Consider the following 72,089-nt stretch of genomic DNA (forward strand, 5'->3'; position numbering starts at 1 on the left):
GTGGACCGGTTAATAAAGGTAGCTCACTTCATACCAATTAAGGACACATATCAGGGATCGAAGCTCGCAGAATTGTACATGTCCAGGATTATGTGCCTTCATGGTATACCCAAGAGGTTAGTATCTGACCGAGGTACCCAGTTCACATCACGTTTTTGGCAGCGTCTACATGAGTCCATGGACACCAATTGAACTTTAGCTCAGTTTATCACCCGTAGATTGATGGACAGACGAAAAGGACCAATCAGATTCTAGAAGATATGTTGAGAGCATGTGCTTTAAAGAACGGCAAGAGTTGGAATAAGAATCTCCCCTATGCGGAATTCTCATATAACAACAGCTATCAAGCAAGTTTAAAGATGGCTCCTTTTGAAGCACTATATGGAAGGAAGTGTAGAACCCCACTATTCTGGAGTCAGACCGGAGAAAGCCAAGTGTTTGGCCCAGAAGTCTTAAGGGAGGCAGAAAGGCAAGTACAAGAGATTCGGAATAACTTGCGAACAACGCAGTCAAGGAAGAAGAGTTATGCAAACCATCGACGGTGAGAACTGACCTTCGAAGTTGGAGACTTCGTGTATCTCAAGGTGTCACCGATCCGAGGTCTTCGCAGATTCAAGGTCAAGAGAACTAGCGCCCTGATACATTGGACCATTCAAGATACTGGAAATGAGAGGTGAAGTGGCTTATCAACTGGAATTACCACCCCAGCTCTCCGGTGTGCATGATGTGTTTCATATCTCATAGTTAAAGAAATGCTTGAGAGTCCCAGAAGAGCAGCTGCCAATAGAGGAGCTAAATGTGCAAGAGGATCTTTCTTATTCAAAATATCCGATCAAAATTCTTGAAACGACAGAACGTGCCACCTGGAATAAGAGGATTTGCATGAGCAAAGTACAGTGGAGATATCACTCAGAAACAGAAGCCACATAGGAAAGAAAAGAAGACATGAAGGCAGAGTTTTCCCATCTATTCTCTAATCCTTTCGAATTTCAAGGACGAGATTCGTCCTAAGAGGGGTAGGTTTGTGACGCCCCGGCCTGTCCCCCCCCCCCCCACGCGGCCTAGCCTATCTCCCTCTCTCTATCTGACAAGCCAAAACCACCCATCATCCCTGTCCCTCCGCTCCTCCCGCGCCTGTGCCGCCCCCGCACTTGCGTTGCAACCGCCCCGCCGAATTCACTGCCCACATCTCGCGCCCGCACCCCACATCTTCGCAACCAACCGCTCCCTCTCTGCGCTATAAATGGCCTTCGCAGCACTCCACCGCCCTCCCGTTCTCCCTCCGCCCAGCCGCCCCAAAGTGCACCACCGCCATTGCCACCTCGAAGCTCCGCCACGCGCCATCCGAAGCGTATGAGCTCTCCCCGGTGACTCCGAACCCGCCGTAGGCTTCCCAGAAGCACGAGGAGTATTCTCTGCCACCCCTCGACACCTATCCGCCACTGTACGACCTCCCCGCCGAGCTCCGATAAGCATCATCACTATCTCACCGTCGTCATTCCCCTCCACCAAGCTCTGAGGCCCGTTAACCCTTTCTTCGGCACCACAGGATTCCCAACAAGCTTCCCCGACCCCCAGATTTCTCTCTCCGCTGTTAAACCCACCTTCCCGTCGAGCTTCAACCTCGTCGTCCGCTTCTCTCCAGCGCCGACCTCCGACGAGGTATCTCCGACCGTAGTGAAGCCCTCGGTGAGAATCCTCATCACTGTCTCTTTCATTTGCGCCGCTTCCCATTAAGTTTGGTAGCCTGTAGCGCGATCCCATGCGTCGCTGACGATGCTCCAACGAGAAACGAGGCGACGCCGCCACTTACCTATCGCTGCCGGCCTCTAACCCTCCCCAATTGCCCCCATCCATCCGATCGTTGATGAACGACCATGATTAGATCCAGTCATACCCCTTCGTGAGTCAATAGGAAGCTGACGCGTGGCACATAAGTTCAGTAAGATTATGTGATCCACGTCAGAGACACATGTTGTCCACATGTCAGCTACGTCACCCATCCGAGCCCGGTCAGTAGGTCCAGTCAATGATGACATCATGCTTACGCAATAAATAGGTTTTGATACAAAAATAAACTCTTTTATTTTCTAAAATTAGGTAATCTTACATTTAGGTCCCTAATCTTTTCTATTTTCACAAAAATGTCCACATTAGTACTGTTATTTTACTTTTAACCCCTTGAACTTTTATATAATTACAAAATAGGTCCCTAAAATTTTACAAATAAGTCCCTAGAACTTCTGTTTTTAGAAATTAGCCCTTGTTCTTTTGTAGAAAAGCCCATATAGCTTAAAACCCTCATAACTTTTTCATATAAGCTCCGTTTTAAGCGATTCTTGCACTCACATGATCGTAGCAGCGAGTACTATCTGTTAGTAGGCTTTTCATAGCTCTTTGTTCTATTTAGTGTACTGTTCTTAGATGGTTGTTGTGTACGCGTTAGGTGATGTGCAAGTACCTAATTTAGATCCTAAGGATCGGTTTGTGAAGCATATAACCCGGCTGAACAGCGTAATCATGAGGCTTATATGGGTACGGTCTGGCCAATTAATTAGATGTCCTCCTTATTTTGTACGCACCAGTGAACGGTTGAGTGGCATAAAAGGGAGCCTCTGCAGTAGATGGAATCCCTGTTAGCGGTGAAACCTTAGTGGATGCATATAGATTTCGAAGCGCTTTGTAAATACCTTGTAGTGAGACTCTGGCTCTACACCCCGAAAGTGTGAAGCAAAACAGGAATTATGACTCGTGGGTAAAGTGTGCAACCTCTGCAGAGTATAAAACTGATCGATCAGCCGTGCTCACGGTCAAGAGCGGGCTTGGACTTCTTCATAATTAGTGGAGATCTTGGATGATTGGTTTTAGGTAGTCGGGTGGTGGTACCCCGATGAGTTGGTAGCTGGATATAGGATATCTGGTGAGTCTGATAGTCGGATAGAATCTGATGAGATGTTCCTTTAATATTGGAGTCATCACACATGGTAAATAGAATTTCTAAGTCCTTATTGAGTCCTAGATTACGATGGCATAGATGCAGTAAACCTGAGTTAAGCCTTCATGTTATGTTTTTTCAATACTTGTTGAGTACTCTATGTACTCACACTTTCCTTCTCCCAACCTCTTAATGCTGCTTAGAAGGTGTGGTCTCTGAGGACATCTCGGGAGCCGAGATTTAGGCGAAGGAAGATCTTGACTTGAAGACCATGTTCGAGGCTGGCGCTCCCCTGGACAACGCTTGTGGATGGATGGAGGATCCGCTACCGCTGGAAGTTATCTTAGTATTTTCTTTAAGACCTATGGATCCTTTTGTAATAAATCTTATCATCATGTGATGACACTGTTATATTATCACTTATGAAGTCACCGCATGTATGAAACTTGATTCTGGCATACATGTGGAATACATCTGGTTCGTCCTTTTGAAACTGAGTGTGATAGGCGAAGATGCCGGAGAGCGGCTCGGGGCGAGCGGGAGGCGGTGGATTGGTGAGTAATCGGGGGAGAAGGCAAGGTGCGCGAATCATGGGCGGAGGGTGTCGATTTGGGGCAGAGCAGGGAGGGGAGGGGAGGGAGGGAGAGCTTGTCATTCGTCAGGGCTTGCCAGGCGCGCTAGGACTATGCGGTGGGAGACTAGCACGTGGGCCCATGAAGGTAACGGCTAGGATTCTTCCATCGACGTCAGAAGTAGGTTCTGGTCCATAGGATCACCCGTTAAGCCTCAAGTTGTGGCAAGAGGACTCCGACATGGCCGACATGACATTCCATGAAGCCGGACTTGGATGACCGGGCTGGCGAAGCAACTGTCATTGCCTACCGCCCGCGCGTGGTGCACTTCTCCCCCGACGCCTGCTGAACCGAGCTGAGAAATGGGCTGCACCTGCATGCGCGCTCCTCGCATTCACCGCTGCCGCCACCACCACCTAATGCAATTATGCAAGCCATTGCGCTGGTCTACATCGGGGCGACACGCAGGTCCACTACATAAGAAACTAGCAAAAAAGACACCATATTAGTGACGGATGCTCAACACGCGTCACTAATATCCTATTAGTGATGGGTCAAACAAGAACGTGTCACTAATGTCCATTCTGATCGGAATCAGATATAAGTGGTCATTAGTGATAGCTCATAACATGACCCGTCACTGATGATAATAGTGAGAGATCAAGTTGTGATCCGTCACTCATGACTATGTCATCAATGACGGGTCGTAACATGACCCATCACTGATGATAATAATGATGGGTCAAGTTGTGACGGATCGTCCTAGATCAGTCATTAGTAACAAGTCAATTTGTGACCCGTCACTCATGATAAGGTCATCAGTGATGGGTCGTCCTAGGCTAGTCATTAGTGACGGGTCACAGCTTGATCTATCACTAATGATCCACTCATTAGTGACAGGTCATTCTATGCCAGTCATTAGTGACAGATCAACTTGTAACCCGTCATTAATGACCAACCCTAGTCACTAATGACGGTATTTGTAAATATTTTTTATTTTTATTTTATTTTTCTCTTATTTTTTCTCACCTCAGCAGCATTAGAATAGGAACCATTGTATATTTCTGCTCAAAATTGATGTAAGGTGTGGCAGCTATGGACACAAGCGCGTATTCCAAAAACGGTGTAGAAACTTCCGAGGGCGAGAATTCAATCTTCCAAGCTATTTTTTGCCTCAAAAAATTCTCGAAACCCAACAAAGTCCCGGGAGAAATGGTTGTAAATTTTTTTAGATGTCCGTAGAGTAAAAAAAAACGTCGAAATCGGACTCCGTATGCAAAAGTTATACCCGTTTTACCGAATGCACTCGAGTCATCTATCAAATTATAACCCTCAACGAAATTTGGTAAAATTAGTCATTAGTGACGGGTCATGGTTATGACACATCACTAATGACCTTTGGCAAATAAGGTTAAAATAATAAAATATCCGGTTTCTATCACAACTACATGATAGGAGAGATGTTAAGGTGCCTACATGCACGAGTAGGAGGTCATGTGTTCGATTCCTATAGAATGTAAACTTGAAAATAATGTGAAAAATATATGGCTTGTGAGGTATATGGGATAAGCCTGCGTTGGGACGGCTCGGGTGATTTTTTTTTTTTTTTTACTTTTTTATGTCCAAAAAATATGAAAAATGTTCATCGATCATTAGTGACGGATCAAGATTACAACCCATCACTAATAACTGAACATTAGTGACAGATCACGATTATGACCCGTCATTAATAACCATCATCCATCACTAATAACATATCATTAATAACACGATAAGAGTGACAAATATATAACCAGTCACTAATATAAGTTATCATCCGTCACTAATAATTTTTTTTTAAGTAATAGTCATGTGTTCCGTTCCCACCTAATCCATGTTCCACCTGTTACCGTCCGGTGCCATGACAACTCCACGAATAACTCAAGCAAGTTTTAAATCCGCTACGTGTTAGGTAGGTAACCATCTCTATCTGGGCACCTCATTCGTCGTCTTCAACTGCTACTCGCCGCTGGCTTTACCATGGCAAATGTAGTACTTCATGATGATACTCCACTCACAAAGAAGAAAGCAACGTTCCATGTTTTAATACTCCCCGTGAGAATCACGAGCCCATCGACGCTTGCACGGTATAAAGCAAGAGTGATCCTGCCAACTTGCCTCCCATCTCGAACACAGTCTATCGCAACAAAAACCGCCGTGCATGGCTTCAGCTAAGCAGAGCAAGAAGCTGCGGATCCTGCTCTTTCCATTCTTCGCCACCAGCCACATCGGCCCCTTCACCAACCTCGCCTTCCACCTCGCCGCGGCCAGGCCGGACGTCGTCGAGGCCACCATGGCCGTCACCCCGGCGAACGCCTCGGTCGTCCAGTCGGTCCTAGCTCCGCGTGGCCTCAGTCGTTCCATGGTTGAGGTAGCGACCTACCCGTTCCCTGTCGTGGACGGCCTCCCTCCGGGAGTTGAGAACCTCTCCACGGTCACGGCCGCGGACGCGTGGCGCATCGATGCCGCTGCCATGAATGAGATGCTGATGAGGCCAGGACAAGAGAGTCTCATCAGGGAGCGCTCGCCAGACGTCCTCATCACTGACATACACTTTTTCTGGAACGTCGATTTCGCTGCTGACCTCGGCGTGCCATGCATCACATTCCACGCCATAGGGAGCTTCCCAGTACTGGCCATGTTGCACCTTATGCTCGCCGGCGTCCACGACGCCACTGACGGGGTGGTAACTGTTCCTGGGTTTCCGAGCCCCGATATACGGGTCCCTATTACCGAGCTGCCGGAGTTTTTGAGGAACCAGCAAATAATTGACGGCGCCACAAACGACCGGTTTAAATCGGCGCCGAACAGATGCCTCGGACTTGCTGTGAACACTTTCTTTGATTTGGAGCACGGTTACTGCGAGATGTACGTGCACGACGGCTATGTGAAGCGTGCCTACTTCGTCGGGCCTCTCTCGCTGCCGTTACCACAGGCCACGGCCAGCACGGGCAGCTCACAGTGTATCGATTGGCTGGACACGAAGCCAGCCCAGTCCGTGGTGTTCTTGTGCTTCGGCAGCTTGGCTCACGTCTCGGAGGCTCAGCTCCGCGAGCTGGCTCTTGGTCTAGAAGCCTCCGGAAAGCCGTTCCTCTGGGTGGTCAGGTCTCGTGCATGGGCACCGCCGGAGGGGTGGGAGGAGCGTGTTGGGGACAGGGGGATGGTCGTCGCCGGTTGGGCCCCACAAACGGCAATACTTGCACATCCAGCGGTAGGGGTGTTTGTGACGCATTGCGGGTGGAACTCAATCCTGGAGACGATAGTGGCTGGTGTGCCGGTGCTGACATGGCCAATGGTGTTCGAGCAGTTCATCACCGAGAGGTTCGCGACAGAAGTGCTAGAGATCGGGGAGCGGCTCTCGCCGGATGGTGCCGGGGTGCGGAGCACGAGGTATGAAGAGAACGAGCTGATCCCTGCGGTGGCTGTGGCACGAGCGGTGGCTAGGTTCATGGAGCCCCAAGGGGCAGGGGACGCGGCGAGGAGCAGGGTAAAGGAGCTCTCTGCAAAGGCTCACGCGGCCATGGAAGAAGGCGGCTCTTCTCACCGCGATCTGCACCGCCTGATCGACGCTCTCATGGATGCAAGAGCGGCGGCTGCAGGGACCATACCTTAGAGCATCTTCAACCGGTTACTCATATTTGACCCCCTATTCCTCTTATTTAGAGACTCCTCATCCAGATTTCATCCCTTATTTCTCAACGCGTTCCAACCGACCCCTCATATTTGACCTCTATATTCGAATCACCTCTATTTTATTAATATTTGGTAACTCTCTCTCCTCTCTCTCCCCTCTCTCCCTCTCTCTCTCCCCTCTCTCCCAAATGAGGGGTTGGATGAGGAGTCCCTAGATGTAGGGGGTGAGGGATGAGATTTGAGGGTTTCTCAAATAAAGGGGATCGGATATAGGGTCGGTTGGAGACCGTTTTTTATCGTTTTTTCCTCAAATATAGGATAGGGGGTGAGAAGAGGGCTCGGTTGGAGATGCTCTTAGTCGCATCTACATCTGGTTCAGTGTTGCGCGTACTGTGCCCTTTGTATGTATCTACTTCACTGTTTGGCCAGGACTACTACAGCATTCCTGCTTATTTGTCAGGTATGTGTGCTTGTGTGGAAATACCAGTTGGTGACAAACGATGGTTTGAATAATAGCCACTAGCTTGTACAAAATAATTGAAAACGAAATATTACCTTTCGACATTCGTACTACGACCCTTTTGACTTTTGACCGGGAGGCTATCACTAGGATCTGTGACGGTATTTGGCTCATCTTCACATTCCTGTGCGTCCAGTGGACGTGCCGTCGGCGGCCTGCATCGTCGGAGCCGTGCCGTGACAACAGTCGACGGCACCTAGCACGGTGAGATGAACACCTTGCGTAGCGTCAATAATTGAGAGATCAATAGCTCAGAAATCAGCAGGAATCGGTCTGATTCTTTATCAGCCTCCTTATATTCGTTGCTGCAACTTGCAAGGGAAGCGTGCAGATTATTTAACGTGAGATGTCACCTCGCAGCATATGCAATAAGTGTTACCTAAACATCCATGTCTAATTTTTTTAATCGGACACTCTTAATCTGAGTTGAATTTTAACACCCATATCAAATTTTAAATTATATTTCGTATGTCCAAATTATCTTCACCAAATCAGACATTTGAATCTGAGTTAGATTTTAATACCTATATGTCAACACAGTATGCAACAAGCGTCCTTACCATTCTTCTTGACCATGTCCACCTATGAACAAAATTTCCATTCCACACTTCAAGGATTTTTTTAGGTACACCTAAACAATTTGGACCGTCCATCCTAAGTAAAGATTTAAAAAAGTGACATATTATATTTAAGAGGTAATAGGTCACCATGAACATTACATGTGTCCCAGGCTCCTAGCCTTTTCAAGTTTGGAAATTTAGAGTAAAAGGAAATAATGTATTTGGAATGCAAACTTTTTACGAAAAAAGTATTTTGGTATTTTTGATGATTGGCCATGTTACCGTGTGTATCACTTCTAACGAATTCTATACATGCTAATGTACCTAGCTACGGGTCATGCACGTGAAAAAATGTACATATTGGATCAATCAAGCTGATGACAAGTACCTGCGTCAACGTTTGATTGTACTGATCAACAAATATTTTATTGGACATGCATATACCTGATCGAGGAATGCATGACATATAAGCAAAGTTCTGTCTCCCATCTTAAGAGAAGAAAAGGATGTGCTCTCTATGTTTACGTGTGGCTCTCATTGCATCCTAGCTACCTCTTATTCACATGGAACATAAATATAATATAACTTTTGTAGCATGGATCGTATCATGTTTATAAATTTGACATATTTGTATCAAGGAACAAAAATCTAATTTGACACATACAAAAATTAAATTACTCATGTCCTACGGAAACTGACATGCTCATACATGGATGGACAGTTTCTCAAAAAATTTCACATAATTTTCATATATAAGCGCCTCGTATTCAAGAAAGGAACCTGATCCCTTACATAGTGTCGGCAATAAGCAATATATTTTGATGAATTTTCTACTTCAAATTTGTTTATTAAATACTATGGCAAAAGCAAGCAATAATGTTGTGGCACCTTTCTGGTTGCATACTACTATTTCCATCTATGAGATTAATTTACTATGGAAATTAAGAGGAGAGCTGGCACCAAGATCAAGGAGTTAACTTTTCTGGCCACTTCTAGTGCCAGTGTCTTAGACATTAAATAGCCTTCCATATAGGATAAAAGATGATGTGGCAAGTGATTAAAGAAAAAGAGAGAAGAAGCTAGTATCTTTCATAAGAAACAAACTGAGCACAAAATCCAACATAAAGAAATAACTAAGAAATGTATTGGAGCTTGAGCACACAATTCAAGAGGTAAGACATAAGCAAAATAATGTATTGAGGTGAATGTAATTTCTACAAGTAATATCTATATTTATTGATCGATCCTACTAATAGACACTAAGCATTATGAGGGTTTATATTTACACTAATATCTAAATGATAGAAGACTAAAATATTGCTTGCATTTGGCCTTAACAATTTCCTATCGCAACCTGATGAGAGAACCGGCTACTATAGGTAATTTATAATGACATTTTAATTACACCGTTTAATTAAGAAAAAATAAACGATCTAGATTTATCTATTTCTCTTACCTCTAGAGGTACAGAGTGTACTTAAAAGAGCCCGCACTTCAAAGCTCCATTTTCCAGCAAGAGCCCGCACTTCAAAGCTCCATTTTCCAGCAAGTAACCGCTGCCGACCAAACTGCAGATCCCCACGGTTTCTCAAGATTTTGTGCCGAGGCAGCGAGACTGAAAACTAGTGTGCGTGCTACCACCACTGCAACCGTTTCAGCCGGTTGGCGTGACGGAAGAAACTCAGGTGATGGGAGCACTAATCAAAGCCAGCTGATCTCACATTCAAGTCCTCTCAAAAACGAATTTCAATTCATGTAGGTGAGGTTAGGATTAATCACTGATTCGCCTTTCTTCCGGTCACGTTGGACACCAGCCCCCTGAGGAACCTGGCTGACTTGGTCACCGGTGAGTTGGTGGCCATGAGGTTGCACAGCATCGTCTCCACCTCCCCGATCGTCGGCCGCCGCTTCAGCCGCGACACGACCTTGAACTCCTGCCCCTCCGGTGTGTTGTCATTGCCCTCCACCATGAGCACCTAGCTCTCCCCGCCGAACCTCCTGCCCTGGACGCACCGGAGCAGCATGCCCTTCTTCTTGCTCAGCAGCCCCCTCACCTCCAGCCCAGTGAAGGAGTACACCACGTTGAAGGACCCCACGAAGCCCCTCGCGCCGGTGTCGAATCCATCGCCCTCCTCCTCGTTGGGTTGAACAGGAGCTGTGGCAGTCACTGAAAGCATGTGACTAGAAGCTGCTACATTTTTGTTGGTCATGTGCAATATCCAGGCTCCAGTATGACATTTTTTTTCAGAACTGGACCTATTTTAACGGAGGTGTGCGACGCCAGGGCTTCGGGGCTCGGCCACTCCCTTGTGACTTTGCCAATCGGGCTCCATGCCCGTTTGCTAGTATGGCATTTTTCCCGCTGCTCAGGACCCAGCAGGAGTACTCCAGTTTGATTGACTGGACTACTACTTCACTTGGGTGCCAGAATGAGAGGGTTCTGATTTCTGAACTTCTGGTAAACAACTGCAGTTCATCCTGCCTTCGTCCAGGATCTGGAAATGCAAGCAGTGAACTACCACTCGAATGCAGATTTTGGTAGAGGAGATAAGCTGCAAAGCCGGCAGTACTCACTGTCTGAGCCTCAACGTCAGGTAATTCGCAAATCATAAGCTGTAGCAGTCGAGCTCAATGCAGTTTGTTCATTGTGCCAAGAATATCCCGACAAATTCCTTCAATGAATGTGACAGTGCGCCAAAATTTTAAGATCAGATACAAGCATATCGATTCTTAAAGTTATTCCCGAATGCAATGTAAATAGAGAGCAATCCAGCAATACTGCAGTTGTAGTTTTTTAGCCATGCTGGTGGCTTTTAACTCTCAATTCAAATGAAAAGGAATGTAGATTTCAGTTAAAGAACAGTTGCAGGGATCCTAAGGCATGGTGACAACAGGCGATGCTTCTTGTATTGGCAATGTCCCTGAAAAATCAATTTCCTGCTGCTCCCTTCTGCATTCTGTGAGGCATTGCAGGAAGATGCAGCTACAAATCACACAAATTATAACTTAGATGAATTGTTCAAAACAATTGCAGATTTCAGACTATAGTATACATAGTCACTTTCTTTCTGTGCAACCTTTCTTTGCTACAGGTATTCAGGTTAATCAATCTGAAGTTGCCATGCAGTCTGTGAACCTTAATGCATAATATCAATATTACTTCTGTTGGGTGTCTTCAGAATCATTCATCACTGATATCAACATTATCTGCTTCCATTTGTCCCTAAAAGTTTTAACATCAACATATAATTTGATTCCCCCTGTGCCGGCTCAAATTCATTAACAGGAGTGTTAATCCCATACTATGGTTGGTAATTAGTATAGTTGGTACAGAGCTACTGCTACTATGTCACCAATGGGTTGTCTTCTGATTCAGCTTGACCAACTTAAGTGAACCCAAAGCGACCATCTTATATTAAGGAACCAAAAGCAAGGACAGATGAACTCCAAAAGGCCAAAAGCAAACACAGAAATTGATCCATTGGTTTGTGAATATCAATCTTTTAGCACTAGCCAGATTGCATATTCCTAACTCAAGGAGCAAATCGTTTCATCACCATGTCGTTAGTGCTTGCAATTGATTGCAAAGCTATTCAAGTCTAGATTCAATGTTTCATGTCTTTCAGGCTTTCCTAAACACCCAGATGCCTATCCTTCCAAACCACGAAACTGCCTGCATAAGCTAACATACCTGTAGGATTTTCTATGCCCAGCTCTAAATAATATGACACCACAAATAGTCCCAACAACTTCCAATGAGAAACTCCCATAATGATTCTAAGGCACTAACTCATTGAACATGTATCTTGCAAATTTTCTCAATCATGCTGTAACTCACCCATAAGTTTCAGACTTTCAGTGCTGTTACCACACCCCAAAAGTAATACAATCTACTTAGATACACTAATTTCATATTTCTACTTGGTGTTCGCCTGAATTGGCTAATTAGTTTATCTGAAGAAACAGCAAACCCACCAATCAAACTATTAATTAGCACGCCAAGCAAGCAAGCACACATGACCATCCATTACGACTGAAATCTAATCAACAAATCCATCAACAATATCTCAAGTTTTATATTTCAAGGAACGCCTAGGTTGCAGTACACTCCTTTGTACCTATAAAATCAGGTAAGGCCGGCATGGGTGCTCTCTCCTCCTCCCGTTCAGAACACGATGCGGAACTGCGGCGCGCCCTCGCCGGCGGCCGGCACCAGTTCCCAGCGGCACGGCTCGAGCTCGTCGGAGACGGGACAGTAGCCCGCGAGCGTCACGGCAGCACCGGACTCCGCCGCGGACCCGAACTCGAAGACCGTCGCGTCCAGCGCCTGCCGCCGCCGCCGCACCTCCACCGCCCCGTGCGCCGCTACCGCCTCGGCCCCCTCAGCCGCCGCGGGCTGCTGGTCCCGCGGCTCCGTCGAGCCGCCGCCGCCGCGTCGCCCTCCCCTCCACCACGAGAAGAGCCCCATCTGTAGACGTGGGAAACGAGATTGGATTAGGGTTTCGCGTTTGGGAGTCACGACAGGTTTCGGGCCCGTTTAGTCCAGTTTCACGGGCCGGGCCGTAGAAAAGCTCGATTCATTTGGTCCGGAAACCGCTGGTCCAGAAATCGAAAAGGAAAGGATAATGATGATGCTATATTTTAACCTTCTATTATTTTGTTCAGATGACGGCTATAAGTTATTAGATACTTAATAGCTTACAAATATTTTTAACCCTAACGTTACCCCTCTCTCATGATATCAGCTCTACTTTTTCATATGTCCCTATCTGTTTCTAACAATATTCTCATCATCGTAATTACCCGACTCTATTACACCGTCTTCACTTGCCCCTGTCCTGTCATCATCCATTGACCATCCTCCGCTGCTCACTACCAGTGGTGTCCCCGCCACTTGCCACTTCATCTTGTGTCCACCTCTTTCATCGGGCTATTCTGCCACTCGCTAAGAAGATGTCACTATCAACCTGAAATCCTAACCCCATTCGCTAACTCATAGTGACTTCTAAATTTTAGACATCTGGAGGTGCGAAAAAGAAAAAGGCGGGAATCACATCGATCGCACGACCAGCCAGCTCCAAACGGAATCGCTCCTCCCATCCTCTGCTTTCCCCGAAGGGCAGCTCCGCCACCGCCTCTAACCACCTCCCCCTATAAACCATCACCCTCCTCTAGCGCCGTGTCCCCTCGTACGTCAACGCTCAGCAGCGATGCCGGGGCGGCGGGCGATCGAGGTCCGGCTGCAGCCGGGCGGGGACGGCGCGGCGCCCAAGTGGCGCATGTCGCTGCTGGAGAACACGTTCGGCGCGTTCCTGCAGCAGGGCGCCGGCGCCGACGCCGCAGCGAGGGCGGTGTTCGCGGAGGGGTCCCTCTTCAGCCCGTTCCTGCTCGGCAATTTCTTCGACCCTGCCGACGCGTTCCCGCTGTGGGAGTTAGAGCCGGAGGTGCTGCTCGCAGCGCTCCGCCGCGGCGCCGCGAGGACCACCGTCGACTGGGCTGAGACCGATTCCGAGTACTACCTCAGAGCTGACATACCAGGTACACACAGCTCGATCTCTGCCAAATTTGTTCCTCAAATCCATGCTTTTGCCCATAGTTTTAGCACACTGTTCGGTAACAAGCATACAAGATCCTCGTGCAAACTTCCAATCGGTTTCAGAGAACTGTTCAGTAACAAACACGATCCCTGTGTAAACTTCAGATTACAACCTGAGATGAGGATGTTTCGATTTAGCAGCTGCAGGTTAGAGCTTTAGAACTTGTCGGCACAGATTCCCTGTGATTGCCACGCCTGGTCTTGCCTCTGCCTTCCACCTAGCTAGTGCATTACTGCAATGTGATAGAACAAATCATCTAAAAAAAAGGAGGTGATAAAACAAATTGCAATGTTAGTGTGCCATCCATCCACACATCAGAATTCAGATGCCACACAACTTCCTCTAGGAATCCAGAGCCTGTAGACTATGCAAATTTCCAGACAAATCTTTTGCAAGTAGTAGTAGGCTAGTAGCTAGACTACGAAAGCAACAAGAAGTCATGTGTGTAGCCTCTTTCCCCACTAGCTTTTCTCTGATTTATCACTATAGTAACACAACCCTGCTTTTCTCTAGAAATATTCGTTGCGTTTCCGTGTGTCATACCGTGTGCAAGACGATTGCCAAACCAAGAAACCAACCTGATCGCTTGCGTTATTCTAAGCCAAAAGATTTCACTCTCTTCATTCAGGTGGAAGGAATTGCGACGTGGAGGTGAGCGGGGACGCCATGAAGGTGATCGATATCAGCGGGCTGTGGCGGGCGCCTCCGGCGGACGGCTGGGACTGGCGCATCGGCCGGTGGTGGGAGCACGGCTTCGTCCGGCGGGTGGAGCTGCCGGAGGACGCGGAGTGGAGGAAAGTGGAGGCCTACTTTGACGACGGCGAGGGATCGCTGGAGATAAAGGTTCCCAAGAACGGTGATGCCCACCAAGCCACTGCCTGAGAATCGGAACCTCGCCGCCCAATTGGAGGAGAGCATTGAGCGAACCTTTATTCTTCGAACAGTCGACAGAAACGGAAAAGACGGCATAACCTTGATAAAAATTTGCAAGATATGGAGACGAAAAAGGAGCAAAGATCATTGCATATTACGATGCATGTCCCAGAACGATGTATGTAATATTTCAAAAGGACGATAAGACTATTGTCTATTTTTTAATTGAATAAAAAAATTGGATCAATTTATAAGAGAAATCAGGTTGAAAAACTTCACAACTACGTGATTTTAAATAAAAACGATACATAACCCCGAGATGGCAATAGATATCAACTCTACAGACAACGTTTGCACCAAAAGTACAAAAGCGATAACATATACGATCAATCCAACTCAGCTCTCGCGCGCTAACCAACCAAACAACTGTTACTTTCACAACTCGACCAGTGGAGTCCTGCTCCCACGCCACACCTATCTGTCACACAAATCGGCAACACATCGCTTCAGAGAAGTACGCATTAAACCAAAACTCTATCGTGAAGCGCCAAACTAAATAAAGAGTCACTAAAAAGTAAGAACGTAGGAGTGAACCTACAAAAGAAACCAGCAAAAATGACCCCAAACAACTCAACTGACACCCACAACACATGGCACAACCAACATACAACTGTGCTCAACCTAACTCAATTCATGCACCAAACCAACATCATGAGCAATAAGCCGACGGAGCCCTGCTTCCACGCTAGCAGTAGGTTGGTTGGTGGAGCCTTGCTCCCACATCGAACAAAACCCCCAGATAGTCAACGGGCACGTCACTTCAGAAGAGTGCGCATCAGACAATAATTAGTATTGGGAACACTAAATGAACTGTAAAAGTTGTCGCACCGAGCGAAGGCGTAGGGGCCAACCTACAAAAGATGCCAGAGGCACCGATGACGTGGTACACCTCAAACAAAAGAACCAATGTCGCCAATGAGTGTAGGAGGACTTCCAACGTCAACTCTGTCATCGCCCGATCGAAAACCGGGGTAAGGTTTTCACCCAGAGATGCCCCTAGGGCATGAGAGGCGCTATAATACCGCCTCTAGGGATGAAATAGCGCCTGCGGATGTCATCAACATTGGTACCAGTAGATTACCAGCTTGAGCTTTCGCTCATGACTCCCCCACCCCCAAACACCTGCACTGAAGGGAGGGGAGGAGCCCAATCGGGGGGGGGGGGTGGGGTGCAGACAGAGGGGCCTCGACCGAGAAACTGAGGCCCACGGACCCAGCGGAGCGAGGCAAGCACGATTTGTGCCGCAAGAGGGCACCCCAACCGCGCTCACCTGATGGCCAGTGACGCCACCAACGGTGAGGCTCGCGTCGAGGAGGGCAACGCACGTGTTGGGCCGCTCCACCCAGAGCAGGAGAGCGGACCACTGGGGCCCGCGTCCAAGTAGACCTGACCGGTGAGTGTGATCTCCATCCTGTGAAGTGAAGCCCTCACGATGTGCAACGCCGGTGCTTGCCAGGGCCTCTTGCCCTCACCAGAGTTCAACCAAGCACTTGTGCCGCACCCGCAAGCGCGGCGAGGCCCCGAGGCAGTAGTAGCAGCAGATCTGGTTCCAGGGAGCAGATACGACAGGATCCCGACGAAGAGGAGTAGATCCGGTGCATCAAGCCAGCCCACCACACACGCAACACCATGTCACTGCCACACCGCCGTACGGCCACCACCGCACGAGCCAAGATGAGAGGAGGGAAAGGGAAAGGAGGGAGAGGCTGTGACACCCCAGCTTCGGGAGCAGTCGCTAGCCACCGTCGCTGCCGTTCCTCATCGACGGTGGCCGGATCTAACTGAGTTTTGGAGGAGCCATGCGGTGGGAGAAAATGCCCACCGAGTCGCCAGACGCGGGTGACGCGGGTCAATCAGAAGCCCAGGAAGTCAGGAGAATTAGCAGTGTCAACTGTTAAATTGGCTAATTAGCAGTGTCACTGTCGGTTTGGTCATCGTTCAAATCAGGCATCGAGACCATAACACATGATTTCCGGATACATGAATATAAATACACAGGTCGCGGCTTTCGAAAAGCCGATGCGTATTCTCCCATTTCTGTCACCCCTGACCCTTTATCTCCATTAGGCACATAAGCATCGGAGTTCTGACGGAAGCTGGGCGCTTTCGGTTCGTCGGGATATTCTTCAGAGAAGTTATTGGCCAAGCATCTTTCATTGATCCATCGATCAAGATTTGTAATTTGTTCGGCAAAAAAACTTTGTAATTTGTTGCAGAACAAACATGTTTCGGTGATTCTCTTATCCTACTTGACTACGGTTTCGGTGACTAACCTTGACCAACAACTGACAAGGAGGGTATGTCCCATTTGAGTACACGTGGCTCACATCACCGGAGCTAAAATTTCATGTCCTTTTGCTCTCTCCCCAACCAATCGTTCGTCAAAATCAAAGGCAAAAAGACAGGGATACGACAAGAAAGGGAAACGAACATACCCCAATTATGCTTCAATCAGGCTCAGAGTGACAATAACAATAACTTCTTCAGAGACCGGAGATGCCCGTACGAGTGGATTTTACTTGCTTTAGAATTGGCCTACTTGCTTGTTTGGTTCTAGGAACGACCGCCTCTGGTATAGAAAATGGGGTACAGAGAATGACAAATAGATGTAAGTTTATTCAGAGCTTTCGTGGTGTGTTCTGACGGCCAAAGAGTCCGGGCGGCTATGGGGGGCGGCTATGGCTGCTCCGCCGTCGCCTTCTCACCGGCGTTGATTAATCTAAGTTTAACAATGGTGGAACTGCAGTTAACAACATAATTCATGTCATGATAGCTTCTGTAAGCTGAACTGTTTGAACAAAAAGGTTAGTTGGAAGAATGCTGCCTGAAGTCTGAACTCTTTAATCTCCAAAAAGAAAAAGTCTGAACTCTGAACTTGATATTTCATGAATCAGCTTCTATTAGCTGCTTTGATACTAAGGCTGTGTTTGTTTCTGCTTCTGAAACTGCTTCTGCTACTGGCAGAAGCCAGAAGCCAGAAGCCAGAACAAACGAGGTTCTGGAGAAGTGGCTTCTGGAGAAGCCAGAAGCCTGTTTCTGAGGAAAATGAACTAAAGCTGAGAAGCTCGCTGAGATGTGCTTCTCTGAGAAGCTATGTACTGAGAAGCCAAAAATTTATTGCAGAAGCCAACAACCTATTTCCAAAAGCAGCTTTTCAGAAAAGCTAAAAGCACTGCTTTTCAGAGAAGCTCAAAAGCAGAAGCTCAAACAAACACGGCCTAAGAGTCTGTTTGTTTGAGTTTCTACTTTTGGTTTTTTTGAAAAGTTGTGCTTTTGGTTTTTCTGAAAAACTGTTTTTGAAAATAGGTTGTTGGCTTCTACAATAAATTTTTGGCTTCTCAGCATATAACTTCTCAGAAAAGCCACTCTCAGCGAGCTTCTCAGCTTCTAGTTCATTTTCCTCAGAAGCAGCTTCTGGCTTCTCAGAAACCACTTCTCAGCAAACCCATTTGCTCTGACGACAAAAACCCAGAAGCCAGAAGCAGCTGGAAACAAACAGGCCCTAAGTGTTTTCAGTGTGTTTTCTAGCTCGATGGAGGAGTAGTCCGTAGCAATCTAGTCAAGAAGAATTTGAGGCCTACTTAATATACCATATTATATAGTAGTCCAAAGTTCGTAGTATAACCAGAGTTCAGACACAATCAGACAAGGGCGTTAAGAAAGATAATTGCATTGTCTTTTCTCCATGGAAAGAGTCCAAATTGCTACCCAATTTTCTCCCCCATGGAGATGAAGAGGGGATCTTTCGCATAGCTCCTATAAATAGGCCAAGTCATTCCGACAAGCAAACCAAAACTACCTACAAGCACCTCAACCCTGCTAATTTACACACTCAGCTTGCAGTTGCATGCAACCAAACAAAGTGTTGGTGCAAGTAGCAGCTCAATCATTCTAGGGATTGCTTGTTTCCACACCTCCTCACAACTTGAGCTGAAATAATCCGCATCCGCCCAATGCGAGGCCGACAAGTGTCGTGATCTAGCCATCCCTAGCTATTTTGGCTTGGCTCTGCTGGATCATCGGCATCCAAAATTCTGTAGCACGTTGGCACGTCCGTACGAGGAGGCGGAGCATGGAGCAGGAGCTGAGGCGCGGCGGCGGCCTTAGGGAGCACAGCTCCGTCTGCTTCTCCGGCGCGCTCATCGACGGCCCGCGCATCCAGCAGCTGCTCCTCCACTGCGCCGCCGCGCTCGAGTCCAACGACGTGACGCTGGCGCAGCAGGCCATGTGGGTGCTCAACAACATCGCCTCCTCGCAGGGGGACCCCAACCAGCGGCTCACGTCGTGGCTGCTCCGCGCGCTGGTCGCGCGCGCGCGCCGGCTGTGCGGCCCCGCCGGCACCCAGGTGGCCGCCGTGAGGCTGCCCTCGAGCGGGGCGCCGCGGGAGCGGGCCATGTCGGTCACAGAGCTCGCCGAGTACGTCGACCTCACGCCGTGGCATCGGTTCGGCTTCACGGCCTCCAACAGCGCCATCCTCCGGGCGGTGGCGGGCAGGGACGCCGTGCACGTCGTCGATCTCAGCGTCACGCACTGCATGCAGTGGCCGACGCTTATCGACATGCTGTCCAAGCGTCCCGGGGGGCCGCCGGCGCTCCGCATCACCGTGCCATCCGCCCGCCCCTCCATGTCCCCCCTGCTCGGCGTGTCGGACGAGGAGCTCGGCCTCCGGCTGGGCAACTTCGCGAAGTCGAAAGGCGTGCAGCTAGAGTTCAACGTCGTCAAGGGCACGACTCCAAAGAAGCAAACACTGTGTCAAGACCCGGCGTCCGTCCTGTCCGACCCGCCATCGCTGGGGCTACGGGACGGCGAGGCGCTCGTCGTCAACTGCCAGAGCTGGCTACGTCACGTGGCCCCGGGCTCGAGGGATGCCTTTCTCAGCACCGTCCGGGCGCTGAATCCGTGCCTGGTCACCGTGACCGACGAGGACGCCGACCTGGACTCGCCGAGCCTCGCGTCCCGCATCGCCGGCTGCTTTAACTTCCACTGGATCCTGTTCGACGCGCTGGACACGTCCGCGCCCAGGGACAGCCCGCGGCGGCTGGAGCACGAGGCGGCCGTGGGCCGGAAGATCGAGGGCGTCGTCGGGGCCGACGCCGACGCCGACGGCGCGGAGCTGTCCGAGTCCGGCGCGAGGCTCGCCGAGAGGATGCGTAGGAACGGGTTCTCCGGCGTCGGGTTCGACGAGGAGGAGGCGGCCGAGGTGAGGCGCCTGCTGAGCGAGCACGCGACCGGGTGGGGCGTGAAGCTGGAGGAGGACATGCTGGTGCTCACCTGGAAGGGGCATGGCGCCGTGTATACGAGCGCCTGGGCGCCCACCTAAGTTTAGTCACCTCCATTAGCGATCAAAACTACAGCAAGGATGCACGACGCCATGGCAAGGAAGTAGGTTAGAATGCTGATTATCTCAAGAAGGATCAAATTAAAGTAAACGGATGTAACATAGAAACAGTCTTCAGAAGTTTAGCCATTTTCGTTCGTCCATGATCATGGTGAAAGAACCGACCAGCACTCGGGAGAAATGAAGATCTCATGTAGCACGTACTACGGACTTTTGAATAAGCATCTCGTTTCACAAAAGAGTAATCCTTTGCGTGTCATCTACCGTGAAAAAGTTTGGAACTTGGCTTCGTGCTATTATTAAACAACAGAAAGCCCAAATATTGGTTGCGGCGGCAGCGTTTTGTTAGTCACTATAGATATACATGAATGATATTGTCTTTAATAAGAGAAAAAAATTATCTTTTACAGGTTATCTATACTTATATTAGCTCCATATGTGGTCTATATTATAGCGACAATAACATCAAGATATGATGAATTGGTGACAGTTGTGTGTACGCACCTGGAGAGGTTGGTCAGAAAGTTCTTCACCCGATTTAGGTGTGAGTCTAGCCTCCAGATTGAGGCCCCTCCACTTTAGTCTTGGCATTGTTTTTTACCATGATTCATGTTTTCTTTTTTCGCTTGTTCTTTTTTGTTTTTCTTTGGCTATGTGCATTTGGTATGTAGAGGTTGAGAGTAGTTTTTTTTTTCAGTTGTATTATCTTGATATAACAATAAAAGCTAATAAATCTTTCTTTATCGAAAACAATCTGAGTTGATGAGCAACGAAGTGACTAGCGAACGTGACGATGATCTGTCTGAAAGAAACTCCTTTTTGCGGTCAAGCAAGCAAGAAAGAAAGAAATAAACTTTGTTGTGGGCTCGAGGTGGGACAGAAAGTGTGTTCACCACAAGGCCCAAAAGTTACTTTGAGTCCAAAATTTTGCCTGCCAAAGATTCCCTAAACCCAGCTCCGATCAGCCCATAATGCGGACGATCCAATCTGCTGGCCAGTGCCCAAAATTGGAGGCCACGGCCGTCTCCACCGCGCACTCGCCGCCGGCGATAGACCGGCGCGCACAGCGGCTGGTCACGTGCGTCTCCATCGCCCTGGCCACCCTGAGATCCCAAAAAAAAAACTGCAATTTGACGGAGGCACACACGCGCATAAATCAGGAGAAAATTCATGTAAACGGGGCACGAAGGTACTCAACATCATACGAAATTTCAGGATCCGAAACATTCTCTAGAGGAAGAAACTAAAAAGAGAAATTTCCGCAGGGGTGGTCCGTGAATGAAACAAGGGCCACCCTTGCGCGACGTGCGCAGCCCGAGCAGGCGAGCACGCCTCGCCGTCCCCGCGACACTTGTGCCCAGCGCATGCACCTTTTTCCTCCTTCCTCGCGCGCGGCTAGGTCCGGAGGTTGCACACGCTGTTCTCTCGCGCGCGGGCGGCAGTTCGCGCCGTCCGGCGGGGCGCGAACGCGGTGCAGCCGTGGTGTGGGACGTCGACACATTTGTGCACCCGCCTGCACGTCGGTCGTTCAGGCTACTCGAACGGGGCAGCAGAAAGGCGGCACCGGCGGCAGAATTGCGGAGGGAAGAGAGCTTGGAGACGGCCGTCTTCACGCAGCCGCCACTGCAGATTGCGACGGGCCGGTCGGAGCGCCATGCACGTGGTAGAGCCGTAGAGGCTGGCACTCACAAACAGGAGGTCGCGCGTTGTGGATGTGAAGGATGTCACCTTGGATGGCTCCCTGGTTAGGATGCTGATCTTGCAGAGTAATGGCACCACTTCAAACCCACACTGATTTTCGTCTATCATTCATGTCACGTACTAGTAATGTTCATCAGTTTATGTTCGTATGATGTGGAACCCAAAGGATTTTAGGGAGATAAACATTTGCGAATAGAAATTATGGTTATGTATAGATGATGGCCAAGAAAAATGTAAAATTACCGTCGGTTTCTTTGCCCGAATGCTGTGCATCCATCCATGGTGTCCCTTGGCCTTTCCATTTTGCCGCTGCTAACTCTTAGCTCCAAAATTACTTTTATCAACAAAATTCTGCTGAAAGTGCTGCTATGTAAAGCACAACAGAAAGTGGCATGATCCTTCTGTAGTCCTGCTAAATATTTCTAGCTATGCAAATGCAATGCACCCCTGGGTATTAGGATTGAAATATATCAACTCCACACCAAAGTGATGCTTCCCAGATTTTGGGCCATTTAGGTACTTCCTGAGTGGGGAGCTAAACTTTGTAGCTTGTTAAACGAGTTCCAAACTAAAATGTCTGCTTGACAGATGCTAGGAACTAGTTATGTAATGACACCCAACATGTTCATTGCAATTGGTTACTGACAAAAGCGTTTGCAATTTCATGCATACCATGCTTTATTGCTCAACCTTCTGGGATATTGGAGTGCATTAGGATGATGATTGAGTTGTTTCTGATGCGAGCAGTCTTTGTCTAAACGAACCGTCTCAACATTTCTGATGGCATGGAACACAGTTTGTTCTCTTCTGTTGCTGTTAGCCACTTGGCCTTCTGTCGTTCAAAAGGTTCGGCATTCCTGATGCAACTATTCCTGGCTGGAAAATGCATGCAAAACTGCAATGGTATAGTTTACTGAAAAGATATGTATGCAACGGTAGAATGATTGACCTCCTCTCTAGTCTCTACCATCATTTCAGGTCATTTCAGGTAAACTATTCACCGCTGACAAACTAGGTTGAATGTTTATTCCTGCCGGCAGAACTTGATGGGCGACATCTCAAGGCCCGGCGACTTTGCTTGGGCCTATAGGCTATAGCCCGGCGACTTTGCTTGGGCCTATAGGCTATAGCCCGGCGACTTTGCTTGGGCCTATAGGCTATAGCCCGGCGACTTGCTGTGCACCTCATCCGAATTACTCCCTCTCATTTTAAATACTTGACATTTTAATCAAGATTTAGTTAAAATTTTAAACTTTTTGACTAATAATAGCTTCCAAAATATTTAATTTAGAAATATCAAAAAATTATACATGTAAATTTATCTAGAAAATACTTTTATAATATTATATTTTTATTACATATTATAACTATATTTTAAAGCTATTCACGGTTAAAATTTTAAAATTTTAAGCGAATCTTGATAAAGCATTAAGTATTTAAAATAGGAGGGGTAAATTAGCAAATTTTGCTATAGGACACTGCGTGTGGCTTTGCTGTATCACACATTCTTTTTTCTTTTACGTTTGTTGCCAGATACAAAACTATGGCTATTTACTGAACACATTGAGCCCATTAAAATAATATTTTTCTTTAGGTGTGGTTTTGCTTTATCACACATTCTTTTATTTTACTGTCGGATTCTTTAAACTGTGGCTATTTGCAGAACACACTGAGGCTATTAAAATAATATTTTTCTTTAGGTGTGGTTTTGCTATATCACACATTCTTTTTATGTTTGTTGTCTGATACTTAAAAATTATGCTATTTGCTAGAACATACCGAACCTATTAAAATAATATTTTTTCTAAGTTTTGGAGAGATACAATATCAAATATACTAAGATTGCACTTCTCTTGTTTTTTCTCTCTGATTTCTTTTCAATCCAGGCCGTTGCTGTCTTCAGCCAGCCCAACACCCCTTGACGTTGTCCCTATTCTATTCCTTCAACCTGGAGCACCACCCTACATCGTAGTCGACGACGGTCTCCCCTCCCTCCATCTCTTCTCGCCCCCCTCCCCTCGGCGACCACCACACCGTCGCCGTCACCTCTAAGGTAGCTGCCATGGATAACCTCGATAAGGCACCCAAGATGAGCATGAGAGCCAGCGATCCCCCAACCTAGTGTAACCGTTGTGTTGGCATGCTGGAGCAAGCCCTCCTTTGGTTCATACAGGAGGAGAGGCCAAGACCAAGGAGGGATCACGAGCGGCAAACAGGGAGGGGCTTCCAGGATGGAGTCGGGAGGAGATGGGAGGGGTGACGCAATGAGGAGGAGGACCAGGACCAGCGCGTATCACATCCATGGCCTTAGATCCATCACAACTTGCTTGTGTGGATTTGTTCTTCAGTTTTTTTCTTAGTACGAATCCTAGCTTGCGAGTTTTTCTCCTCTCTCTCTCTCGTCCGATTTAGATTTGCTTCTTCTTAGTGCCTTTCTTGGATCCAGATCCCAGATCCAAACCGAATGCTACTACTCCTGTTTCGGTTTGCCCTAATTGATTCGTGGGGATTTTTGCGATGAGAGAAGGAAAGAGAGGAGGACGATAGTTGTATAAGAATCAAGAGAGAGTTGAATTGACAAATGCACCAATGTAGAGTGGATCGTGATCTCCATTTATAGCGGGGGAATTACAACGGTATCGTGCACATTCCGAACACGCTCGCTGGAGACATGGTCACGCTCAACAATTGGTGAACCATTGATCTTACGAACTTATAAAAATAATATGAGATGTTTTAAATAGATGAACCACACAGCACATACTATCTTATAAAGGTTCAGATCTCTCTTAGAATAATAAACATATGTTATATTGATCTTGTATTAATCTCTAGGATTGTTTAAAGTGGGTGCTCGACTAACCTAGATAGATCTAAACTTAGTCAAAAGACTCCCTTGTGTGTAGCCAGTGAGAGATGCTAATACAAATGTAAGTTGTAGAAGGCTCGATGGTTCAAAGCTCCTGCATGCTTGAATGGCTTCAATAGAGTTGTGTTGACTTCTATTGGCTTGTCCTCCGTAGGATCCTTTAACTCCTTATATATAGGGGGTCATTGTGTCACTCCTAAAATCTTTTCTTATCATTCTTGGAGATAAACTTACTTGTTTACAAGAGATCTCGAGTATCTGTAGGCAGTTTTCATACGTCTGGAGATTCCTTTCTCGGGGATAGAGATATACCCTAGGATAGTAGAAAAACTCTAGGGTGTCCGGATACGGTAGTTTTACACTACCCATTGTCAAGCTTCCCATTAGTACGTTGAAATGAGGCTTCTGGATAGTATACCGGTGTTGGACCCTCTCTTTCTTCTCGGGAACTTCCCTTTTCACTACCAATACCCTGCTTATAGTACACAGTCCGGCTGCTATATATAATAGAAGATCTTTGTTTGGGTTAGGAGCTACTAGCATAAGGAGGACAAAAGATACCTATTTAGATTCTTGGATGCCTTGTCTGCCTCTTTTAAACATTCAAACTTATTGTGTTGGCGCAACAATTTGAAGAAAGGAAGTCCTTGATCTTCGAGTCATGATATGAAACGACTAAGAGCCGCCATACACCCAGTTAATATCTGAACTTCTTGTACTAACCTGGGGGTATATTTGTTCGATGACTTTGATCTTTTCAGGATTAACTTCAATCTACTGGTATGACATCAATCCCGTATTGTTGCACTTCTTTGGGTTCAATATGACTTGATTCTTGCGCAGGTTATCGAAGGTTTCTTGCAAGTCAGGGATAAGATCTTCCTTGTTTTTAGTCTTGATGACGAGATCGTCGACGTAGGCCTCAACGTTTCAACCAATCTGGTGATGGAATGTTATCTACATACCTTGTTGGTACATGGCGCCAATATTCTTCAATCCAAAGGGAATCTTGACACAGCAATATACTCCGAATGGAGTAATAAATGAGGTTTTCTACTCATCTTTTGGATGCATACTGATATTGTGATAACTAAAGTGAGCATCGAAAAGGCTTAGATAGTTGCACCCTGAGGTGGAGTCGACTATCTGATCTATGTATGGTAGGGGGAAGGTGTCCTTCGGGCATGCTTTGTTGAGATCACTTAAGTCCACACATATGTGCCACTTGCTGTTTGATTTTTTAACCATGACAGGATTGGCGAGCCACTCGAGATGATCCACCTCTTTGATAAATCTAGCCTTTGTAAGCCTCTCGATTTCCTCTTTGATTGCTTCTTTTCAGTTGGGTGCGAATCGTTAGAGCTTCTGTTTGACCAACTTTGCATTGGGCCAGATAGCTAATTTGTGCTCGACCATCTCCCTGGGGATACCGAGCATGTCAGACGATTGCCATGCAAACACATTGGTGCTTGCCTAGAGGAAGGTGATGAGCGTGAGTTCCCATTTAGGATCCATGTTAGAGCCAATTCAGATGGTCTTGGATGGCCCCGCTGGGTTCAGAGGAACAGTTTTGGCGCTGTCATGGGACTTCACGACCGCCTTAGGCCTCCAATTATTTGTCTCTTTGTTGGGTTGGTGTTGCATCGCCTTATCGAGACTCCACTTGTCGTAGTGGAGGCCTGCTTTAGGGCAGCCATTGAAGGTAATAACTCCCTTGGGCCATGGTATATTTACGCACTAATAGGCGTAGTGCGCGTCAACCATGAACTTAGCTAGGGTTGGTCGTCCCAAGATGGTATTATACGCCATCTCTAAGTCGATCACGTCGAACAAAATTTTCTTTGTCCAAAAGTTGTCCTGCTTCCTAAAGGTAACAGGGAGCGATATCTAGTTGATGGGTGTGGCCGAAGATCTAGGTACTATGCCGTGGAAGGATTGTGTAACCGACTTGATGGTAGATTGGGATATCTGCATTGCTTCGAGTGCACCTGTGAAGAGGATGTTCAGGGAACTTCCTCCGTCGACAAGCACTCGGGAGATCTTACAGTAATTGATCATAGGCTCGACCATTATTGCGAAGCTTCCAAGCCATATGGAGTTTTCAGGGTAGTCATATTGGCCAAAAGAGATCTCAACATTCGACCATTTGACAGCTTGGTGACCCTTAGGGGTAGCAACTAAAACTTCTAAAGCCATCGTCTTGTACTACCGCTTGGACATGTAAGATGCAAAGCTGACGAACATGTGGTCGATGGTCCTCTCTCTCTGCTGGTAATACATCGTGTCTGAGTTGTCCTCACTGCTATCGAAGTTGGAGTCCCTACTCTGGGCCACAACATGTGTCTTCTTTCCCTTGCCTTGTCAATCATGGCCTGGACCAGTTTCTACCAGAGACGGCACTAGTGGAGGCTTTGGTTGTCGGTCTAGTGGAGGTCGCACCGAGGCTTGCCATCACATTCACTAGTGCACAGTGTGTAGCACTTGCCCCGCGATGAGCCAGAGTGCTTGTCGGGATGGGTGCTAGGCATATCTGCAAACACTTCATCAGTTTTGGTTTTATTGCCCTTACCTCCCTTAGAGTTCTTCTTGCACTTGCTCTTTGCCACGTCGTTGTCGAGCTCGGGATAAGAGTGTTTGATGCTCTGGTCGCTCTCCTTGATGAACATGAATGACTCTTCGGCCTTAGTTGCCTAATCGACGTTCTTCATGAGGTCCTTGCCTATCTCGGCCTCCGTTCTGGCGATGTCTTTGATGCATCGTCAACTCCTAACCCCTCGAGTAAACGCCTGAATAACTTTATAGCTATTTATCTTAGGAATGGTATTTCGAGTGTTGCTAAAGTGGCACATGAACTCACACAAAGTTTCTTTCTCTGCCTGCTCTCAACGGAAGATGTCGTTTTTCATGCCTGGGCGAATGTGCGTACCTTGAAAGTTAGCTCATAATAGACCGCATAGCTGCTCCCATGAGTAGATTATCCCTGGCTGTAGGTTAGTCAGCCAGGTCCTAGCTATCGCTTCAATGGCTATGGTGAGGTAATTCACCATCACCTTCTCGTTCCCACCAGCCACTTGAATGGTCGTAGTCTAGATCTGGAAGAACTCAATGGGGTTTATATTCCCATTGTACTTCTTGATAGTCCCGGGCCGAAATCGAGGCGGCTAGTTTACCCTCTGTAGTTCTGGAGAGAAGGTCTGGAACTTGTTTATGGCGCCATGCTCGTTCCAGGTAGCTAATGGCGTTCTACCCATGGGGGTCGGAGACCTACCCTAGTTCCTACTCGAGCTGTGTTGGGACGTCTCTGATTAGGTCATTGAGGCACAATTGATTCCTCCTCAGGTGTCTTTGAGAGTCTTTGGCGTTCTATAACCTCGCGCAGATCATTGATGAGGTTATTTCTGATCGGTGAGGTCCTTCGATGGCTAGGCACTCGGTTATCTTTCTGGACCATCCGGTTTCTGGGATTGCGTCTCTCTAAATCTGATTCACCTCAAGAGGGGTTGATGCGTGACTACCCCTGATTAGAGCTATCCGTTGTGATGACTAGATGAGAGTTCTCGGCCTAGATGATAGCTTCTTTTGCGTTGCCAGTCATCAAGTTGATCCAACCCTTGCTGTCAGGGGTCGTCAGATCTACAGTAGAGGGCGCATGGGGCCTACTGTAGAAGGAGGAGCCTCTGCATTATTGCGGATCTGTAGCTCTGAGCCTCATGTTGATGATTAGGAGATATTAGATCCCGCACTCTGTTAGGGTTTGGGATCAAAGAAGTTGTGACCAGTGGAGGCTGCCCGTTGTCTCCTGTAGCCGAAGCGATGAGGATCTGTGTATATGCGGGATTGTTATCATCATGATCGTCCAGACTGGCATCCACGTCTTCGATGGCGAAGACTTCTCGGGGGTTATCTCCACTGGAGGAGGAGTCTAGATCCATCATAGAATTATCATCGGAGTTTTCCAGATAGGTTCCTCTACAATCCATGTTGTCGAAAGCCACAGAGTCAGCGACAGTATCCTTAACCTAGCAACACAACCTTCGGCCATTTGACCCATCATAGGTGGTCGAGACTAGATCTCAGCATAACTCTTCTTTAACCCATGGTGGCGCTTGTGTGGCATGCCAAGTTAGCGTCACATCATCTCTTTAGCCTAGTCAGCGAAGTCTAATCAACCCTATATTTTTTGAACCTTAGGCAATGACGTTGTCAAATCTGACACAATGATTGCGCAATAAAACTTTTTACTACAAGAAGATAATTCTGGTAAATCAATTTTTCCTTTTTAGGCTAATCCATCTTCCAAAAGCTATTCTCCTTCATCCTAACTCTGATTTAGGCAATTCTTGTGTCTAATTTTTTCTAAAATCATAACCTATCCAACCACAATGTTTTTAATGTGTTTTTGGTGATGTTTGGTATACTGTTCATAGTGTTTTGTTTGTGTTGTTTGTCGATAGTTCCCGCGATTAGTCGATAGTATTCCCTAACAGTTCGAGGGACTTTAAGATCAAGATTTCGATAGCACTGAGCAGCACATTGGAAGGAGGCAAGTGTCCTTGAACACACAGATCTCAATTTTTTACATGTGTTCTTTATTTCAAATATGCATGCTTTTAATTCTGAATCATATTTACTTATAGTCACATATTCTATATATCTCTTATCGTCCTAGTTGTCAGTAGTGGTTATGTTGGGTAGCTTATGCTTAGCCTTGCACAAGTGTATGGTTGGGTTGTTGGTTAAACATGACTAATAGTCTATGCAACTATGAGTTGAAAATAGTGGTAATTGTTGTAGCAATATGAAACATAAGGATGTTGAGCAAAAGGTTATATGAGGATGATGCGGGAATGCACATGTGCGTGGAAACACTATGGTTGGTGGTAGTGTCTGCTCAATATCCTAAGGACTAGTTCATGGAACGGGTAACATCGATTAACAGTTCAATCACGAGGCTTATATAGATATAACCTGGCCAATTAATTAGCAGATCATCAATGTAGTATAAGCCAAGGGTGGTGTAGGAATGAAAGAGTGATTCTTTCTAGAGCTACAAGGCACAAGAGAGGGCTTCTGGGTGATGTGATGCCATTTTAACAGCGGTGAAACCTCAGCGGGCTTATTCTTGTTAGGAGGATATTTTGTAACGACCTTGTAGTGAAACCTAGCTGCATACCTCAGAAGTGTGTAAGTGTTGTGATGGCACGTGTATATGGGAATCGTGACTTGTGGGTAAAGTTGGACAACCTCTGCAGAATGTAAAACATATATAAATCGTGCTCACAGTTAAGAGTGGCGTGATCCCTTCACATGATTAGTTGGTTTGGGTTTTGGTTTTAGTTTAGTTGATGGTTTGTTACCTATGATGGGTAGCAGTTGGATGGTTGTTACCTGTGATTGGTAACAATTAGATGGTTGGTTACCTGTGATGTATAGTAGTTGGATGGTTGGTTACCTGTGATGGGTAATAGTGGATGGACCTTGGTTACCTGTGATGGATATCAAGATGGTTGGGTTGGGAACCTGATATGGATTTCAGGTAGTTAGGAAACATGTGGAGAAGTTTCTAGATGTTGGTAATAACATGATAAATCATCTAGTTAAATAGGATGATTTTATAACTCTTACGTTAGCATAGATGGTATTTATGCAAACAAACCCCTGAGTTCGATCATTCTTGATATTGGCCTTATGTCATACTTTCTCATACTTACTATACCCAAACAATGTTGCTCAGTCGAGGAAGATATTGAAGACTTCGTGGAAGATTGCACATTCTAGGGTGTGTTCTCCGTCGATTGCATGTAGAGTCGCCCAGTTGAAGATGAAGGCTACGCTTAGTTTTGTTGCAGTGTCTTTGCCTTTTGACCCCAGCTGGTCCCTTTTATAAGATCGAAGGTACGTTTAAGTTAAGGATATTGTTTATGTTATTTCACCTATGACGTCTTTATGTGTGTTAAACATCCTAGGCACACATAAGCTGTATCTAGTTTTTGTTCATTAAAATCAAGTGTAACAGGTGTATAAATAGACCCCTTCAAAATTAGTCGTTGGACATCTTTTTAGCTAACATCAGAAGTTACGATGCACACAATCGAAACATCCGATCTATTCAAAATGACAGTTTTGAACTTCATTCCCAACCCAAACCCGATAAAAACAACACATCAGAACATCCCATGTAAATGGATCAGAACATTCGATCCATTTACAAAAACCGGACAGCCATGATCGGAACATCCGATCCAACCATTGGAACTTTAGATGTTGGATTTTAAATCAAGATCAAGAACCCTATTGTTGAGAACATCGAAAGTACCCACATCGGACCTTTCAATGAAAACATCGAAACATCCGATGTTAAAATAAATTCCAACCCGAGAACACCATGTTCTCAAATTTTGTACTATCCGACTATATCAGAACATCTGATATAGACATTGGAACTTCTGACTTCACTGAGAAAACTTTGACTCGGTGCCCGTATTGTGAACTTTGTATCGCTTTCTAAACTAAGTGAAGATCTTTTTTAGAACTAAGTTCATGACCAAACTACTACGTTGCACCCCTCTTAATAGTACAGTGGTCCTAGAATCAATTTCAAAAAGAAAAGAGTACTTTAAAAGGTAAAACCGTTGAACATCTTCTTTCTTCAATTTTTGGGGGTCGTCAATGTCATGATGCTTTCATCATTAGGACTTTTACATATCCAAATGCCCATTGAATATATAGTCCCTTAATCGTTTGTCGTCAATCATCAAAACCCACATAGAGGCCAAGATGCACATTCAAACACGGTCACCACTCACGAACCGTGATGCATGCCTCTAACTAATCTTGACCAACTACTCTGCGAGTACAACACAATACAAAAAAATCTAGCAGCCCCCCTCAATCACAGCCTGCTAGATCAGGTTGAGATTCCTACAATTCAAAATGAATGGAGCCCTTGATAGCGCCTTACTGAACATGTCTACAACTTGATCTTTGGAGGAGATGAACTGGGCATCCAGTGCATTGCACTCAACTTGCTCACGAACAAAGTGAAAATCAACTTCAATGTGTTTAGTTTTTGCATGAAACATTGGATTTGCCATAAGATAAATCACTGCAAGGTTATCACACCAAAGTATCGATGGCTTTTGCTGAATCTTTTTGAGTTCCTTCAGCAGTGATTGTATCCATATGAGCTCAGCTGCAACATTAGAGATGGCCTTGTAGTCGGCCTCAATACTAGACTTTGAAATTTCAAGTTGCTTGCATGAGCTCCAAGAGACCAAATTGGTTCCCATTAAAATAGCAAAGCCACTTGTAGATTGTCGATCATCAAGACACCCTGCCAGTCAGCGTCAGAGAAGGCGTTGTGGTTTGTTGTCCATTTCTGAAGTTGCTGACCTTGATCAAGAGATCCTTTGATACACAGAAGCATCCTCTTCACAGCTGCCCAGTGTGTATCAGTTGGACTTTGGATATATTGACAAACATGATTGACGGATAAGGACATATCTGGCCTTGTGATCATCAGATATTGCAAACCACCAACTATGCTTCTATACTGAAACTGAGCATCACCAGACAAGACAATTCCAAGTTCTCTTGATAACTTCTCACTTGGTGCCATAGGAGTAGATATAGGTCTACAATTTTCCATGTTTGCTCTCTTGAGAAGGTCTTGTGCATAGCTTTTTTTAGATAGAAGGATCCCTTTTGAATATGACTTGACTTCAATGCTTATAAAATGCTCAAGTGCTTCTAAGTCCTTGACTGCAAAGTCCTTTGTTAGTTCTTCTATGAGCTTGTCAGTAGCCTTGGAGCATGAACTCACAATACCGATATCATCCATATATATCAACATGTATATAATGGGATCATTATTACTATAGATAAATAAAGAGGCATCAACTTTACAAGAAGAGAATCCCATTTCCTGAAGCTTACATGTCAATCTTGAGTGCCATGCACAAGGGGCTTATTTTAGACCATACAAGGCCTTGTTAAGCTTGAAAAATATAGTTTGGGGAAATTTGTGTATCTGAATAACAAGGTGGTTGCTTCATATAGACCTCCTGCTGCAGTACTCCATGTAAGAAGGCATTTTGAATATCAATTTGACTTAAGTTCCAACCCTTAGAGACAACAAGAGCTCGGATGATTCTCACTGTGGTAGGCTTCACAACTGGGCTATATGTATCAAGGGAACCAATTCCAAACCTCTTCTTGAATCCCTTTGCCACTAGCCTAGCTTTAAATCTATCAACTGAGCCATCTGTCATTCTTTTCAACTTGAACACCCATCTGCTGCCAATTAAGTTAATTCCTCTCTTGGTGGTACAAGTGTCCAAGTTTCGTTTCTGAGTAATGCATGGCTTGAACATGTGAAGTTGGCTTGAACATGAATAATAGCCTCTGACGTGTATCTGACAGCTCCATCCTCGAACTCTTGTGGCTTGACTATATTATCTCAAAGTCTTGTATGCACTAGATAACATGACGGTAGCCCAGCTTGGCCATACACTTGACTCGACAGTTCTGAAGTAGATATTGATGGATTTGATTGATCTCCACGATATGAAGAACCTACAGAATCAGAGACACTACCAACAGAATGTTCAACAACTGGGTTAGTAAGTCCATCATCAGTGAAAAATTCATTCATTGCTGAGCTGCAAGGAGTAGAACTGAGTGCTGGCTCTATTGTCAAATTTGTGTCAGGTGGATAGTCTGTTGACAATACTATGTTAGTGAGAAATTGCTCATAATACTGAGCTAGGGGAGCAACAAAGGGCAAGAAAGTGGGATGATGAGAGGTTTGTGTGGGCTATATGGATTTTTCTAGTTGAACTACAAAGGGAAAAATACTTTCATCATAAATGACATCTGGAGCTATATAAATACAGCATGTCTGTCTATCCAAGCATTTATATGCCTTATGGTTTGCACTACAGCCAACAAACACACATATTTGGTTCTAAAATCAAGCTTTCTAGAATTGTAAGGTCTTAAGTTAGGCCAGCATGCACATCCAAACACTACAAGGAGTTTGTAATCAGGATTATTGCCAAGGAGACAATGTATGGGTGTATCAAGATTTATAACACGACTAGGTAATCTGTTGATGAGATAGCATGCAAAATGGAAAGCTTCATCCCAAAACCGACTTGGCATGTGAGATTGGGCCAGAAGAGCAATGCATGTTTCTACAATGTGTCTATGTTTCCTCCCTACTAGACCATTTTATTGGTGTTTGTGTGGGCAATAAATATGATGAGTAGTACCTTTATGAGTAAAGAATTTATGCAAACATTGATATTCAACCCCCCCCCCCTCCCCCAAACAGATTGAACTGCACATATTTTCTTCCCTATCAAGAGTTGAACATGTTTCTAAAATTGATAGAAAATGGGATCAATTCAAATTTGTGTTTCATAAAGTAGATCCAGGTAAATCTGCTATAGCCATCAACAGAGTTTATATAATATTTGAAACCATTGACTGAAACACGAGCTAGTCCCCAAACATCACTACGGACCAGTTCTAAAGGATTTAAGGAAACATGTGAAGAAGAAGCAAAAGGGAGTTATTGAACTTTTGCCTATTGACAAGCATCATAGAATGAAATTTCATTATTTGTGACTACAACAAGATTATTGTCCTCGAAGACCCTATGAACTACTGAAGGAGCAGGGTGTCCCAGCCAACGATGCCACACTTCTCTGGAATTTTTTATTGAAGAAAGTGCTTGACTAGGGCATTTATTTGGAAGATAGTAGGGACCATCTTCACACTTGCCTTTGAGCAGTGTGCTCTTCATGATTTCATCCTTAATAACAAAATGATTAGGGTGAAATTCAACATATGCATTATTATCAGTAGCAAGTCTATGGACAAAGAGGAGATGTGTGTTTATTTTAGGAACATGTAGCACATTATTCAACATGAGTGATCGAGGTGCAGTAGCAACGAAAGAATTTCCAACATGGGCAATGGGCAAACCTGCACCATTGGTGTCTTGAACATGATCATTGCCAGTGTAGCGCTCCTTCGTTGTCAAATGCTCCAGATCGTTGTTGATGTGGTCGGTAGCTCCAATGTCTGCATACCTATTTGAATCCATCAAGTAGCTATTGGTGACGGCAGATGTAACACGGATGGTATCTTCAGCTTGATAATTGTGATCGAAGCGATGTTAACAATGAAGAGTGTCATGTCATTCACGATGGCAGACCTGGCACACAGTCCTTTATCCACCACCTCCTTGATTTGGTTGATGTCCACCATGTCCACCAGTGGATCGACTGCCATTGCCGCACCCTCGGCCATAACTATTCCTGCCACCACCACCTCTATAAAATACACGCTATGACAGATTTGATAATGTGTGCCCAAGGGCACGAAATACCCAATACAATAGGGCGTAGGTAAAATCTCAAAACAGTGAGCCTAGAGACCCAAAAAATCCCCCGAACTCCTAGGAGGGGGATGTCCCTAAGGTATAGTAGGGACGGGTGGTAGGGCTGGCCTGGAGAACGGCCAAACGTTGGTTTTTGGGTGGTTGGGCACGGGCTCGGCACCATGCCACCCCGGACCCTGCCGGTCGGACTCCGGCCACCGGAGCACGTGGGTCGGGAAGTGGTTTTTTACCCAGAATCGCCGTTTCGGCAGGGCAAATCGCCTGTTTAAGGGTTGTTTTCTCGTGATCCTCGTTAATAGGTGAAAACGGCTAAGGGAGAATGAAACGGGTGAACACCATCTTCACCGTCCACCTAAATTGATCAAATATTCATCATGCAAAGTTTGACCCTATTTCTCCTTCTAAAAATATATTTAATCTCTTATTATTTATCTTTCATACCTATATGTCCAATATTTATATTTTATATATTCTAAAAATATATTTAATCTTCTATTATTTGTCTTCCATACCTAAATGTACAATATTTGTCGTCCATACATTCACTGTCGGGTTTGTACAGAGGGTGTGTCACCGCCCGCATGTTGCCTCCACCGTCATCTACCACGAACGTCGCCTTCGTCACGCTGTCTTTACACCAAGGTACTATACGAGAATTATTTTCATCTAAATCTGTCATCATCTTAATTCTGCTCGTAACATTGCTACGGACAGTCAACTCTGAATGATATGATCCTTTTCACCCTCCTATATGAGTATTCGTCATTACCTCCCTTCTAAAATTACATAATTATATTGTAAATTTCATATATACAAATCTCTTTTTTATTATATTATTTTTTAATTCTTTAAATTGTTATATCTTAGATTAATCTTAGGTACGTGAAACATACGTAAATATATGTGCAATTGTTATTCTTACCAGCCCAACGGATAACAAGCAAGACAACGCTAGTAGTCTTTTCCACAGGCGAAATCAAGAAAGATACTGTTGGCTAAAACGACAGCAAACGGAACAATCATGTGTCAGCCCTCGCGAGAGAAAAAGCTCCATGCCTTTTGCCGGCTCTCGCTGCATCGATCTGCATCCTGAGACCTGAGGTATCCTTGAGAGATGCCTTCTCCTTTGGACTGGACACTTGGATAAGCCGCTACTCCTCGCTATGTCCTTTCTCTTGTCCGACCGTTCAGGGCCTGATCGACCTGAGCTAGAGCTCTCTTTTCAGTCGTAGCCGTGTGGAAAAAACGGACATGCGTGTACTAGAGCAGCACTAGCTTTTCTTTTGTGCTGCCGCTGCGATGCTATGGACTGGACGGGACTGGACTGGACCGGGGCTGCCATGGACTCACTCGAGCAGAGCTTAGTCATCATATTCTACTGCTGTCAGGAATCTGCTCCTTTTCATGCCCCTTTTCGCGGCTACCGGGTACTCGCCATGCGCGGCGACATGGGCGTCGTTTCGCCTTTTGGCCTGCATGTTTATTTGGTGCTTCACATGCATGCAAGTAGCACACGGCACCAGCCAAGGATGCCGGTGCTGCCGGTCGGTCTTGGGCTTTCCTTTCCTCCACATCATTTCCCATGAATCTTCACACATAATCTCCACTGGCACATGAATGAAGCTTCGTGGTAGAGCAGTGGGAATACGATTCTACTAAGTGTCTAAAATCTTGTGCTCAATTTGATGCATAGTCCTGTCCAAATGGACCTGTGGGGCTGGTCCGGTACGGCTCAACTAGGTACGGTCTAGTTACGACGATCTAACAGTCCCGTTAAGTTTCACGGGCCGTGCCAAGCCAGTCTGAGACCTCGGCCCATGGCACGGCCCGTCAACCACTGTGCCGTGCCATGTCATTCGGACATGGTTGCGACATGACGGCCTAGTCGATCCGGCAGCACGGCATGGCTCGAAGGCACGGCATTGCCCGGCACGGCACGGGAGGCATGGTGGAGGCACGAGCACAGAGGAGGGTCCAAAACAAGAAAAAAAATTCAAAAATAATAGCTAAAAAAATAGAAAATAGAAAAAATGAGCTTTATTGATTAGTTGCCCTCATTAAAAACCTTTCTATTAGAAGGAAAAAAAAAGAGTACAACCTAATTTTGTTTGTAATATTTAATTACTTCTTCAAGTACCCTGTTCCATTGTAGGCCTAGCACCTATTTCATAGCTGTATATATTACACTTAGCAAATCTTACCTATTCACCGTTAATTTCTCTAAAGACCTTTTCAAAATTTTGCTACACAGATGACCATGCACGCGAGTTTCTCGGCGTCTTGATCCATAGATGGAAATATAGAATTGATTTGTTGAAAAAGAGAGATGGGTGGGCAGGTGGCCGATGGGATCAGTGGATGTTTAGGAATTATGATGGTGACTAATGGCTATTTATAGGCCAAGAGAGATGTAAGTGGTGGCGGGTCATTTTCAAAAAAAATAAAGAAATAAAAAATAATAGGGATACAAATTAATTTTAAAAATGAGCTTTATCGATATGTTGTCTCATTAAAAACCTTTCTAGCAAAGGTAAAAGAGTACAACCTAGCTCAGAAAATTGAAAAGTACTCGTTCTCATCAACATCTAGATACAAATTTTTTAATGAAGCTTTAAGCTTAGTGTTCTCTGCAGTGTGTTGTATTCGTGCTTCAGCTTGTTCCCAATCTTTTACTATAGTGAGCATTTCTACCATCTCACTTGACAACTTATTATTCTCTCTTCGATTATCCTACCAGTAGGACTGAAGGTGGCCTTAGAAGAAACTGTAGATACGTGAACCGTTAACAAATCTCGTGCTAACAGTGAAAGCAATGGATAATTTGTCTTGTGCTCATGCCACCATTGCAGTATGTTGAAGTTTTCTTATTCATAGATGATAACGTCACTGTCGATGAAGGTAGTTAGCTCCCCTCTGGATGTTGGAATTCCGACACTCGTAGACGATTGTGACGAAGAGTCTGAACTTCTTGATGAAGAACCTTCACCAAATATTTTTCCCCACGTTGTCGTCTTCTTACTTGTTGTCGGTGCTAGTGAAGGTCATTGTAGGCGAACTCTGCCATACTTCATTTCATATTTACCGTAAACTTCGAATAACTTAGAACGAACATTAGTATAGTAATTAGAATAATTGTGGCCAAGATCATCACTTAGAATTGAGATAACTCGAAAAAAAACTACAATTTTAGCTCTAGGATATAAAATAAAGACAAAGACGTATAACAAAGAACTTTCTTTCCAATACTTTAAGAATTTAGATTTTATAGGAACTACATAATCTCTTATTAGATTATTATTTTCATAGCTGTTTAAATGAGTAGCAATTTCAACAATATTATGCATTACTAAATAAGATGGTGGATAATAAACTCCTAATAAACTCATAGTTGAATCATAAAAAATTCAAAAAACTCTAGTATCCTTTCGGCAACATACCAATATGCTTCCATGAGTAAAGTGTGACCCTATGCTGATGATAGTGTGTATGAATAAACACGCCAAATATGCTCTTATACGGTACAATATTTTTTAGCATCAAAAAGTAGAGTTTCGTCTTATCGGTATGTCCACAGCAAACTTACGTAGACACATACCCATCGCAACACAATATTGCTTATATGCTGCAATTCGTTGGTTAGAGGAGTTCACAAAAGATATTACAATACAAAAATCGTCTAGGTATTGCGACAAACTCTTCAAACCAAATTTTATTATAAGATTGATAATATGACAAGCACAACGTTAATGTTACAAGAAAGATTCAACATATGTACTAAACAACAGAGTAAGAATATCCATTGTTCTAGAGTTTGCAGCGGCATTATCTAAAGTGATAGAAAATATTTTATTAGTGAGACCAAAGTCTTCAACTAGTTGAGATATTTTTTCAGCAATATTTTCACCGGTACGCGGGTTGTCAATCAACCAGAAACCTATTATTCTCTTTTCTAGTTTTCAATCATTATTAACATAATGAGCAACCACACTAACATAATCCTCTCTAGCTCTACCTGTACATATGTCCGAGGTCAAAGCAACTAAAATGTTTCTTTAAGCTTGCTACGACACGTATTATAATATTTTACCATATCCTTACTAGTTGTCTGTCTAGAAACATGTGTGAACCTAGGAGTATGAGCTTGCTTAATGTAATCTTCAAATACAGCAAACTCATCGTTGTTGAGTGGTAGATCCGCTCTTGCAATAAAGCGGCATAGCTCTTTTCGAGTATTGGTGGAGTCATACTCCCAATGACGAACAGAACCATCGGCGTTGTACTGCAGCACTATCTGCTTCATGGCTGCTCCACTATTTCGCTTGCAAGTTGTGGTGTGCCACTTCAAGTGTCCGATTCCACCTGAGGGTTTTGCAGATAATTCATGTTTGCAAATATAACACTTAACATACATGATATTTACCCCATATTCCTCTCTGTAGATCTTTTTGAAGTCTTGCCAAACTTCAGAAGTAGTGGCTCTTGATCTTTTAGAGCCAGTGCTTGCTGACTGTGTGCATTTGTAGAGCTAGACGATGCAGGTGCTGCTGGAGGGTCATCGTCGAGTCCGTCACCTACAACACCGCTACCAAAAGAGCCATAGTCCCCTTCGAGTCATTGAAGAAAAAATCATGATCGATGGACGTATCATAACCATCGGCATCCATGGTTAATGTCGAATGGCCCTACAAGAAAATTCAAATATTCAGAGTTAGAAATAATCAAATAACAAACAAACAAAGGAAAAAACAAGAAATAACAATGATTCAAAAAATCACCAAGATTTCTTCAAGACTTCAAGATGAGGGTGTTGAAATTTTTTGGATTTTTTGCAACAACTCAAACTAATTTTGTCAAATTATCGTAAATTCTCAGGAACTTTGAGACAAGAATGAGAGGAGGAAATAAGAGAGCAAATGTTGTTGCTGGTGTAGAATGGAAGGGCATGGTGGTTCTCTATTTATAGCTGAAAATGATGATTTTTGATTTTTTATTTATTTTTTAAAGCCCAAACGGTCACAAAATAACTACAAAATTCAAAATAAATGGGTTAACAGTCAAACGGGCCGGACGATGCACATTCAACCCGTCAACCCAGCCATGCCTCCACTAGCCTGACTGGACCAACCATACCGATCGTGCCTCGCTGGCCCGACCCCACGCGCAACGACTCTTGCCGGGCCGTGCCGTGTTGGGCCGGCCATGCCGCGCCGGGTCAGTCGTGCCATACCGTGCTCATGCCTGGGCCGTGCCTGGACAGGCACTAGCGTGTCGTGCTGTGCCCATGCGGCCCACCTCAGCTGGGCCAGGCCGTGCTGGCACACCGTGCCGACGCTCAGCCCAGCAACGACCTATGGCATCGTGTCGTACCGGTCTAGCTCAACTCGAGCCATGCCGTAACTGGACCGTGCTTATAGTGTCGGACCTCGAGCCGGTCCAGTAGACATGTCCTATTTAAACAGCTTTATTGATGCACACGTGGCTACATCCCAATGGAATAGCTGTGAGTTCTCGCATGTTTATCTAGGTGCCCCTCCCCCACAATTATAGGCACATGATAGGTGGCGCACTCGGGTGTACGCGTTGCTTCTTGCTTGGCAGTAGCGTTTGCACGTCAACTTGCAATCTAAAATGAAAATGGATGAGAAGTAAAACTCGACAATAAGGATCTAGAGAGATATCATGCCGATGCTGGCCTAGTAGGACAAAATCATATTACTTAGAGCATTCTTGGGGCCTCAGCAACCGGCTCGGCAAAGCCAGATTTGACGACTTGAGCCCCCCAAAAAAAAAAAAAAAAAAAAAGGTTCCAACCGGCTCGCTATAGCACTCTGCATTTTTTTTCTTGCTATCCGCTCCGCTGCTCGTCACATCCAGCGAACGGAGAAGGCTAGCTATGATACTGTACAAGATGATTATAGACTAAATTAAAATAGTAGTTTTCTGTTACTCAAAAATTATAGAATTTTTTTACGAGTTTCATAATACATAATGCAACCTATTTTAATGAGTCACACCAAAAATTCTATGTAAAATTTAAACTAAAATTCTCCAAAATACTATTTTTATAACTTGTAACAATTGTTATGGCCTCAAATAAATTTCTAAAAATCTGAGAAAATTCACAAATATTCTTCTAATGCGATGGAAAAAATTTTAAAATTATTTCTAACCCTATGTTATACGGTGAAAAAGTGAGTTACATTGTAATACTTTATTTTTATCATTTTATGTGATATTCTTGTATATATAGACACGAAAAATATAGTCATTGCAAATCTAGCCATTGAAAATATAGTCATCGTAAATATAGTCATTGGAAATATAGCTATTGTAAATATAGCCGTTGTAAATATAACCGTTGAAAATATAACCGTTGCGAATATATCAGTTGAAAATATTTTTTTAGTTATATGATATTTATTAAATATATGTCGGTGGGAGTGTGTAAAAAATAGAGAGAGAATTTTTTAAAGAGGGTTCCTAAATGAAAATATAGAGAGCGGGGTTTAGAGAGTCGATTGAAGATGCTATTAGAGAATCGGGGTCATACTTTTCGTCTAGCTAGTAACGGGGGAGGAGCAGGCTTCCCAACTGAATATATTACATTATTACTCAAAAGAGCACATGTAGGCAATATAAAGAGCGCATGTAGGCGACATAAATCCATTGTCGAATTGTCGTCATGGGTCTTTCTCAAATATCATAAAGAAGGGTGGTCACTACTAGAAAAAATATTTATACAGACAATTCGAAAACCCTATACGAGATGTTTTTCAAACCATTTGTAAAAAGAGTATGTACAAATTATATTTGTACAGACGGCTAGTCGTCAATAGGCAAGCCTCAACCATATATCAATTGGTTTGAGTTGCTCTGTGTAATCGATATAAAACTGTGTAACCTTAGACAATGCTGCCCTCCGAACGATATCGATTCCATACATACTTCTTGAGAATTCTCACGTACCTATCAAACGAGTACATCTGACGTAGGAATAATAGGACATATACCTTTATCTCTCTCACGAGGCGAATGATAACATGTACCATGATATCAAAAAATGATGGAGCAAAGTACATCTCAAAATGATATAGTATCTTCACCACATCGGCCTATAAAATATCAAGTACTTCGGGATCGATGACCTTTTAAGAAATTGTGTTGAATAAGTAATGCAGTTTGGTGATTGTGTCTCGGAGATAGGTCGGCTAGATATTTTGGATTGCAATATGAAGCATCTGTGTCATCAACACATGATAATCATGAGACTTCATGCTAACTAATTTCAAATCTTGCATCAAAACAAGTTTCGAGATATTGGCGGAGTAACCAGACGGAACTTTCACACCATGCAAGCACCAGTACAGTTCGGTTCCCTCGGCCTTTTTCAGATTATAGCAGGTAAGAGGAAGCCTTGTTCTACATTTTTTGAAGGGCTTAGGTACCAACTCGGGCATGATCTTCATATCAACCAAGTCAAGCCTTGTATTGAGGTCGTCCTTCATCTTGCCTGAAATATTAAGTAAAAGACCAATCAAGCTTTCGCGCACGTTCTTCTCTATATTCATGATGTTGATGCACTGGCGAACTTCAAGATGCTTCCAATATGATAGCTCCCACAATATCGATCTTTTCTTCCACATGCCACCAGTATCCTTAGATTTTTTACTCCTCTTTCCAAACACAACATCGAGATCTTTAACCATATTGTGCACATCTTGATCATTGTAGTGCCTTGGATATAAATCTCTCTCCCTCGTTCCATTGAATTGTTCCTTCATATTGCGGTATGGGTGATACCAGTTAAGGAACCTATGGTAACGTATGAACACTATTTTGCACAAGTGGGGCAGCCACATACTCGCAGTACTATCTAAGTGATAAGGGCACGCTATGTCTACCTATTTACTCTGGCCCGAAAGGTTACGTAGTGCAGACAAATCATTGATCATGCAAAATAACAAGACGTGTAGCGTGAAATTCTCTGTTTTGTACGCATCACATACTTGCACCCATTCGTTCCACAATGTTTTTAGATCTTCCACCAATGATCTTAGGTATACATCAATATTATTCCCAAGTTATTTCAGGCCTTGGATAAGCAGTGACATCATCAAGTACTTCCGCTTCGTACACAATCAAGGAGGTAGGATGTAAATACTGAAAACAACTGGTCAACTGTTGTGTCTGCTGCTCATGTTCCCCAGAGGATTCATCCCGTCCATGCTCAAAGCTATATTCCTCGGTTCTGCACCAAAGTCATCGAAGATCGTGTCGATGTTTCTCCACTAGGGAGAATTGGTAGGGTGTCTTAGATTTCCATCTTGCTTGCGGCCCACCGAGTGCTAACACAACAATTTGGTCTCTTTTCGATTAGCAAGCAAATGCTTCAGACGCAAAATTGTAGACAGATACCACAACACCTTAGCAGGAATTCCTTTCTTTACCTCATCGTCATCTGATTAACTCTTACGCGTGTATCAAGATGCTTTACACACTGAACATGAATGCAAGTCTGATAGATTTTTTACGATAAAGGATACAGTCATTCGGATATGTATGTATCCTTTCTACATCCATCCCCGATGGACAAAGAACCTGCTTTTCTTCATATGTGCATTTGGGCAGCTCGTTTCCATCTAAAAGCATGTCTAATACGAGTTCTAATAGCATCGTGAAACTCTTGTCTGACCAACCATCGCTTGCTTTCAATTTAAGCAGTTCAAGCACAAATGACAACTTTGTGTATTCCAGTTTGCATCTAGGGAACAACAGATTCTTCGAGTCCTCAATCAAGCACATGAATTTGTTGAAGTCTCTCTAAGTACTCAAGTTCACGTCTGCAACGCACAACATCTGATCCAACCTATCATCGTCGCATACACCACCACAATCATCATCATCTGCACCAAATCCCTCGTCATCTTCTCTTCTCACATCGACTTCGGGTTCTTCGACGATACAAATATCTTCATGTAACACATTGTGCTCTTCACAATGTTTGGTTCAACATGCGTAGTCCGGTTTGAAGCCCCTGATAATCAAGTGCACTTGGATCTGTAGGGCTACATTCTGTCTAAGAAATGATCTTTTGTTTCTACAATCACAACAAGAACAATATATAAATTCAACACCTTTCTCCAAACGATCCTCCTCGGCAGCTACCAGAAAAGCCGTCACATCATCAAGGTACACTAGGTTTGTATGAGAACCGTACATCCAACCATGATCCATCTACAATGTATGAGGTAAATTAATGTCAAATCAACCCAAAAAAAGAGGGCAACTAAGCTTTTCGTCGGAAAAAATAGAGCTACCATGCATGCATGCATGAATGAACCATACAAATGACAATTAATTTAAAAATAATTAATGATTATCATTGTATTATATACATGAATACCTAAAAATAAGAGCAAAAATTAATTCAAAAAATATTGTTAAATACTATATAGTTATTGATAATTTTATGTTTATATACCAAAATTCTAAAATTTATCTAGAACACTAGATTAAAGCTAGCCATTTATAGTAACACATAATTAAACATTGATCTATACTTTGAGCTTCATATATACCTAGAACAACTAATATATTCTATATCATCATGAAAAAAAAAATCTAAATCTAGATATAGATATAGTTGATCTCTTAAGACAAAATTAGAATACAAATCTACATCATCTAATGAATAGAACAATAATGTGTCATCGTGGAAAAAAATTTAGATCTAGATCTAACTACCTCTCCAAACTAAATCTAGGCCATCTAAACCAAATTAGATTATAATGCTTACCTTGGAGTAACAAACGCTAATGAATCTTCAAGTGCCGGTTTATGGGACAAGTCGGCCCCTTCATCCAAAAGCTGAGCATTGTTCGTCACTGTTCTTCACTGTTCTGCTTTGATCTGGAGGTAGGGGATCATATATTGTTCGAATATTATAGATGGCTTCATGTTTGAAGCCGTCTGTAGTAAAGTGTCCCACCTCCCCCCATCCATTTTCTCAGATGGCTCGTATTTGGAGCAGTCTGTATTAATATTACAGATGACTCCAATCACGAGCCGTCTGTGAAATTTGTTTTAATACAGACAGCTCTAAATACGAATCGTCTGTATTATTATGATGGATGGTTACTATTTAGAACCGGCTGTGATATTTGACTTATCATAGATGACTCTAAATACGAGCCATCTGTATTAATATTACATATGGTTTCATCTGTATTAAAAATGTCTGACCACTTCCGAACGAGTCTCATCATTATCATAGACGATTCTTTTTTAGAGCCATCTGTGATAATCTTTGCTTGAATGGCTCCACAATAACCGTCTGTACATGGGCATCTCCACAATAACGAGTTTGCTGAAGAAGGGGAAAGCTGAATTACCGAAAGAAATTGGCATTTGAAGCCGGTTGGAACTTGGAAGAACATGTAATTGATTTTTTGGAAGGGGTTCCCATATGAAGAACAAGGAAGACCAAGTTGGCATTTGGAGCCAATGGAAAGAACACAGACATTGTGTTTGACATCAATGACGAGGAATTCCGGATGACGTTGTCATTTGGAGCCATCACAGAGGGTTAGCATCTGGCACCAACAAGATAGGGTTCCAAGAGGGGAACCAAGTTGATAGGGTTCGCACTCTGTCCAAAGAGAAAGAAAGGAGTTCCAAAAGCAGCAAGAACGCGAGAAGCAGGAAGCTGCCATGGTGGAGCCACAGGAATGCGATTCCACTAAATGTCAAAATCTTGGTGCTCAACTTTATGCACATGTGGGATATGTCTCAGTGGAATAGCTGTGAGTTTTGTAATGCAAGTTTATCCTGGCGCCCGCAATTACATGAATATGGTATGTGGCGGACTCACGTGTGTGTATTGTGGAATTTGTGTATCTACTTTGAAATTTAAAATGTCAGTTAACAAGAATATATAATTAATATTATATATTCTAAGTATGAGGATAATTTGTATTTTACTTGATACAAGGCTAGATATAGCTGTTATGGAGTAGGATATAGAGATAACATACTTAGAATCTAAATGTACCAGATAGAGAAGTTATCACCTATTCGGGAAGGATTTTGTCAAGGAGCTTGACTTGGAGGGCTTCGGTTCTTCAAAGAAGACTAAAGGCGCGAGCTCACCTGATGAGGGGACAGAGCTCTGGAAGGATTTCAAGAGCATGTCCGTTAAACAGAAGATAGCACCACGTGGGAGGAAGCCCAACCCACATGTCGTCGGCTCAGAATGGATATGATGCTATATAAGGCACCATTCTTCTTGGAAAGGGGGGGGGTGGAAAACGGACATGGCTGTGAGTTGAACTTGAGTTGACCGGAGTGTCGCAAAGTTTATGAGTTGTAGAACATATATAAACTAAGTGATATAGAGATTCGTAACAAATTGGTATCAGAGCCTACTACCACCACCACTGTCGTTCGCTGTTGTTCTTGCCTCGCAATTCTCTCGGCTTGAACGGTAAAATCCCAAGGGAAGGTTGAGATTGCTCTGGCAATCATTGTAAATCCGTTACCCGGTTCACTCCGCTTGGAGTAGAGTCATGTCTGTGCATCTTTGAGCCACCGATTGCCACCCTGGATCCACCGGAATATCTTTAGAAGCCTTAGTATCAGACTCGGGAGCAGAAGAAGTCTACAGAGATGGAGAAGGAGTTAGGAGAGCTCGTTAAGGCATTGGCGACGATGAACATGACACTGGAACGCAACACTTCCACCCTTGAAGCGCTCAACATCCGGATGCCACAAATCGATTCCCGAGTTTGTGATCTGCAAGCTTCCATGGAGAATCTCTGTATCAAGGTCGATCACCATAAAGATCTAATGAAGGAATGTCCACCGTAGAGATAAGAGCCATCAACTGCTGCTTATCTGGAAGCTACCTCTACGGAGGCAACGCTTGGGCCAGAAGGCCACCATTCTAACAACTCCCACTGGGATGTGGGTCGTGGGGTAGTCACCACCTTGCTATCCACCCAAGTCACTGGTGCGAAAATGCTTAGAAACCACTCTCCAGTTCATTGTGGTGTGATGGATTCCTTTAGTAGTGGTGATCACCATTTTCCGGCCCATTCAAGTTCCATTTTTCCTAAACTTGAATTTCCTAAGTTTGATGGTTCCAATCCAAAGATCTGGATTAGAAGGAATGAAAACTATTTTGCCTTAAATGAAATCCATAAATTCCGGTGGATTAAGTTAGGTACTATGCATTTTGAGGGATCTGCTGCATTTTGCTACAATCCATAAATTCTCAGTTGATTGAGATGAGTTAGAAGGATCTTTGTTATGCTTCATGTTTGCGTTTTGAACATGATCAGTGCAATCATGTTATCAGGCAATTTTTTCACATTAAGTAAGATAATACTGTCATTGAATATATTGAAAATTTTGATGATCTTACAAATGATTTGTTAGCCCATGACTCCAATATCAGTGCTGTTGTTATCACTAATAGATTTATCGATGGCTTGAGAGAAGACATTAAGGCTGTTGTCATGATTCACATGCCTCAAGATCTAGATATTGCTAGTTCTCTTGTCATTTTGCAGGAAGAAGTACTGCTGGAGACTCCAAAAAGATATCATCGACGGAAGGATGGGGGTTCCTTTTTGAAGAATGTCAATAGGACCACCATTCAAACACCCACTCTGCCAGTGAATTCTACGCCCTTGAGTTCTATTTAGGACAGGAAGACATTAGACTTTAGTAGGACCAAGCCCAGTGATGAAAAACTAACTACACTTAAGACTTATAGGAGAGCCAAGGGTTTATGTTTCAAATGTGGGAGTAAATGGGGACCTCAGCATACATGCTCATCTTCTGTACCACTACAAGTGGTTGAAGGGCTTTGGCAACAAGTTCAAGATACTAGACAGCAAGGCAATGAACCTCTTCTCAAGGTGATTCTGATTCTAGAGAAGATTTGATGGCCATTTCAGCACAAGATGTAGCTGGAACTGAAGCTAAAAGGACCATGAGGCTTCTAGGACTACTCCAGAAATTTGAAGTCATTATGTTGATTGATTCTGGCGGTTCAAACAGTTTTATTAGTGAATCTCTTGCTGCTCAATTATATGGTTGGAAGGAACTATCTAATCCCATGAAGGTGAAGATAGCTGATGGTCAAATTGTTCTCTACTCCCATGAAATTCCAGATTGTGAATGGTGGACATATACTATGATATCATATTAAGCATGGACTGGCTGGAAATTCATAGTTCAATGCATGTTAATTGGGCTGACAAATGGATGTCTTTTCTTTACAAAGATTCTTAGCTTAAACTCTAAGGCATTACTGCTAATCATCTGAGTTGCTATTCAATTAATGATCTGACTCTGTTGAAGCTAGAAGAAAAGGACAGCATATGGTGTGTAGTTCAGATATACTCTCTAGAGGATATTCTCAAGAGGTGCAATGCCCTAAGGAAATTCATGACATTATCTCTAGTTATGCTGAATTATTTGAAGAACCCAAGAGCTTACCTCCTAGTAGACCCTTTGATCACAAGATATCTCTAATTGCTGGGGCTCAGTCTTTTAGGCTCAGACCCCATAGATACAACCCTGCTCAAAAGTATGAAATTGAGAGGCAAATCAAAGAGCTACTCGGTAATGGTATGATACAAGCTAGTTCAAGCCCATTTGCTTCTCCTGCATTATTAGTCAAGAAGAAGGTAAGTGATTAGAGATTGTGTGTGGATTATAGGAGGTTAAATGATCTCACAATAAAAGATAAATATCCACTTCCTATCATAGATGAATTATTGGATGAATTGGCAAGGGCTAAATGGTTCACATCCACATCATTGGATTTGAGAGCTGTATTCCATCAAATATTGGTTGCTATGGAAGATCAGCATAAGACTTCTTTCCAAACCCACAATGGGCAGGTCCAATACAAGGTTATGCCCTATGGCCTGACTAGTGCACCAGGTACTTTCCAAAGTGTTATGAATGCCTCATTAGCACCTTTTCTTCGAAAGTGTGTTGTTGTCTTTATGGATGATATAGTCATTTATAGTCTGGGAAGATATCTCTCTCACATACAACAAGTTTTTGATATTCTTAAGAATCATCAGTTCAAGCTTAAGCTATCTAAATGTTCTTTTGGGTAGCAAAGGTTGAACTATTTGGGACATGTTATTAGTGCCATGGGTGTATCTACTAATCCTTCCAAGATTGCTTTAGTTCAGAATTGGCCTCTTCCCGAGAATGTCAAGCAAGTAAGGAGTTTCTTGGGCTTAACGGGGTATTATAGGAAATTTGTTAAAATCTATGGATTGATCAGTAAGCCTTTAATAAATTTGTTAAAGAAAGACGACCATTCGTTTGGACTCATACTACCCAAGAGGCATTTCAAATTCTAAAGCAAGCCTTAGTTTCAGCACATGTTCTTGCTCTACCAAACTTCAACCAACCTTTCTCAATAGAGACAGATGCTTCTAGCAAGGGTATTGAAGTAGTTTTGCAGCAAAATGACCATCCAAAAGCCTTTTATCAGTAAAGCTCTTGGTCCCAAAAATCAAGGACTCTACATATGAGAAGGAGTGCTTGGTCATCTTGTTTGTAGTTGATCATTGGCGCTCTTATTTACAACAATTTGAATTCACCATTTATACAGATCACAAAAGCCTTACTCACCTGGATGATCAGCATCTGTCCACTCCATGGCAACACAAGGCTCTTTCCAAGTTGATGGGTTTACAATATAAAATTTGTTACAACAAGGGTAGAGATAACAAAGTTGCAGATGAGCTGTCAAGGGTTACTTCTAATGTTGATTGCTTAATGGTGTCCTCAACTCAACCTTCCTGGATGGCGGAAGTAGTAGGGGGTATCACTAGGATCCAAAAGCCTCTCGGCTGTTATCAGAACTAGCTATAAATTCCCCTCAAGGCCATTTCAAATTGTCAAATGGGTTAATCAGGTATAAAGACAGATTATGGGTTGGGAAAAATCCTAATGTTCAAAACAAAATCCTTTAAGCCATGCACACCAGTGAAATAGGAGGATATTTAGGATTTTTGGCTACTTACAAACGCATCAAATCATTGTTTGCATGGCCTAACATGAAGACATGCATCAAGGATTTTGTAGCTCGGTGCTCCACTTGTCAGCAGGTCAAAACTGAGAGGGTAGCTTACCCTAGGCATCTACAAACTTTACCTATTCCTGAGCAAGCATGGGAATGTATATCAATAGATTTTATTGAGGGTCAACCCAGATCATCTTAGTATAACTGCATTTTGGTGGTTGTTGACAAGTTCTCGACGTACTCTCACTTCCTTCCTCTCTCTCGCCCCTTTACTGCTCTGAAGGCAGCTACCATCTTCATCAATCATGTCTACAAGTTACATGGTCTCCCTCAGTGATAATTTCAGATAAGGATAAGATATTCACATGTGTCTTATGGCAAGAACTATTTAAATTGTCTAGAACTAAATTACACATGAGTATAGCTTATCACCCTTAAACGGATGGTCAAACTGAAAGGGTCAACCAATATTTGGAAACTTATTTGAGATGCTTTGTTCACGCTTGTCCTCATAAGTGGTCTCAATGGCTATCTCTTGCTGAGTTTTGGTACAACACATGTTATCATTCCACTTTGGATAAGACCCCTTTTCAGATCCTGTATGGACACGAGCCACGCCATTTTGGCATTAGTCCAGTCCAAGCTTGTGTTATCCTTGATTTGAAACTCTGGCTTAAGGAGCGTTATTTGATGACTCAATTGCTCAAACAACATCTGTCTCAAGCACAGGACAGGATGAAGATGCAGGCCGACAAGAAAAGGACTGAAAGACAGTTCTCCATTAGTGACATGGTTTATCTTAAGCGTCAGCCTTTTGTGCAGACCTTTGTTGCTCAGAGAGCTCATCACAAGTTGTTTTTTAGATATTTTGGACCATTTCATATTGAAGCTAAAGTTGGTGCTGTTGTTTATCAACTAAAACAGTCTCCATATAGCTCAATTCAACATGTCTTCCATGTTACCCAGTTGAAACGAGCTGTGGGTTCTTCTAATCAGCACAAACTAGAAATTCATACTGATTCAAGAGTATCGGGTACCCAACGTATCCTTGGCTCCTCTGTATCTTCACAGATACTGGTGCAATGGTTCGGCTGGACTGATTTGATGGCTACTTGGGAAGACGAAGCTCATCTTTGACAAGAGTTTCCATTGGCACCAGCTTGGGGTCAAGCCGGTTCTCAAGGAGAGAGGATTGTCAAGGAGCCTGACTTGGAGGGCGTTGGTTCTTCAAAGAAGACTGAAGGCGCGAGCTCACCTAAGGAGGGGACAGACATCGGTTCTTCAGAGAAGACTGAAGGCACTAGCTCACCTGAGGAGGGGACAGAGCTCTTGAAGGATTTCAAGAGCAAACTCGTTAACTAGAAGATAGCACTGCAGAGGAGGAAGCCCAATCCATATGTTGTCAGCCGTGAATGGATATGATGCTACGATGGCTCAAGTGGCTTGTAATGGGGAAAAACGCTATGCTATATAAGGCAACCTTCTTGGAAAGGAGGGTGGAAAATGAACATGGCGGCGAGTTGAACTCGAGTTGGCCGGAGTATCGCCGGAGTTTATGACTTGTAGAACATATATACACTGAGTGATATAGAGATTCGTAACAAATTTCTAGATATTTAGTAGACCAATAATCCAGGTAGATTACGCCCGAGGAAGTCCGAGTAGGGTAAGGCAGTGAGAGGGATATGTCCAAAAGAACCGAAACAACGCCAACAACTGCAATCAACACCGATATAAATCTGTGTCTCTTTACGATACTCTTTGACGACTACAGACAGATACCCCTATTTTCGTATTTGCATACTACACATGATTACAAATCCGCGACAACATTGGGAAGTAGAACTCCAACAATAAGAAACTAGAGAGATACAGTACCTGATGGGGCAAACTTAGATTACTTAAAACCGTGGTCACACTAACATGCCATGTCCCCAGAGCTGGCCAGCCATTCATTTTGGTTGATACGCACCTGCCAATCAGAGCAGGTAGCTTCTGGATGCGCTGGCCCATGCCGCTCGCATGACCACTTTTGATGCTCCAAATTGGAAGCAGAGGAAGTGACGGTGTGCCACGAGCTAGCCACACCAAAACACACTTCCAAGTTCGTTCGTCGTAACACACACACTTCAACCGCAACACGATGGACCAAAGCGTTCACGGCAATCGTACCCTGCAACTGCGACACGAAACGGCGGCAAGAGTCTCCTCTTAGTCACGATGACATGATGCGCCAACGATAACCTTAGCAATCAACATCTAACAGTACATTACAAAAATCTGACAAAAACAAAAGGGTTCCCACTTACTACCGCTTTATTGCAAATCAGAAAGAAGAGAAAGAGACAAAAGCCCACAATAGACGCTTACACTACACTAACACACTCTACTGGATGATTAGCCGACCACTCATTGGCAATTTGGCATGCAAGGCTCAGCTGATCAGCTCCTTGTCGCAGTCTCTCTCCCACTAAAGATTCATTAAGAGTTTAAGACTTTGCTAGCTAAAATCTAGCTTGATTAAGCGACGAGTCCTCCATTGCTGGTCTTCTTAGCGGCGGCGTTGCGGTTGCTGCTCCACTGCTGGCTCCCGGGGCACCACTTGGGGCATTTGGGGCTGAAGTACCTCGCCTGCACCCTGCCGTCGAGCAGCTCCACGACGGGGCCCGGGCGCACGCACCGCGGCGCCTTGTACTGGTTGATGGACGCGCCGCGGGCGAGCGCGTAGTCCATCAGCTTGTCGAACGTGCCGTTGGACACCACGCGGATCTCCAGGGGCCCGATGGAGCTGTCGGCGGCGCGGCCCTGCCGGTACACGCTGTTCAGGGCCTCCTCCACGGCCAGGCAGCAGTCCTCGAACACCGACGCCGGCACCGCCGTCCCGCCCGCGCGGAGCTCCCAGAACAGCACGTAGTGGCCCGGGATGGTGCTCGCGTCTGCGTAGCTCGTGTACTCGACAAGCGACGCGCCGAACGGGGCCAGGTGCTGCACCGCGCCGCTCACCGCCACGTGCAGCTCCGCCTCGTCGGTCTTGTCCGAGTCGATGCTCAGGGCCACGTTCTTGCGGCGCACGAAGTTGAACATGGGCGCCTGGTTCTTGAACCCGGCCACACGCAGCACGTCGCCCACGCAATAGCGATACAACCCTGTCACGGTCACACGTACTCACGTTAGTGTCACGGAATTGGATCTTCCTAATCATATTCTGGATCAGCCGCGGAAGCAGACGCACCGGAGTAGGTGGTGACGACGAGCTCGTACTCGTGGCCGAGTTTGACGTCGACGAGGTCCACGAGGTCGCGGTGGTTGGGCTCGGCGGTGGCATTGCTGCCGGACTGGACGGGGAGGAACTCGAAGTAGCACATTGTGGGGATGAGGGTGTAGGCGACGTCGCTGGGCTTGCACATGGGGTTCAGGTTGAGGCCGAAGTAGCACTCGGAGGAGGCGTACATGGTGCACGTCAGCGGCAGGCCGCCGCCGTAGAACTCCAGCGTTGGGATGTACTGCGCCATGGCGCCGGTGACGATGACGTCGATGTACTTGTTGTTGGGCCACACCCTCCGGATGATGCCCTGCCACGACGGGCGCGCGCACTCGGCCTCGATTGCGTCGGCGAGCGCCGGGTCGGCGCGGAGCACCCGCTCGACGGCGCCGCGCACGGCGCGGTCGGTGATCTCGGCGTCGAGCGCTCCCGTCCGGATGTCTCGGCACAGGCGCGGCCAGTGCTTCTCCAGGAAGCGGATGGCGCGTAGAAAGCCGGACGCGAAGACCGCGCCGCAGCGGAGCACGTCTGCGCGGTGCACGAGGCCGCAGAGCAGCTGCGCGTACATGCTCTGGTACGCGTCCACGCACAGGATGGCCTCGTCGGGGCTCGTGTACACGGTGTAGGGGTCGTGCGGGCGCTCGAGGAAGTGGCGGCTCCTGTAGAAGCTCGTCAGCACCGGGCGCGCAGGCAGCCCGCCCGGCGTGCGCGACTCCGCCTTGACGAAGTAGAGGTACATGGCCTTGCCCTTGTCCAGCCCCGGCACGGCCTGGCTCATCACCGGCATGAGCAGGCTGTAAAGCAGCGACCGCCGGTCCATCTCCTCGGCGATCGTCGGCATCAGCTTCCGCTCCCCTCCCGACGTGCCCGAACTGCGCGCGCCAATTACCACCAATCAACGTTACGACAGTCCATGCGCGCCACGTCCGCATGCAGATACGCCACTTACGTACCTGGTGAGGAACTCGCGGATGGGCTTGCCGGAGAAGATGGGCGACGTGTCGCCGTTGGCGATGCGCAGCACGTCGGGGAGGATGTCCTCGTAGGTGACGAGCGGCGCGGCGCAGCGGAACGCCTCGTCGGCGCCCGGCGCGGCGCCCGACACGCCGATGCGGCGCAGGTACTCGGCCGGTGCGTTCTGCGCCAGGATCTCCGCCAGCACGCGGCGCTGCACCTGGCCCGCGCTCGCCGTGACGCGCTCGATGTACTCGAGCGCCTCGCGGTGCTCCTTGCTCTTGGGCACCGCTGCCGTCTCTCGCATGGCGGCTGGCGCCTCCGGCATGTCACTCCAACTGATCTGGCGTACTGCTTGTTTGTACCTCGTGTAGCTAGCGCGTGCCTAGCCTACTGCCTTACCAAAGGAGGCCTTCTCTCTCTCGAGTGATAAGTGATCACTAGCTACCTGAGGCTGAGCTGCTCAAGACCGGTGTGTTCTTGTGTGACTGAAGCGCGAGCCAGTGGTAGATATTTATAGAGGCTCGCCACCACTCGCGAGTGCAGCATCGTCTCTGCTCGATCGCTGCTGCCACTGTTTGTGTCCTCTACCGCTTGTCCCGTACGTACGAAATGGAATACCGCTTTATTTTCATTTGGAGATTGTTATAGCTAGGATAATGAGCAATTAAGCATGTCATTAGTGGTGTTTTTAGTTTCTTGATGGTCTGATATGGAAGAGGCGTGGTTTCCATGTCGAGTCACATAGATGAAGGTGCAGGCTGCAAGTGGCAAAGGTTCGTTCCGACGCGATGAGGTTATCGGGCATACGATTTGCGTGATCTTCTCGAGATCATGCGTTAGGGGGAACGTAACAATGTAAGGCATACATGCAGCCGGGCGTTGCTCGGCTCATTTCGTTTTCAGGTTTTCTTTTGTCAGTCCTGAGATATATTATACTCTCTCCGTCCACTAACGTAGGATGTATCTTATTTTCATTAAGTTTTATTGAAATACAAATCTATTTATATAACTTTTATATTATAAACATATATATAATTTAATTATTTGTCGGTCAAAACTTACACAGTTTGACTTTTTTAAAACAAGAGACACCTTATATTTATGGATGGAGGGAGTATTTATTTGCACATATGAGTAGAAAAGTGGTAGTAAAATGGCAAATCATCGACAATTCTATATGTTTTAAAAATGAAAAAAAAATCGACTCTACACCATTTGGTGCACACAACCTTTTGACAATTCTACATCAATAGCATTTGCTCATCCTTGAGTGCCTATAGTATGGATGATGATCCAAAAACGAGATGCCTTCTTTATATGATGCTACAAAATCAGTGCTTTCACCTTGTTCCGGTGGCCCTAAACACCGGAGGGATTTTGTATTGCGTTCAACGCCCCTTCACCGGCTTTGGGACCAGATGATTCGTCAGATCGGATAACTTGGTAGCTTCACGCCGAAGCCCCTTCAATCCAGGAAAAGCTTTTCATCTACGACTGACAACGAGATCGCGATGCATAGCCCAGATGAACTTGACCAGAGCTGGGGTGTGTTGCAACTTACAGGTCGTCTGGGCTAATCTCGATCGTCCATTGCCTTGATCGGACGGCTCGTAGCTCTTCTCGCACACTGCTTTCTAGAAAGTTCTACCCTGAATTTCTACAATTTTTTTCGGTTGACAATTCAAGGGCATCCTCTCTACGACGTGCTCATTCAGGATAGCCAGTTTTCGACCGGACAGCGCAGAAGATCGAGAGAGCATATCTACACCATTTTGCAGTGAAGGTTGGTGAGCTGAAACCCAAGCAACCGAGCTAGCAGGAAGCTAGCTAGTGGCGATGAGCAGGCAGGCAAGCAGATCACCTGGTCTGGAAATGAACGGTTGCCGAGCACATGCCGGCAGCGCCCCGCAGACACGGCGGCCGGGGGGCCGCGGCCTTTGCGTGCCGCGCGCGATGTTGCGTGCGTTGCCGGTCGATGGGTCGGCAACAGTAGCGGTTCCCGGTGAGACAGCTCGCCGGCCCCGCCGGAGGCGTACGTCCTCGCCCGTACCGCGCACAGCTCGCCACATGCGACATGCGCGTGTGTCCTTGTCCTATACGAAGGACTTGATATAGGATTAAGGACGAGACGACGATCGTCTAGCTGGGATCCAGATGTCATGGTGGTCACGAAGTCGTCTGGAAGAGAAAAGAACGCCGTCTTTCTTGTTGAAGGAAGTGGCGTAGCCGTTTGAGGAAGATCATCTGAAACAAGCCATGCAGGCTCCAGCAGAAGAGGAAAGACACAAGCACGCAGCACCCAAGAGCACTGATACAGACATGCTCAGCTGCACAGTAACCCACCAGCCGTACCAAGTGGAGCAGTCGACCACCTGGCTGACACCTGCCATTGACAACACTACTACGTACATGGAAGACATGGTTCAGATTCAGTCATCGTCGATCCGAGTCATCAGCGACGGCAACCCAACACTACTACGTACACGCAAGACGTACGTGATCACATTTGATTGCTAACCTAGCCTCTATTAGTAGCCGGTAATAACCTCACTGGCAGGTTGTATTGCTTTGCCCTGCTACTACAGTGCTGCCAACTCATGTAGACCCTCCCTGGTCCGAAACCAAAAGTACACCCAGATCGATGAAAACGAAGTACGATCGATTGGTCGGGGTCGTTGTAATCGTGCACTCCAAACATTGTCTCCGGTGCTCTGCCCAAACTGAGAAGAAAACAAGGCCAAACAGAATGCCCAAGCACGAGACGTCTGCTCCCGTTCCAAGCTGGAGGGTAGAGTGCTGGGGCGTCCATTTGCAGCGTGCTAGCTCTCCTCACACGGATGTAACAGATAACCTTCTGGCTCTACTTAAAAAAAAAACAAAGAAAATAAACAGATCAAACAAGACGCAAGAGGCGCAGCGGCAGATGTGTCATGTGTGGCTACTAGCTAGCTCCAGGCATTGCGAGAGGAAAGCCCGAGAAGCTAGCTTGGCATCATTTTTTTTTAACGAAAGAACTGCTCGTTGTATTAATTATAAAAAGAAGTCTGACTTGACTGGCTGGCGATGCATCATCTTCAATTCTTTTGATGCGACTTGGATCGGATGTTAATTAGAGTGGTTAATTTGTTTACGACCAACACCACTACTCAAAACCGCGGCTCGTGTCCCCTGTAACCGGGTCCATAACCTCGCATTGGGCGAGAGCCAAGCTAGTATTGTAATGGCTAATCCAGCTTAAGCTTGCCTGTCTCCCAGAGGATAGCTGCGAGATCAAGTTGACTAATCGATCCCATTTCCTTTCCAGGTGACTGCTTGGAGATAGGACCAAGCTGGTTGGTAGTACTCCTATTGACTAATCAATCCCATTTCCTTTCTCCTGCAGCCTCGAGGTCGTCGTTGTGCGAAACTCCAAGTCTCCTAAGTATTAGACTATTGAGCATGCTCCTTCATGCCGCCTCCGTGACATTGACAGAGACTTGATCAGCTCCTAGCACAGGACGGGTTTGTTTTTTTCATATCGCCTAGATCTAACTAGGATTGATTTTATTATATCCACTAGGTGGGGATAAATATCTTCCGCCCGGTCTGTTTCATATCTAACATTTTGGGCTTGTTTGTGTGGTGTAGATGGTAGTTATCTGCAGGGATGACGTTTTAAAAGAATTTGTGAATTATGATATTTAAAAATATAATCGGCTCTAAAAAAATTTATAAGGTAAATTTATATCAATTTATATCTAAATGTATTCTGGATTTATCTAGTATGTCTACTCTACCGTTCAAAAGATATTACAATCTATCTAAAAAAATAAAATGCAAGTATGTAGATGTGGAAACGTAAATAATGTAGAGGGAGTAAACTCGGTATAATAGATTTTTATCCCGTAATATCGATGGTATAAACATCACCCCTAGTCCACGTTAGAGCTCTACTAAGGATATACTCCCGGACGATATTAGGTCACGACACTTGAGCCACCAAGACCTCAAGTAGATTGAGTCACCAAGCTACCAAGATAAGGTTTCACTATAAGCCCCTCTTCCATTCACTTGACGCCGTCTTCACTTCGGAGCTTGAGTGACAAAGGCAAGGATCTCTGTGACCTCGTATAAGAGTCTTGTCACCACTCAACACCAAGTCGGAAGGCCAACAAGCTTGAACCACCAACAAGTTATTGAGGCTCTAAGGTGTCGATGTACCACTTTGTACAAGACAGGATCGCTCCTTGATCCCCTCTCTAGGCAGCAACACCCAGGCACAACTCTCACTAGGCCTATTAACACTAATCACTCTCTAATCATGTGCTTAATTGCTTTGGATGATCACTTTAAGTACTTTTGTGGCTTGCATATCTTCTCAAATGTATGTGACTTCTCTATACTCCAACACACTGCCACACATTCAAATGATCGAGTAGAGGGGTATTTATAGCATCAACCCTACAAACTAACAGTTGCTCCAATGGCTCAACTTTATTGTATACGTCGGATGATCTAGTGTAAACAACACTGTACTCACCGGACCATCCGATGTGTACATCCTTTAAAAAAACTAGCTGTTGGATCTCCACCCAACCCTTCTGTGAACACCAGACATTTCGATGTGTTCTTCACTTCATCGTCGGATCATCTGGCGTGTTGTCTTGAGCCTGATCGAGCCACTGAAATCTTCTCTACAAGAATTGCCCCGACATGTTGAACTTCTGAGCGTCGGACCATCCGATGCATTAACCTTCAATCTTCAATATTTGGAACATTCTCTGCAACAAATACTCCGATGCATACCATTCGGTGAGTACAACTCAGTGCGCCAGACCTTCCAGTGAGTTCAACTCCTTCTGCGCTGATGCAAAATGCTCTGATGTGTACATCTTGGGCATTATCGAACCTTCCGGTGAGTGTAATCTTCTCTAACCTCTTCTAACAGAAATACTCTAGCGTCTACAATTGACCCAGCGTTGGACCTTCCGATATAGCCAATTTTTCTGGGACTCCTCCAATTCACCTAATCTTTGTCTCAACTACGATAGCTTCTTCATGTATTACATCCACAAAACCTACTAAAATATGTAATTGACAAACATATTAGTCGTATTGACTATGTTATCATTAATCACCAAAATCACATTATATACCCTCGTAAGACCATGTTTGCTACAATTATCCAATCCATTTGAATTCATAAGATAAACTAACCTTTTTCAGATTTAGAGGAATTTTGATGAGGATTTGATCATTAAGATTTAAGAATTTACTAGAGATACAATTTATCCTAATAATGGAGTATCATTATACATGTATATGTTACTTTGTACTATATGTTTAATAATCATGAAGAGGTAAATACGATATGTGTGGATATTCAACAATTCATCATGTCTCAAGTACAGTATGACCATATTTATAGTTCGTACTCAACCACTTTATGCTGGGGTTTACAGTTTTATCCCCTCACCTGCTACATTCTCGGAATATTCGGGAGCATTATGGTACAATCAAGTTTATTTACATAATTACAACTCTGCCCTGAGCAGTTAAGTAGGAACATCCAATCGTGGTCTTCGGTCGATCCTATGACTCCGTCGAAGGCTTCTCAGCTATCAGCCGGAGGTTCACCACGGGCTTCGCTCCTCCTCTTTGGCACCATGAGTCAATCTTCGATCTCCGGCCAAAGACGCGCTGGTACCTTTGCCCACTTCGGTTAGCAAAACTGCAGGTGTAGCCTTCAGCTTCCAACCGAAGGCCTGTTGTCGCTTTCACCGACATGGGTAGCTGGGACCGCGGACGCACCTCCGATCTTCAACCAAAGGATAGTCCGGGCCTTCGCCCGCACGGATGAAGGATTTAGGCTAACCTCCGAGCTGCGACCAAAGGTACTTCGTGATCTTCGCCTGTATTCCCTGAAACATCACCGTAACACCCGAATGCGTAGCCACCAGTAGATTTCGAGTTACCCACAAAGGGGAGGGAGAGAGATCATCCTTAACACCAACGAGTGCAGGGCCTCACTAATTAGATATCTAATAATCTAGGTTTAGCTGCTAGGAATCGAAGGGACGAAGGGCATAAGTGGAAGCTATATCTCTCTGCCGGCCAATCAGCTGCAAGCTTCAATTCATCATACTCGTATCTTGGTTTGGACTGCTAATCGATTGTTCTTGCGTCAAATGTCGCTTTTTGCTAATAAAGTAAACCCTCCGTCCACAAATGCAGGACATATCTTGTTTTGAAAAAAAAAATCAAAAGTAAACTTTGATTATTATTGTCAAATGTTATAAAACAACTTTTGTACACTAAACATACATATAATTTGACTAATTATCAATCAAAATTTATCAAGTTTAACTTTTTGAAAACAAGGTACACCCTATACTACGCCCTTAATGATTTTGCTGGGACAATATGTTTGCTATCTTTCTGGGAAAATCCGGCCCGCTAGCTTTTCTAACGATCTTGTCTTGTTAAGCCAAGCAACGCAAAAATCGAGCAGAACTTTCAATGCTGATGTTGAGCCCTAATCAGTGCTGCATTTGTCATTAACGAACAAAATAAAATCACGCATTGCTTTCTTCCTTTCTCTATCGACGATCAGTGTCGATATACATGGACCGATCAAGTCGTACGTACGCGTGCGCGCGCCGGACGCATGTGTACGTGTGGTGGGATCAGATCGATCGCTAGCTCCATGCCTCGTAGTTTCACGCACTGATGCACAAGGCATGCTGCGCTTGACGCCGGCGCACGGCCGCGGAAAGCGACCGGTGCGAGCCGTCGGCAGAGGGAGCTCGAGACGGCGGCGGCGCACGGAAGCGGTACCGGCCGGGCGCCTGATCGTCCACCCGCGGCCGCGGCCCGTCGTCGCTGCGTAGCCAGCTGGTACAAGGCTAGTAACTTGAGGGCCCCGTCACCGAGTAGTAGCCTTTCCCACGGCCGGCCACTCAGCCGGTGCGGCGCAGTCGGTGGCATGGCCATGGCGACGCATGCGACGGCCGTGGCGTTCCTGTCTCGGAATATCATGGAGCCAGCATCCGCTGCCGTACGTACCGACGAATTCGATCGAAATGGCCGAATCAAAAAGCGGTCGCGCAACTTTTATATCCGGCAAAATCTTGGGGGCTTGGCTTTGCGCCACAATTTCCAGACCACCAGCTTTCCGGCTGAAACGACCCGAGGCAGCTAGCTAATGCGCGCCGGTGGTGCCTACGCATCCTAGCTTGCTTGTCGCGTCGCGTCATCCAAAACTCTGCAGGAATAATCAGTCCTGCCATGTCCCTAGCGAGCAGCATTTTCTTTGAAAGCTACACAGTACCCAAAGATTATCTCTTTCTACGTGTAGATGGATGCCATCTTTTTTTACACCCGGCTAGGCAGCTAGCTAGCTAGGGGCGTGTCACTGTCGAGGGCTCGAGACCATACACGGATACGCCGACAGCGGACACGGCACTACGGTCTACGGCAGGGCGGCAGCCAGTGCGCGCGTACGTACATTGCACCGGGGACCGTGCACGGTACCCCGCAGCTAACTCCTACCAGATAGCGCGCCAATAATGGTTGGCGAGCGAGCGTGACAGGTGCCAACACGGGCAGGCGGGCCACGGGAAAGGCGACGACCGATCACGTCGCGTGTCCGCGGCCGGCACATGCCTGCCACCCTCGCCGTGTGCGGTGTGCCCCAGCCCTGCATTTAGGGGTGATGGGTTATGCTCACGAATGTGTCCCGACTGAACGGATGCATATAATTTATAAAGAAACGTGTTTAGTATCTATATTTATTATTTTAGTTTGATTCAATACATACAGGTTGTTGCATCCGTTTAGACAGGCGAATTTACTTATCATTATCACAAAATCATTTTCGTACGAGCAACCAATCAGAATCTCAGCTTTTACATCTAATCACAAACTTAGATTCGGTCAACTAAACAGAAACTCAACTCAGTATATTTAGATAGATACAACCAAAAAACACTCTTCTTTTCAAACTTCGCTTAGCCTGCTTCCTCTTAGTCTACGTATACGATTCGTATGGACAACAATACATATGTACAACTAATCACATCCTTAGAATTTGTTTGGTTCATACCTTAGTTTATCACATCTAAGATTAGTCAAATATGACCTGGTACAAATAATATGTCTAATAAATTTTTAGTTACAAGTATGATAAAATTAGTAAAAAAACTGAATATATAACGTTTAAACTAAGGAACTAAGAAACTATAGTTACCACAGGTAACCAAAGAATTACATAAAAAGTCTGTAACGTAATTAACCTCAAATGTAACCAACTTAGACGCGAACTGTCGGAGGATGAACTCTTCAAACAGGGATCCTGATGGACCCCTTTGAGATTCAGCCAGGGGATGATTCTGAATCTACCTCGTACGTGGGTTTAATGCGAGTATGGGAGATGTAAGCAAGACGGATGATCGTTTGCTAGTTGGAGCAAATGCTCAAGGAATTTTAGACAGGTTTGGGTCGTACGGGGTGTAATACCATACTCATGTGTGTATGCTATTAATACTTTGTGAATGCCTTTCTCAGCAGGTCTGACACAGCATGGCGGCAGGTGACATGCCTCGAGCCCAGCGACGATATCTCCAAGGCGCGCAGGGTGATGTGTGATGGGACCCGTCGCATTAAATGTCACCCGCGCTCCCTATCAGGCGGTGGCAGGGACTGACAATAGGCGTGGGGGTGGTTGGAAGTGACAGACCACGCTCCCTTTTAAATACAGCATCGAGCCTCTCACCAACTGACACCTCACCGCTGAGCCCTTGTGGGGTCCACGGGCAAGGGGCTTCTCAGGTCCTCGGGGAACTCTGGGTGCTCGAGGACTACTATTCATAGCCCCGAGTGCCCTCTCCCGGATATGTCTCTTCTCGGTCCTCGAGGAACTTCGGGTGCTCGGGGGCCATTGTTCATGACCTCGAGCGCCCTCTCCCGAGACAGTGTCTCCTCGGGTTCTCGAGGAATTACGGGTACTCGGGGACCACTGTTCATGACCCCGAGCGCCCTCTTTCGAAACTGTCTTCTTATGTCCTCAGGGAACTATAGGTACTCGGGGACTACTGTTTATGGCCCCGAGCACCCCTCCCGGAACTGGGTCTTCTCGGGCCTCGGGGATATAGTCCTTGAGGGAAGGCGTCACGTGACATTCTATTGTCCTGGCCTCGGGACTCGGGGACCCTGGTTCCTATATCACCGACATGAACCCACGCTCTCTCCCACTCCATCGACTGCAGGCCCGCGCGCCACGGACCCACGCCATATGCATTTAGGGGTGATGGGTTACGCTCACGAATGTATCCGGACTGAAGGGATATATATAATTTATAAAGAAACTGGTTTAGTTAGCTATATACACTATTTTAATTTAATTTAACGGATATAAATATATATTCGTAGCATGTTTTAGTGGATGCAGTCTGTTGTATCTGTTCATGCAGATGAGTTCACTTGTTATTTTCATAAAATCATCTTCATATGAGTAACCAATTAGAATACTAGCTTTTGCATCCGCTCATGAGACCTCAGATTCAATCAACCAAACAAAAATTTAACTCAAGATGTTTAAATATATACAACCAACCAAACACTATTATTTTCAACCAACATGACTCTGCTTAGTCTACTTACTCTTAGTCTACATATACAATTCATACGAGCATCAGTACATGTGGATAACCAATCACACATTTAGAGTCTATTTGGTTCATACATTAGTTTGGTACGTCTAAGATTAGCCAAATATGACTTGCCACAAATAGTGTGGCTAATAAATTTTTAGTTATAAGTGTGATAAAGTTAATAAAAAATTGACGTATAAACTAAAAAGCTAAGCAAATATGATTATCATAATTAGAATAATCAATCAAATAATTACATAAAAATTTATAAAGTAATTAACCTTGAACGTAACAAATTTAGAGGTGAACCCACGCTCTCTCCCACTCCATCGACCGCTGGCCCGCACACCGCGGACCCGCACCATACGCTCCAGTCTCACAACGACAGTATCCGGCGGAGTGAGTGCATTGCTCGACGCGCGCACGTGTGGATCGACGGCCAACAGACGAGCGATGGTAGCAGCTTGCATGAAGCGAGCATGAGCTAGTCGGATTGAGATCCCCTATGAAGTCAGGTGACTTCAAGTGGATCTGAGCTATCGGATCACATATGAACAGTTCAGATTTAGTACTACAGTGTTCATCAAACAGTAAATATTACTATAGTATGTGCTACAGTAACCACCTGCAAATAGTGTTTATCCGGACTCAGTTTACTGTGTGCCTCTGACTTCACGTTGCTGAAGTTAGATGATCTCGATCCGAGCTGGTCACACGCCCATGCGGTCTCTTTCCGCGCCCCGCCTTTCGAAAAGGCAGGCAGGGCGGGGCATCTGTGGCCGTGGCCTCTCAACGTGCGCGCTATCCCTCGCCGTCACCTCCGTGCCCGCTAGCCCTCGCCTTCACGTCCGTGCCCACCTATCCATCCATCCGCATGCTCCACGTAGTTTGCAGTTCCGCCCCGCTGCGGCGCCGTTGTTCGATTCTTCTTGGAGCTGTCTCGCCGTAGATATCAGGGGGCCGCCGGCCGGGCTTTGATTGCCGTGGCGCGGCGGCGCTGGCTCTTTCGGGGCTTGGCCACGGCGACGGCACTAGTAGTAGATAGGGGCAGCTGCCTAGCTGCATGTAGGGGTGTTAGTAGATGTCATAGGCGTAGGAGTGTAGGACCCCATGGCGTTGGATGAATGGATCGCAAAAGGGAATGTCCCCGCTCGCATTATATGCTCGTGTCCCCGGCTTTTTCCGGTCGTCTGCCGACACACTGACCAGTGCGGTCGGCGCCCATCGGTACGGTATAGCTGGCGTCGCGTGTCGCGTGTGATCTGACCTATCGGTGGCTCGGTGCAACTCCGATTGTAGTACTAATCGGGTTTCAATTTATGGCACCGTGTCTGTATTTCTTATCGTGATTCATCGGTTGGGTTATTCAAAGCTTGGACTCATCATTTCTTAGCTGGATCTTGATGCACCTTAACTTCTGCGTGAGCGAAAGAGATGTTCGTGATCTACGCTTGATGTGTGTAATGTCTCCTCTTCCATGGAATAAAGATAAGTGGGATTCGTGCAAGGAAAAAAAAAAAACGCTTGCCACAGACGGAACCGGATCCATAGCAGCTAGACTTCAGCTTGGGGTTAGACCCAAATTTGAAATATATGACTTAGATCTAAATTTCTATTAGATTTATTATATATAAATGATATATTTTTAGGCTTGGCCTGAATCCGCCCCTAATGCGTGGAATTCATGAAAAAAAGATGCATGGGCTCACCACCGAGACAATGCACCTGCGCACGTACGGACGGACGTACATATCTAGTTCGGTGCTGACACGCGACGCATGCACTTGCCTAGCCGCTCTGATTGATCTTGTGACAGATGTACGTGCATATATAACACGTACGCACGTAGTTGCACGCTCGCCTCCTTGTCGATACCCAACAGGAGCAGAAACACGGGCGATGTACGCTTAACTATGCATGCCACGATACCCGCAAAAAAAAAACTATGCATGCCACGAGTATAAAACTGTGGACTTTTTATTTATATTTTTTTCGGAATTAGTAAAAATGTATATTCATTTCGAAAATTTATATATCTACACGTGTATCGTCTCTTGGATGGACGATAAAAACCTGTTACCTGTTGAGCCCAATTGGAGAGTTCTTTAAAGACAAATCGATAGTAATAATCGGGTGTCATGTGGATCTGTCGTCTGTTGAATGGGTTGTTGAATGGGTAATAGGTTCTTGTCGTCAATCCAATGAACGATAAGTATAGATCTGTAAATTTTCTAAATGATGCATAATTTTGCTAATATCTAGAAAAGATATAAAAAATTTAAAGCATACCAAAAAAAAAAGTATGCATGCCACGAGTATAAAACTGTGGACTTTTTTTTATTTATATATGTTTTCAAAATTAATAAAAATGTGTATCTACTTTTAAAATTTACATATCTATACGCCCGTTGGGTGGAGGTAAAAGCCTGTTACCCGTTGAGTCCGATCGCAGAGCTTTTTAAAGGCAAATAGATAGTAATGGTCGGGTGCTATATGGATCTATCGTCCGTTGAACAGATGATAAATATAGATCTGTAAATTTTCTAAATGATGCACAATTTTGAAAATATCTAGAAAAAATATAAAAAAAATCTAAAGCATACCGGCTGATCGTGATCTGGTTCGTCCGCGAGCCGTGGCCCGCCGTAGCAGGCCGCGCACAGCAGGCAGCCGCAACCGGGACAGGACTCGGCTGGTTTTCTGCCCGTTCGCCTCCCCAGACCCAGGCGGCAGAGCAGATAGAGTCCACCGCCGCTCGCCGAGCCGGGGGAGGAAATCATGGACGCTGGCCCGGGGTTCGCGGGGGGGGGGGGGGGGGGGCCTTGTGCCGTTTGTTGCTTGCTTTGCCGTTCGGCCTGGGGGTGGGTGCGTGGGTTGGGGTAAGTGTTGGTCCGCGTCTCCTATCACTATTTTGCTTACAAATGAGTCGCGTTTGGGTCGTCTCTCCAAAATCCAGTGCGTGGTGGCAGTTTTGGCCCAGTGCTAGAGAGTTTCTCAACAGTGATATATACTTTTGGCTGTACTAGCATAGTTGCACCCAAATCTTGAGTTTTAGATAATAAAATATAACATATTCCAGCCGTTATACCCGGAGCTATTACACATTTTTTTACTACGATGTAGACTGCACCTATAATATAGCCACAATGCACTAACTAAACAAATAAGATTTAACAGAATAATAATATTCATCTTAAAAATCTATTCTATTGCTAAATCTGAATCCATGTTGAGGGAATATATTCAATCCTTGATATTTCTCGTGTACCAATAAACGTTATTGTTGAGGAATAAAGTTCGTCCACCCCTTCAAGGAAAAAAAAAGTATGGGCTCACGAGGACGGCTGGCTTATAGTCTGTTGTGTATAAATCATGTTTCAACACCAGGGATCAAAATCACACGGACACATCTCACGGCTAATACGATGATCGTGTTTTAATTTCTTGTCTACAGCTGAAATAAGCTTCTCCTCTACAGCTTATGAGATTATTATAATCTGAACTTCAGCTTATAATAATCTGGGCAAATAATCTATTTATTTGTTTTTACTTTGCACAAATAAGCTAGCTTATTATAATCTTAAGTGGAAACAAACAGGACCTAACTTCCTCAACCCATTTGCATCCGCCAAAAAATAATCTTGTCAATACTCGGGTGTCGGTCGATCGTGCTACACTGAAGCAATGCATGCATCCCTCTCATTAGTCAAAATCTCTAGTTGAATTCATCAAGGCGCTGACAGGTCCACTCGCTTTGCATCTCCAGGGAATCAGAGCCTGGCTAAAAAGCACTGGAGGATAATTAGATCAAATCTCTTTCCGAGAGTACAATCATGAACGCTCTTGCTGAGCATCATTTGGCAGGTCTTACTTCGCGCAGGACTCGGCAAAGATTTCTCTTTTCAAAGAACACGGCATACAAGTTTGGAAACCATTTTTTTTATTACAATTAAGATGACACACACGTACACAACAAACACACATCATACTCATGTCCACAAGTGCATCTTCTATCACACCCTTATAAATAAAACCGCTAAAAATATTTGTGTGTAAATCATGGGTGGCAGGATTTATTGGTTCATTTGGATCGTAAGATTTTCATAGGCATTTTGGATGATTTCAATCTTTAGAAAATTTTCCAATAATGGTCCTTTGTAATAAAGGAATGGGTTTGTTAAATTCTTATGAAAATCCTATGAAATTGATTCTTTCATAGAAATTTTAGAGGAATCGTAACATGAGGTCCAACCTCATGGAAAATTTCCTTTATATCTATCTTTCATATGATTCTGGTATTTTTTCTACGCTCTATTCAAACAATCATTTCTACAGTTTACTGTCATTTTTCATTCTATAGGATTTAAGTTGCAAAGATTCTAATCTTGTATTTTTTTCTATCCATGTGTTTTATAAATCCTACAGTCCAAAGAGACTCTAAAACTTAGTGGGTGAAATCGTTACCTTACGCTCCCGTCACCACACCAAACCCTAGCCTAGCTAAGCTTGATTCAACGTAGTCAACAGTTTTCTCTTTCACCCTAAATTTTCCAAGGGGCCGATCCCGGTTTCGTCCATATGATTCACCTTCAGTATCCTATTCTTTTTTGTAACCTCTACCACATATATAGCTGAGGAACTTGAGATGAATGGTTCTTCTGAACCAAATGGAGTTGTTCAGTCAAAGCTAATTAGCTCAAGTTAGAAAAACCAAATTGACACTACAAAATATCAAAAACGCAAGAGAAAAGGAGTGTCGTAGATAAGGAGATTACATCAGACAGAAAGCAAGACTGTTTTCTCGAAAATGATCTTGTCGATTAGAAAATTGTAGTCTCAAAGATACGATTCCTGCAAATAAAGTCGCACAACCACTAGCTGACCATAAAGTCCAACTGCTATGCGAAGGCATGAGGCTTTCCTCATAGCAGTTGCGTCCTGCCTGTAGTCGTAACTAAGGGGTAGTTTGTAGCGGTTTAGGGGAGCTGATTCTGTGTCAAAATTAATAGGAGTGCTATTCAAAGTTTTGTTGGTATATCGATTTTACGTTAAAATTAAAGTGAATTACTCCCACATTTTGTACTGTAAGGTGAGAGTCGAAAAATCTAGTTTCTGCTGATTTCTAACTTATTCTACTCAATTTTAATATAATCTTTTATTAAAAAACACTTTTACTATTAACATATCAAACGATTTTAAAAATAGAATCACTTTCACCATTGAAAGTGTAGAATCAGGAGGTTGGAGAGCTTTATCAAATATACTCTAACCTTGTCCGTTTCGTACTGTGACGGAATAATCAATTGGTTAGGGTAACTTTGATGATATATATAGTAGCGAGTTCTTATTATTATGGTATGCATAGAGAAGGGAAATAAGTGAGGATGCAAATGAAGCAAACGTAAAGAGAAAATTTTCTCATGTAAAAAAAATCTTAAAAAGCTAGCTTTTAAAAAAGAAAATATAGCTCTAAGCATTATAAAGTATAAAAAAATAAAAATAAAATCTTTTAAAAATATATTAAAAAAAAAGAGATAACAGCTTTAAGATACCCACTGAATATGTCCTTAGCGACGGACATCAATCTCCTCTGGTCTTGGTCGGCGACGGTCTCAATTCAGAGCACCGCGTCATGAGGCCAAAAGCAGATCTGGCGGTGAGCTTGTCGCGGAGCCTGTTGCTGACTTGCACTGACCTGTGCCACGTAGTGGTGGTGCTGGTTCACTTGTCGAGCAGCCTGTTTTCAAACTAGTGATGTGATGTGCAGAGATTCCACTGAGATCAGACCAGCCGATACGCAATGCACTTTGGAGTGGGTAAAATTCAAAATAGCCAACATATGACATTATATTTATAAAAATAAATAATATATTGATGTATTTATAAATTTAGTATTTGTATTTGGCATCTCGTTCACAGAAAATCCAGTTTTGGTACCAAGGCTTCCGGCGCAGGCGGGCTCGCGTCGTGCTTTCGGTCGGTGGAGAGTGGCACAGGGACGACGGTGAGTTTGTGGTGCTTCTCGGTAGCTCACGGGAAAGAATCAGCGACGACAGAGCTACATCAGCGAGAATGGTGACGGTGGCAGTGCGATGGTGGTGGCGAAGTGTGGAAACAGAGAGAGATTGTGCCTCTCTATTTATAGAAAGAGGGCGCACAGAGAGGCGATGGGAGCGCGATGATGTGGCGCAGGGGGTAGTGACGGTGGGAAGGTGTGACGTTGCTTCTCTGCAGCGGTGGCAGGTCTGTGCTGGCCACGCGCATGTGTGGGCGTGGAAGTCGCACGGCGTTAGATGCTTGGGCGGAGTAGAGAGAGGAGAGGAGAGTGAGCGAGATTGTGGATGTCATGGGCAAGGGGTGAGAAAGTTGCCGGTGTATTCATTGCGCCGGCTATCGCGGTGGCACAACGTCGCGCTGGAGGAGAGGGAGAAGGCGCGGGCGGACGAGCACAGGATGGGCAACACATGGATGGCCAGGGCTCGCGCACAGGCGCTAAAGAGCGGGCTGGCCGGCGCGTGAGGAAGTTGGGCCGACATTGCGGTTGCGGTCCAGGCGCGGGAGAAGGGAGGAAGAAGGGAGCTAGGCCAGTTGGGCTAGCTTGCTGGGCCGCATCGAGAGGGAAAAAGGAGAAGCGACCTGAGGAGAGAAAAGGATTTGTCCCAGGGTCAAAATGGGAAAAAGGAAAAGAAAAGAAGGTTTGGGTTTAAATTCAAATGAGAGATTTGAATTTGGATTAAGATCAATTTAAATGGGAATATTTGAATTGTGAATCAGAAGTAAAGCTCTAAGATTTAGAAGATGATTTGAATCAAATTAACTTTGAGCTGAATAGAATCTAAAAATAGATTTGAAATTAAGAGACATTCTATTTCAAACCTCCACTCAAGGAACCATAAAAAACATAAACTAAATATAGATGAATAAATTAATGCATGAAGAAGTTTAGAGTTTAAGGTAGTGTATGTATAAATATAAGTATATATATATATATATATATTTAAATGTATAATTCCTTGATTTTATTTGATTTAATTAACTATAAAATTTTAATTTGCAGTGAAACTTGATATTAACTAACATGTTAAAACTCAGAATGCTATAAGTTCCCTTGAAAAAAGGAGGAGATGCCACGTTTGAGATTGACTGAATTAGAAGCTAGCTTCATGACCATATATAGCTAATCGTCGTTGCTTTACACTTGAACAAACCAGCACATCCTACTTTCCTTGGTCGCAAACAATACAATAACTCATCCGAAGACAAATCACACGCTTCAATCATCAATGACTCGATAGTTAGTAGCTTTAGTCCACAAGAAAAAGGAAAGGAATGGTACTGTTCATAAACTAGAAATTGTACTACACGGATACAAATCCTTTTGAGATACAATTTTGCTATCTTTCAAGTTTTTAAAACCAACTTATTTATCAATCAACCTCATTTTCCTCTGAATCAATATGCAACTACTTATGGGCTGAGATGGTTGGATTCGATCCTAGCGCATAGGATGGTGATTGAAAAATAAAATAGTTTTCAAGCACTTAAAAAATGTTCACACAATCTTCACTATTTGTGTTTAGTTATGTTAAAATCGGTAAATCTAGATAGTCTCAACCGATTTATCCTCATCTTTGAATGGACTTGAGTTTGTGCTCCCACCAACGCCGTCATCCTCCTTTGAACCCGTATTGCCATCCGCCAGTGTCAGATGTAGAAAAGCTAGATAGAGGGCTCCTCCACCATCTCTCCCCTCGTCTTCTTCTTTCTCTTCTTTTCCCTCATTAATAGTAAAAAATGTTCTAGGTAGGGGCGGTAGGGAATAGAAGCAGCTCCCCCTCCTAAATCGGCCCCTGCCATCCGTCATTACTAGATTTTTAAAAAAAATTTAGGGTTATTTTGAAAGTGACCGACGGTTATTGTGTTAGGAATAGTCCCATACATATTGCTTGTGAAGAGAGATGTAGCACAACTTATAAGGGAGAGCTCACTCATTGGACTAGTTTTTTTGGACGGGGGTGGCCCAAGTATCATTTTTTTTTTGTTTCTTTAGCCTGGCTTGCTCATTTCAGCCGCCCAAAACC

General features: G+C 44.9%; 5 protein-coding genes and 1 pseudogene across 5 annotated transcripts; 3 read left to right on the plus strand and 3 right to left on the minus strand.

The window, feature by feature from the left end:
* The first annotated feature begins 5,667 nt into the window (after window positions 1-5,667).
* LOC133928148 (UDP-glycosyltransferase 73C4-like) lies at window positions 5,668-7,159 on the plus strand. The gene has a single exon (XM_062374405.1). The coding sequence runs from the start codon at window positions 5,708-5,710 to the stop codon at window positions 7,157-7,159; it is 1,452 nt and encodes a 483-aa protein (XP_062230389.1). The 5' UTR covers window positions 5,668-5,707.
* Window positions 7,160-9,403: 2,244 nt separating this feature from the next.
* Window positions 9,404-10,990, minus strand: LOC133929161 (uncharacterized; annotated as a pseudogene).
* A 133-nt stretch (window positions 10,991-11,123) lies between these two features.
* LOC133929162 (uncharacterized) lies at window positions 11,124-12,785 on the minus strand. The gene is made up of 2 exons (XM_062375805.1): window positions 12,378-12,785; window positions 11,124-11,242 (listed from the first exon to the last, which is right to left on the minus strand). Exon 1 carries the CDS (start codon window positions 12,725-12,727, stop codon window positions 12,425-12,427), a length of 303 nt encoding a protein of 100 aa, XP_062231789.1. The 5' UTR covers window positions 12,728-12,785; the 3' UTR covers window positions 11,124-11,242; window positions 12,378-12,424.
* Window positions 12,786-13,299: 514 nt separating this feature from the next.
* LOC133929163 (22.3 kDa class VI heat shock protein-like) lies at window positions 13,300-14,939 on the plus strand. The gene is made up of 2 exons (XM_062375807.1): window positions 13,300-13,797; window positions 14,485-14,939. Exons 1-2 carry the CDS (start codon window positions 13,470-13,472, stop codon window positions 14,736-14,738), a joined length of 582 nt encoding a protein of 193 aa, XP_062231791.1. The 5' UTR covers window positions 13,300-13,469; the 3' UTR covers window positions 14,739-14,939.
* Window positions 14,940-18,517: 3,578 nt separating this feature from the next.
* Window positions 18,518-20,475, plus strand: LOC133929852 (scarecrow-like protein 32). The gene has a single exon (XM_062376611.1). It carries the CDS (start codon window positions 18,862-18,864, stop codon window positions 20,107-20,109), a length of 1,248 nt encoding a protein of 415 aa, XP_062232595.1. The 5' UTR covers window positions 18,518-18,861; the 3' UTR covers window positions 20,110-20,475.
* A 31,930-nt stretch (window positions 20,476-52,405) lies between these two features.
* Window positions 52,406-54,848, minus strand: LOC133929164 (probable indole-3-acetic acid-amido synthetase GH3.4). The gene is made up of 3 exons (XM_062375808.1): window positions 54,376-54,848; window positions 53,393-54,294; window positions 52,406-53,306 (listed from the first exon to the last, which is right to left on the minus strand). The coding sequence occupies exons 1-3, from the start codon at window positions 54,702-54,704 to the stop codon at window positions 52,681-52,683; spliced, it is 1,857 nt and encodes a 618-aa protein (XP_062231792.1). The 5' UTR covers window positions 54,705-54,848; the 3' UTR covers window positions 52,406-52,680.
* Window positions 54,849-72,089: the final 17,241 nt, after the last annotated feature.

This window comes from Phragmites australis, chromosome 9 (genome assembly GCF_958298935.1).
Source record: "Phragmites australis chromosome 9, lpPhrAust1.1, whole genome shotgun sequence".
Taxonomy (NCBI): Eukaryota; Viridiplantae; Streptophyta; class Magnoliopsida; order Poales; family Poaceae; genus Phragmites; species Phragmites australis.

Bases quoted from the DNA above. Each gene is read 5' to 3' on its own strand.
- LOC133929162 (XM_062375805.1), bottom strand. From the start codon at position 12,727: ATGGGGCTCTTCTCGTGGTGGAGGGGAGGGCGACGCGGCGGCGGCGGC.
- LOC133929852 (XM_062376611.1), top strand. From the start codon at position 18,862: ATGGAGCAGGAGCTGAGGCGCGGCGGCGGCCTTAGGGAGCACAGCTCC.
- LOC133928148 (XM_062374405.1), top strand. From the start codon at position 5,708: ATGGCTTCAGCTAAGCAGAGCAAGAAGCTGCGGATCCTGCTCTTTCCA.
- LOC133929163 (XM_062375807.1), top strand. From the start codon at position 13,470: ATGCCGGGGCGGCGGGCGATCGAGGTCCGGCTGCAGCCGGGCGGGGAC. The intron at 13,798-14,484 runs GTACACACAGCT...CTCTTCATTCAG, and splicing joins CCTCAGAGCTGACATACCAG to GTGGAAGGAATTGCGACGTG.
- LOC133929164 (XM_062375808.1), bottom strand. From the start codon at position 54,704: ATGCCGGAGGCGCCAGCCGCCATGCGAGAGACGGCAGCGGTGCCCAAG. The intron at 54,295-54,375 runs GTACGTAAGTGG...TGGCGCGCGCAG, and splicing joins ATCCGCGAGTTCCTCACCAG to TTCGGGCACGTCGGGAGGGG. The intron at 53,307-53,392 runs GTGCGTCTGCTT...TGACCGTGACAG, and splicing joins CGTCGTCACCACCTACTCCG to GGTTGTATCGCTATTGCGTG.